The 72,089-nt window shown below is 39.6% G+C and overlaps 3 protein-coding genes and 1 non-coding gene across 4 annotated transcripts; 2 read left to right on the top strand and 2 right to left on the bottom strand.

Moving 5' to 3' along the window:
- Positions 1–8,490: 8,490 nt before the first annotated feature.
- On the bottom strand, positions 8,491–10,059 carry LOC104415535 (E3 ubiquitin-protein ligase ATL6). The gene is given in 2 exon segments (XM_010026860.3): positions 8,491–9,033; positions 9,035–10,059. Coding segments are annotated over 2 exon segments (1,125 nt in total). The 5' UTR covers positions 9,771–10,059; the 3' UTR covers positions 8,491–8,644.
- A 13,729-nt stretch (positions 10,060–23,788) lies between these two features.
- Positions 23,789–25,766, top strand: LOC104415534 (transcription factor bHLH94). The gene is made up of 3 exons (XM_010026859.3): positions 23,789–24,302; positions 24,616–25,080; positions 25,463–25,766. Exons 1-3 carry the CDS (start codon positions 23,865–23,867, stop codon positions 25,550–25,552), a joined length of 993 nt encoding a protein of 330 aa, XP_010025161.1. The 5' UTR covers positions 23,789–23,864; the 3' UTR covers positions 25,553–25,766.
- A 3,227-nt stretch (positions 25,767–28,993) lies between these two features.
- On the top strand, positions 28,994–29,064 carry TRNAG-CCC. The gene has a single exon. It is a non-coding gene; the product is annotated as a tRNA-Gly (tRNA).
- Positions 29,065–42,353: 13,289 nt separating this feature from the next.
- LOC120287427 lies at positions 42,354–67,726 on the bottom strand. The gene is made up of 4 exons (XM_039300218.1): positions 67,594–67,726; positions 44,106–44,215; positions 43,832–44,054; positions 42,354–42,778 (listed from the first exon to the last, which is right to left on the bottom strand). Exons 1-4 carry the CDS (start codon positions 67,724–67,726, stop codon positions 42,354–42,356), a joined length of 891 nt encoding a protein of 296 aa, XP_039156152.1.
- Positions 67,727–72,089: the final 4,363 nt, after the last annotated feature.

Genomic DNA, 72,089 nt, shown 5'->3' with positions numbered 1-72,089 from the left:
AAACTTGTTTATATTCAAATGATTTTTAATTTGTTTTAATTTCTAAAATTAAATTATATTGGTAATTTTTCTATTATTATTATTATTATTATTATTATTATTATTATTATTATTATTATTATTATTATTATTATTATTTGCTAGCATTAGAAGTTGGTATCTTTTGTGTTCCCAGTGGAATTTGGCCCAATTTACTAAGCTGCAATTGAGTAACTTACATGTTATTCCTGGTACGAATTAGGATCACGTAATGTGATATGCTTGAAGTATAACAAGAGATGCTCTCCAAGCAGTTGCTTAAGAGATTTAACCATATTTGAGATATTTATCATGTAAATCTCAAAATTTATGAAAGATATTAGAGATCTAATTGTATAAGAAAAACTCGAACAAGTTGATAGATGTGAATATTCGTATGACCCTCTGCTTTGTGTATCTTTACACTAGTAAATTTTATCATTGCACAGCGGGGAAATCTTGATAAGTGAAATAGCAGGTCGAGCCTGTTGAACTGAAACCCGAAAGGCCCCTCCTCCACCGTCGGCAGCCACTGTAAGTGAGATCTTATTGAAATCCGACCTCTCCGACTTGGCCACCCGGTCGGGCCAGTCCGGCCTCATGAAGTCCCTCCCTTGGCTGCTCCCTTTGCCTCCGCATCGGTATCCTCGTCTCGGGCAACCTACCAGGGGCAGGACCGGCCCGGGCCGGTCCATCAATTGCTTCCTCACCCCGGCGGGCAGCCTCAGGTTGAACCGGTCCAGAACATGCGATACGACAATAGCTAGGCCAATGAGATAGAAGAGGAAGTACATGACAAAAACGCCGAAGGTGACGAAGGCCATCAGGGCGCCGACCAGGCCGTGTCCTGGGGTGTCGTCGCACAGCGGACGAGACGCCGGCTGGGCAGCGTCGGGAGGAAGAGGGGTTTCGAGAATGAAACAATGAGGGAAGAGGATAACGGAGAGAAGGACTACAGCGAAGAACATGACGGCGATCACGGCCACAACTGCCTTGAAGAGGACGAAGATAACGGGAACGATGCAGTCAGACGGGGCTGAGGAGGGGGATTCATCGCTTGGCGGAGTGCCCGTCGGTTGGGCGGACATTTTCATCATCGGAGGCATCAAGAATCTTCAGAATTCTGAGGGAGCATCGAACGCACCAGACGACATGCGTGTACAAGAACAACATCGCCAAAGGAATATGGCATGCGAAATATGAGGATCTTGACTATCGAGATTTTCCGCAATCTTTTTTCCCTAGATATTAGGATATACTGGGCCTATCGGGAAGCTGTACATCGTCATCTTAGGCCAAGTGTCTTCTTCTTCTTCTTCTTCTTCTTCTTCCCGATCCTCCGTTTTCAGATTTGCTTCGCTTAATCAGCGTCATAACATTCATTTTTAGCCGTTTACGACGGGGAGAGAGAGAGAGAGAGAGAGAGAGAGAAGTTGCAGGTTGCCTAATAACTTTTATACAGTGGGCGGACATGAGCCCTAGGCGGGCAAGCAAACCATCACTAGTAACTTTGAAAAAGTTTCATTCAAAAAGCTAAATTTTATACACATTTGATCAGTTAAATTAATATTTCTTTTTATGTTGTTCATTTACTTTATATTTTTATGTTTTTTACATTTTTTTTTCTTATTTATTTTGTATTTTTCAAGGAAAATTGAATGAATTGAAAAAAAAAGAATTAATTTAAACCCTTTATTTAAGTTAGGACAGAGATTAAGACATATTAGGGTTTTGGGACTAGGGCTCGTTCGCATGTGGCTCGTATAGGGCAAAAAATTTCATATGTTAACCCCATTAGCGTGAATAAGTAGAATTAAAACCCGATGCATGGAAAGATGCAATTCCTTAAAATGTACTTTTAGATAAAGATGTAGTCTCAATTACTATTACTTTAATGGAGTTGATCAAACATAGGTAAGAATGTAAATAGACGTTCGTATTATCATTCTTGTCATGAAGATAAACTTTTTGTCCCCAAATTTGGTTTTCGCTCTAATATCAAGGTAATGTATAACTCGTACGGTTAACCATTTAAAAAACGTAATATTTTCTTATATTCAATAATATATGATATAGTGGTAATATATGGAGCTATAATATATATTCTGGGTGTATACAAAATTATATTTTCATAATGTATAATCTCTCTGCTGGGTTCTCGAGGAAGAAAAATGATCTCTACAAGTATGAACATAGACCAATCGAATGACAATTTCCCTAGCCAGCTTCGTTGTCATCATTTTTATGGTAAAAAACCACAAAAAAACTCAACTATATCTACCGTGACACATTTACTTTAAAAATTATTTTAATAACGTCGAAAATCTCAAACTATGCTAATTGCAAGACACGTACCCTAATTTTTTCTTGTGACATATTTACCTTTTGGATGATTTTCGAGTCATAACAATGTCGTTTTTATTTCACTTAAGTCACGTGAGTACTGTGTCATAATGTTTGTTTTCCGGCATCAATATAGGTATATTTTTAACAGTCCACATTAAATAAAAATTGGATGGTGATCGGAATGCAGGCTCTTGGCTTATCGCATCTCTTGGGTGGACCCTTCTTCACCTGCATTGGTCGCTCGCTATCTTCCAAAAGGAAAAAAGATCTCTAAAAAAAGATCTCTGAGAGCTGCTACGGAACTAGATCTTGTAGAATCATATTGAATATTTGACGATACATTCCATACCTTGCTAAAAACAGATCCTTGTCTTTTCAATGGTACTTGAATCTTAAGTCGCGGCCGACAAAGGGTAAATATATTATATGTGTAGAAGTTTAAGAGTTTTTATGCCATAAATAAAGTTTATGGTATATGTGTCATAATAGGTAACTTGGGTGTTTAGTGGCTTTTGTCCTTGTCTTTATCAATTTAACGACAGGCAAATGATAGATTGGGAACAGAAAAGTTAGCATTGATTTCAGCTGAACTTTTTTGGAATTCTCGAAAGAAAGAGATGATGTTGCAAATTGCAGCAAGACGCTTTTAATTTGATTAAATCTCGACAAATTAGTTATTTTTCCCAAAGTTGCTAGCATTAGAAGTTAGTAATTTTTGTGTTGCAATTGGAATTTTGCCCAATTTGTCAACTTGCAATTTAGTAGCTTCCATGTTTTTCACAGCACGGATTAAAATAATTTAATGTGAGATGCTTGAAGTTTTAAATTTGATTTCAACTGCAAGCAAGGGGTGCCCTCGAAGTTGTTGCTTAGGAGATTTAATCACATTCGAAACATTTATTATGTAAATCCCAAGATTATTTGAAACAGCCACAAATTTATAAAGTTCTGACTTCCTGCTTTGTAAGTAGTAAATTTCACCATTTGACCACTAATTTCTTAAAGTTTGTCCAACACAATATACAAAGTGGACACAAATTTTTGGCAATCGCCCGCCAAAACAAATTAATAGCTGCGAAATTCCCAAAATGGACCATTTTTTCCTGTGATGTAACTAATTTACACACTAAACGGCCGGTTAAGCCTGTTGAATCGAACCTCGAGAGGACCCTCCGCCACCGTCAGCATCAACTGTTGGCGAGATCCTGTTGAAATCCCACCTCTCCGACTTGGCTGCCCAGTTGAGCTGGTCCGGCCTCCTGAAGTCCCTCCCTCGGCTGCTCCCCTTGCCGTCGCATCGGTATCCTTGCGTCAGGCAACCTTCCAGGGACAGGACTGGCCCTGGCCGATTGCTTCCTTACCTCGGCAGGCAGCCTAAGGGTGAAACGATCGACGTCCTCGCCCGGTCGGATTAGCATGGACCCAAATACATGAACAACTAGTTCCTCATGTTCAAGGGCCGACTTGACGGTCAGTTCAGGCTCTTTTTTCTGGCGCTTGCTTGTCTGCGCAGCATCATCTACAATGTCCTGGTCTTCACTTATCGAACCAGGTTCAGCATTCTTCTGCACAGGAGCTTCTGGAGCTGCAGCAGCAATGTTCGGAACCACTCGCTTGAATGGTTCGTGAGAAGTATCATAGAAACGCCTTGCCTACTTTAAAAGCATAAATGGACAGATTGAAATACTAGTCTTCAATAGAAATAAAATATAAGTGCTGCAGTAGGTTCAATATAAAAGCTCCTTGCGCTCCCCCATAGCAGGACATCGAGCTAAATCTTCCAACGAAGCATCCATGATATGAGAAAGAGACTGAAAAAGCCAAAATCCCGCATAAGGTTTGTAACCCGCCATGGAAGGCAAGTCTTGAACTACATTTATTTGAAATCAAAAAACACATTTAGGAAGATCTCCATAACAGGACACAAGGCATACCCCAAATGTAGAACCAAGGGTGACAACGTCCATCTTATTGACATGTCGAACTGCTGTTAGAGCATGAGTCAGCCAGAGGAAAAGGAGAGATTTCAGCTTCAACAAATGCGAACTTAAGAAACATAGTGTAGTTCTTCTGCAGTTCCTTTATTCGAAAGTATAGGTAATCTGGATGCAGCAGATGATAAAGAAGGCTGCAAAAGCAATCTGACTAATCAGATATGGAGACAACTTCGAATACAAAACTCAAAGATCTTTATTTTCAATACATAAGTCGTGCGTAGCACGAGGAAACAGTGCTGTGGAAACAACAAAGTTTCTTTATTAATATGCTTAGTGGCCTCGGGGCACTCATTGACAAAATCGTACACATTTATTAATAGTGAAATACCCATATGACAAGCAATGTCTTGGAGCCAAACTTTGTAGAGAAGTGTTAAAGAATGTCGAAAATGTTCCTCATCTATGTTTTTATCCAAGTTCATCGTAGGGGAACCACCAGTAAACCAGTCAAAAGAAGAGCTTATTTAGAAGGAAAATGTACAATGTTTATCAATGCAATTCCATCGCTGAAGTTCTTTTCACCGTTCCAAAAGCTCAGAGTTCCAGACATCTTCCTGTAGCGGTATCATAAGAAGAACCTTGTCATAATAAAAGACTCAGACAAGTGAACTTGGTGAATTTGTTGGCTCAGCAAGAAATTTGAAGATTCGATGGCGCGGTACCACCTATCAGGGCCAAAACAATGACGGACCTAGAAAATGTTTCTTCAACTTCTCGAACGAAGGATCACCGAATCTAAGGCTATGGTCAACATGTCTTCAGGTATATTGATAGCATCGTATACTTCTGGCCTTGTGCTATATCCTTTCAGAGAATCAAAATTAGTGCTCTTTAGCCTAAAAGATGACTAGGCAACGTCATTTTAAGTTCAGGATATAGGAGATGGAGTAGGGTAGAAAGAACACACTTCGAAATGAATGTGTCTAGCACATCAGCATCTGAGGGTGCAGATTTGGTGCTTTGCTAAGTGGTGCTGGGTTGTAGCCCAAGTTCCGAGAAGTTTTTAGCGAGCGACATTTTTACATGATCTATTAGTTAATGAAGAAAATGTTTTCCACATGTTATATAATTGTAGAGTGAAAATAACTCCCTTTACTCTATATCACATAACAACTGTTAAATTCAACAGAAACCTTGAATATCCAACCCAACAACCAAAGATCCGTCGGGCTGCTTCACAAAAATAAGCTTTTGGGTTTCTAAACTTTCCCCTGTTTTTGCCTTTGTAAAGCCCGTTAACACTATACTGGAGTATCTGCAACTTCATATAAAGCAAAAATCATCTTGGCCAAAACACTGTCAGACAGGTACAAACAAGGGTGCTAGGCTCTGGCAGTATTTCCATTTATCAAAGTGAAATTGGAAAGTGATTTATTGCACATTACTAGAGCAAAGAACTAAGGAGCTAACATTATGATCAGTGACCCCTTGGTTCTATTTTTTTCCCCTTTCCCCTACTTCACAAATTGTTCAATGAGCACTTACCAAAGTTTAAGTGATGAGAGAATTGGATACAAAATGGAGACAACGAGTCCGGAGTGACATGGATATTAATTTTGCAATAGCTGAGTGTCCTAAAAATGACCGATTCCATGCACTTTAATTATAAAATTTTACTTTTACGTATAAGTTCTAAAATCTTCTAATTTCGTCACTTGAGTCCTTCTGTTGCCTTCGTCAATTTTTATGTGAATAACAAATGCCACGTGATTTTTTTATTTTTTTAATCATTCATGTCTTTTAAATAATTTTTTAATTCTTGCATCTGAAAATTCAAAGAAATAAAATAAAATAATTTAAATCTTCTTAATCATCTAAAAGTGGAAGAAAAATATTTAATTAAAGATAGCTGATGAAGGGTACTGGGGAGGCGGGAGCCGTCTTTCTTGTGTGTATGCATATAGATGCATGCCTGTGTGGATGTGTTTGTAGATAAGAATAGAAAATCCAAAATCATTAAAAAAAAAAAAAAAAAACTCTCTCAAAAGCACCCTCCACAGGTGTTTTATTGATTTTAGACAACGTTAATGCGCAATAATGATTCGACCTAAAAAAGAGAAATACGCACTAACGACGGCCGGCGCGTGCTTTACAAAATTAAAAGTAATTGACGTGGCACGATTCCGTCCTTACAAACCTATTCTTTCTTTTTCCCTTTTTGGGGAGACCAACGCTATCCAATCTCTTCCATCCGATGGAGCAGAGATTGTCTAATTGAATTCGTGTATCCTAAATGCGGATTTGAGCCCACCAATGATGTAATACATTACGTGAAGTCAAGACTAACTTTTAGAATACTCAACAGAAGGAATGATGTTGTCAAAGCTGGCAAGAGATGACACTATAGCCTTAATTGGATTAATTCTCGACAAATTTGTTTGTATTTTTTGAAAGTCAATAGCATTAGAAGTCGACACATGGCGTGATTTTTCCTTGTCCGCGGATTCTTTTTTTTCTTTTGTCCCTTTTGGGAGAGCAACACTTCCCCATCCATATCCAGTCGAGAAAAGGTTGTCTAATTGAATTCGTAAATCCTAATTCATAATTTAGCCCACCAATGACGTAATACATGATGAGAGTCGGGACTAAACTTTTGAAATTCTCAATAGAAGAAAGGATACTGCCAAAGCCGGCCGGCCACGACGCTATAGCTTCAATCCGATTAATTATCAACAATATTATTTTTATTTTTCGAAAGTCGATAGCATTAGAAGTTGGTCTTCATTTGGCCAACATCATTTGCCTATAGAAAATGGCTAAACAAACAGCCAAAGTAGTGACGGCTCCTGTGATCCTTTTGCCCCAATTTTCTCACATTCCGTTCACACTCTTTCTCTCTCTCTCTCCTCTTCCCAGAAAAGTGGTGGCACTTTCAATTTGGAAGATGTCCTTTCCATTTTTTTTTTTTTTTTTTTGAGCAAAGATGTCCTTTCCATTTCCCAAGTGGAATTTTGGCCCATTTTGTCAACTTGGAGTTTTGGAGCTTCCTTGTGATCCTTGGTAAGTATTGGGATGTGTTGAAATTTGTTTTGTCTTGAGTGCCGCATGATGTGGTGTGACATGGTTGAAGTTTTATAATTGGATTTGTATATATTTTTATTCTCCTCTCTATAGATTCCACACTTCACTCGATGTTAATATCCCTACCTTTTACTTGGGCAAATACCATTCCAAACCAAAAAAAGAAATGGTAAGACAAAAGGTACATGCATCAGGTGAAAAGTTTTCCTGAAAAATATATCCTGCAAAATAAGTGGACCCTTAAATAATAAAAGTTATCATGTATTGTAATTGTGTTAATGTGCATAAGGATGTAGTTGCAATACTTATATTTTCGTTATGGACATTCTAGGCTTTTCCTAATACATGGTGGATAACAAATTTTAACTTATCATAGTTTTTAGTAATGGTAATGATGATGACCACCGGTAAAGAAATGATATAACCACGATAAAGAAAAATAAATAAATCCATAGACATTAGAGTTTTTAGTGAATTGTCCTCTTTTTTTTTTCAATTTTCAAGATAACTTATTTTGTATTTTGTGATGACAGATATACCATTGTACTAGTTTTAAGTATTCGACCAATCTACGCATCGCACTAGTTTTATCCTAGATTTTAGTCATGACAAAAAGAGCTATTCCTTTCCTTTTGGTCATGGAAAAAAAGAATGGCCCTTCATTAGTTTATTTAAGCTCTTCCCACCCTTAATAAGTGACACGAAATGCAGTTTGATTTAACTATGCAACATACAACACAAATTATTTTTCCGAATGCATCAATCACACTCTTGACTAAATATAGGAATTTGCACGGTTTAGAAAGATTTGATATTACATAGTTTCGGGGATTGGAATATTTGGTACAATAATTATCTGAAGTCCATATAATTTGCAAAAGATATAAGGGATTTAATCATATTTGCTTTGAAATGCTTGACTGATGCAGATAGGCAAAACTCGAACAAGCAAGTAGATGCAGATATCCGTATAACTCCCTGCTTTGTATATCCTTACATTAGTAAATTTCATCACCGTGGGATAGGGAATTTACATTTCCATCACACCAACAAAAGGTAAAATATTCGGGTCAAATCATTTTTTAATTTAAAAAAAAAATAAAAAATTGCTCACATAATTTTACATTTTTAAAGTAAAATTTTGTCGAGCATGATTTACAAAGTAGGCGCAAGTCGCCCACCAAAACAATCCAATTGCTGCGGAATTGTCAAAATTGTCAACATTATCTTAGTCTTTTTCTGTGATGTAACCAAGTTAGGCGCTAAATGGGCGGTCGGGCCTGTTGCGCTGGACCACGGAAGGACCCTCCACCGCTCCTGGCGGCAGCAGCGGCGGCCACTCTAGGTGAGAGGGCCGACGACATGCGCACCAAGAAGGATGGCATCCTATTGAAAGCCCAGCCTTCCGACGCGGGTGCCGAGTCCAACCGGTCCAGCCTCCTGTAGTACCGCCCTCGGCTGCTCCCTTCGCCGTACCGGTATCCTCGCCTCGAGCAACCTTCCTGGGGCAGGGCCGGCCCGGGCCGGTCCATCATCAATCGCTTCCTCACATCGGCGGGCAGCCTCAGGGTGAACCGCTCCGTGTCGTCGCCCGGTCGGACCAGCGAGTGGCCGGTCGAGTGGGATCGGGGAAACCTTCCGATCCTACTGCTCGAGCCACGTGTCCGGTTGCGATTGGTGGTGCCGCCGCTCTCCTTCTTGTCCCATGGATCTGGCGGCTGGATCCGCTCTGGCCCTCCCTCCCGCGGGCTCCTCTCCGGCGCGCCGCCATCGGGCGGAGCCGCCCGCCTCGACCGACGGCGGCTCGGCCTGCGGGCTCTCCGGGTCGTCGGCCCGCTGCGAGGCGAGGTCGGCGCGGCAGACGGGGCAGGTGGTGTGGGAGGCGAGCCACTCGCCGATGCAGTCCGGGTGGAACGCGTGGTCGCACTTGGGGATCAGGCGGAGGGTGTCGTCGTCCTCGAAGTCGTTCAGGCACACCGCGCACTCCAGCGACCTCTCGCCGATCCTGTGCCCCTTCACCGCGGCGTACGCGACGGTCGGGAAGGTCTCGACGACGGCGGGGTCGAGGCCGCGGGGCGGGGCGCCGAGGCGGCGGAGGGAGCGGACGGCGCGGCCGATGGAGCCCTCGGGGGCCGGGGAGCAGCGGAGGATGTAGGCGGAGAAGGTGGCGAGGAGGAAGATGACGATGACGAGGGCGACCAGGACGAGGCCGATGGAGTTGCTGAAGGCGCCGTAGCCCGGGGCGGGGGAGGACTCGTCGCTGGGCGGGGTGGGCGCCGGCTGGGCGGCGACGGGAGGGAGGATGGTCGGAAGGAGGAGGAAGAGGAGGGCGGCGGCGGCGGATCTCCGCCGTGGCCGTGGCGGCGGCGGCGGCGGGATCGGAGGCATGAGAAGCTGTTCGGTTTTTTTCAGGGTTCGAAGGAGGAGAGAAGCATGTGAAGGAGGAGGAGGAGGAGGAGGAAGCTGCGTGGGAAGTGTTTCGGGAGGGCTTGAGTCAGAGATGCCGTCCCAGTCAACCAGACGACTTGAACTTAAAAAAGTCACTTTTCGCTTCTTCTTTTTTGGCTTTTATATATAACATTTTTAAAAAAAAGACCAACATGTAGTTTTTTTCATTATCTGTCGTTTCATCTATTAATATATAAAGCGGTGCGATGCGATTATTTTTCTAACTAATGTGAACATATTATTCTCCGAATGATTCTCGAAATTAAAGTCGTGCTCTGTTGAAATTTCAATCATATATGCATTTTTTTTTTTTAAATTTGGTATGTCGTGGAATAACAGCTTGTTTAGGAGTAGATATTTCGAATTTCGAAATTCTACCATTAAAGGTGGGATTTGTACGTGTTAATTTTACCATAATTAGATATTACTGGTGAGTTTATCTCATGCTTGATGAAATGAATAATTCAATGTGCTGCTTCACAAGATACGTGGGCCCCACAGGAGTTTAATAGGAGAGGATATTGATATGTTAAATAATTATAATTAATTACCGGAGACTAATATAGTGGGCAATCATTCTCTCTTTTAGCAAATCGATCATTATTTACAGCTGTTGCCACTCTGTATTTTTTTTTTTGTTAGTTCTATTTTATTCCTACTCTACACTTACTCTCAGACTTTTATCCTGCTTCGTGCAGGGCGTGGGAGTCGAAACCCACTCTTGAAACTTTCGCGTCCCTACCCCATCCCTCCTGAGAATGTGGGAATTTGAACCCCTCACCTTCCCCTTCTATGTTGGAATGGTGGCCACTGGGGCGAATCTCAATAGTTCACTCTGTATTGGATAAGAAAACTGGTTTTGTATATATATTTTGTGAATACAAAAATCTTTTACAAAAAAAAAAAAAAAAAAAAAAGAGGAAAGTGAGTTGATTACTTATTTCCAATTTCGTATAATGGGATTTAGAAATGTTAGTAAGACAACTATTAACAAGTGTGGCCATAAGTGCCAGACAAAATTTAGTATCATTTGCCAAAATTAAGTAACATTGCGATAGGGCGTGTTATTAAATATTAATTGTTCGTACCATGTACCATGTGTGGAGAGTATTGTGACCATAGTTGGTTCACCTATCTCAATCGTGACCGGTTTAGGGTTTAGGTGGGGGAACAAGGACATCGAACATGAAGAAAATGATTGCAATCTCACTTGCAACAATATATGTCAAGATTCGACAAATATTATCCAACACAAATTTCGTTATTTTCTTCATGGCGTCGTGGAAAACCGTCGTGTAGTCTTTGTTGTCAATAGATCGATTCTATTTTTTTTTAAATTATGTTTTGAATTTGAGTTTGTATACAAAAATCAATTCGATATATTCGTCAACCAGAATATGATGGGAAAGAAATCCAGACAAATCACTTTTCAATTTGGATTTGAATTGCTCAAGCTATCTAAGGAATGGGTGGGCCCGCAAATATCGAGGGTTTGATTTTCTTTTATTTCTTGGAGCAGGTCAAATCCAAGGTTGGCGCACAGCGATTGGATTGGTTAAAGACGCGCATAAAAAAAGGGGGTTCATATATAATATAAATAAGGCCTGCTTGTCAGAACAGACAGAAGAAAAAATGTGGATCATGCCGTGATTTCTGCTTCCGAATCTGACTTGTTTTCTGGGTTTGGGTATAGATTAAGGGGCAGCAAGAGTCAAGAGCAGAATGAGGAACAAAAAAAATACAGATCAAAGAAATCAGTCTGGATATCGGTTCGGTGCTTGATATATAAAAAAAAAAAAAATGGAGCCAATATCCTGCAATTCGATACCCAATTATAGGTAAGAATCAAATTGGGATCTGGTAATTCGTAGTTATGTGAACTTTTTATTATTTAATTTATTTTATGCGTTCATCTTTTATATGTTGGTGCCATTGATAACTTTTTGTGTGTGTGTGTGTGTTTGCTTCCATTTTGTTTAACCAAAAATGAAACAAAAAAATGAAAAAAAAGAAAAAAAGAAAAAGTTAATCCCATCCTAAATAGACATTGGAATCAATAGTGAAACTGATTAATAGGGTAGGTTTCAAGTTCCTGAATACCATAAGGTAGATTTTAGATTCTAAAAATTAGAGAATTGGTTTTAATAAGATAGGTTTAAGGTGGAACTTGAATTGGCATTAGAATGTGTGAGTTAATTGTTATTTATAATTCTTCGATTGATTAATGGATTGTCGTTGGATCTCCATATGGAGTAAGGATAGGTACTTGAATCAAATCACATGAATTATTTGTTGTTTCTCCAATGATTTCGTATTGATTTAATTGCAACTTCCAATAGCTTTCACAATTTTTTGAGACAATTTTAATGTAAGATGACACAATATTGCACATGGTAAAAGCTTTCATGAAGTTATATATAGAACAAGTTTGAGAATAAATATTATAAACAGATAAACAATGATTTGACAAAAGAAAGATAAAATAACTGAATACGATTCTAGGTCGTGTGATGACTATAATTATTAACATAGGAGGTACACGTTAGACGGGTTGTCGATACTTGGCATGCATTTTATCAACGTGTAAATCTCAAGTTGAGTAACTATAGTTAAAGCATAGTATGATCACATTAAAAAAAGTATTATCACCTAGGATTTTACCTTTCAGGTCGTGTTCCTAATGTTGTTCCCTCTAGCTTTAAACCAACCGGGCCAATTCTTAACTTAATGAATTCGATGGATTTTCTCTCTTTAAAGGAGGCCCACGATAGGTGGTTTATAATCCATGGGCCTTTTTCATCTTTTCGCCGAAATCGTTTTGCTTGCATAGTCTTCAATTCGACTAGTTTGGTAGTTTTCCATTCTCGGAAATGAAAAATAAGAAAAAAATAGGAAAAAAGAATGGAGTTTTCTAGATGGACATATTCGACATTTACCCATCTAACAGGACCACCTAAGTTCGATTGAATTGTTGGTATGGTGGCAGACATAAAAATTTGTCGGTTTGGAACGATCCTTGAAATTCACCAAAATAGCAAAACAGTACACGGGACGAATTGCAAGGAACATCCAGCGGCCAAGGCAATGGCCACCAACCACCTACCCCCGCCCTGCCCCGTCCGCCCTTTATCCGCCGTTACGTGGGTCTATCTAAAAGAGGGTCGGCAAGATGATGCCCGAATGTATCAAGACCATAAGTGCATATTTATTCTATGTTACTGCGATCATTATTCCGACGACCCCAGCAAGATGTTAAGTCGCGAATTTGCATTGTCAACTTCGATTTTTGGACCGATCGCTGGGGAACACGAGCTAGGAAATGGACACGAGAGAGTCACAAGCTCGCCATCTCCCTCTCTCTATCTATCTCTCTCTATCACTAGATCTCTAGGCTTATCGATCTCTAGATGGCTACGCTTTTTTTGGAACTTTGCTATAGGTTCAAAGTAACTATGATTACGGGCACAAGGATGGATTCGGACAGGGTACTATGGTCACGAGGGGTGGGCTAATCATTGTCGAAGCTCTTTTCACTCTTTTTACTCAAGGAAGCATCGAGTCCCCCCACCCCACGGAGCCTCCCCCCCGTTTAATTTGCATTAGCACGCGTCATCACGGTGCTCACGCAATGGGAAAATAACACGAGTGGATCGGTAAACTATTGTTCGACGCAAAATGTCGTCATTAAATTTTTATTATATCCAGTGTGGTCCCTACACTATTATTAAATGTTTAATCTAATCTCTAAACTATATGGAAATATTCAATTGAGTTTGAATGGTGAGCAACCAAGAAAAGAAAAGCTACACTTGGATAAGCTAAATACGACATTCATATCAAATTAAATATTTTTTTAGTAGTTTAAGGACTGCATTAAATAAATTAAAATTTAAGGAAATATATTATACGTTGAATTAAAATTTAGAGGCCATTTGCACCATTTTCTCGTAACATAATTATCTTGCACCAACCATTTTGTCCAATATGATTATTCTTTGTGTGGCTCATTCCAATTATTGCATGAACTGAATTTCTTAATTGGCGCAACATAATTCACCACCCACAGAGCATTTGCCAAAAAAAAAAAAAAAAAAAAAAAAAAGATAGTGATTTTGCTCCTAACTACTAGTGAGAAGTTCCAACAATTATCTTAATTCTCAATTAAATTCAACACGACTTCGACTTCTTGAGTATCGTTATACTCGAAATATCTTGAATTGGCATGGATATATTTTTGTGCTCATGATTGGAGCTAAAGGTAGTGCAATCTAAATAATGTAGCTTTTATGTGATCTTAATGAGGCATGTCGTGTGGCGTAATAGGTCATGACACACTTTTTAAGTTCACGGGAATCAGATCTACAGCCTTACCCTCTCAAACGGGGTTTGTATATCGCCCACGGCATTTTAACATGTGGTTTAGAACTCCTCCTATTATTTTCGAAAATCATAAGAAAAAACAAAAAATAGAATTAAATAAAGAAGCCTAGCGTAGGCCTATTTGGGGAGACAAAATCTATTCAAAAAGCATGAAGATGCGAAGCCGACGGGGCCCACCAGTTTTCCAGCTCTGAAAAGGGAACATTGCCCATTGGTGCATCATGAATGCATCGCTGTCTATCTATCTCCCCCTTAAAATCAGCTTCTCTCATTTGTCCCATCCATGTCAAGTTCTCTAAGGTCCTAATCAAACATATAACATTTTCGTTGGTTTAGTAAAAGAAAATAATTTAAAAATTATACCACCCATCTGGGTGGCGTTGTTGGTGGCGAGCTTCTCCCCTAGCGCAAGGGGAGGAGTTCGATTCTCGGCGCTGTAAGGCGACTTACCCGAATTACTAGGGATGGTGGTGACGCACGTGCCCTCCAGGGGTTTATTTTAGCGCCTTGCCGGCGTATAAGGGTTCCCTGGGTCATAATTTTTTTTCTTAATTATTATTTTTAAAAATAATCACTTGTATCATTTAAAGTATTTGACCACTAAAAATTATTTTCATGAATGATAACATTTTTTAAATTTTTTTTTTATAAATTCATCTTTATAATGACTCGACGATCATTTTATTGAATTTTTTTTTTCCAAATCGCACATTTCTAATAGAATTAATATCATGAAAAAAAAAAATTCAAATTAGTAAATTTAATCAAAATTAATTTTTTGATAACGAAAAATAAAAATGGTACATTTATAATAAATTTACTCAAAATGACAATAAAAAAAAAATTATAAATTGGTATACCTGTGATCAATTTATTCCAAACTAATTTTTTTGATCATAAAAAATCCCAAACTGATATATTTGTAACAAATATATCTTCTATTAAATTGAATTAATACCACAAAAATCACAAAATTGTACAAATGTGACAAACGTAAAGTAAAATCTCAAGTTAGTACACTGGGTTAAACTGTTATATGTCATTTAACTCATCAATTTGAAAGTAAACGAGTTAACATGCCATAAATGTACCTATTTTGAGTAAATTTGTTAAAGATATGTCAGTTTGAGATTTTTGATAGTGAAAAAATTAATTTGGTGTAAATTTATTACAAATATATTAATATAAAATTTTTTCGTGGTGTGTTAGCCCTCATGATATAACCCCTTTCTTCAGTGACTTCGGATTTGAAGACATCATCCATTACGACCGAGAGCTTGGACGGGGGCTTAGGTAGAGCGTGGCATTTCTGACTTTAATCGTACTTTCTTCTCGGTAGATTCAAGCCACTGGAAAATGTCTCCGCCTGATCGATCCTATGCTTGTCACAACGCGACCGATCGATTTTGTTACCTTGCAAAAACATCACATAATCACGTGGGGGGCTTTGCCCGATTCCCTTCAGACGTTGCCATCACGAGATGCGTCCGACGCGCAAAATTTACCTCTTTCCGAAAGGGCTGAGGACGGGGGAATGGGGAAAGGATGAGGATGCGACGTGGCATGTGTCTCTATTTTAAAAAAAAAAAAAGGAAACTACAAAAGGTGTGGGGGAGAAAACCGCCGTATAAAAATGGTTTCTTTTCAGGGGCGCCGTTGTTTCCTCCCCTGGGGGGTCGCTGGCGCGGGGCGGGGATCGGGCGGGGCGACGGTACACCCGATCTTATCGTGAGGGACAGGCATGTACGGACGGACGTCGGGCGTGATTTCGGATATTTGTCTAAGGTGGTGCCCTCCTTTTTTTTAAGAATGCCACCGCGTCAAAATCACCCACCCTTTACGTCAAATCTCGATATTTTGTAACCAACGCCGGGGGGAGAAAATGAAATAAATAAAGAAAAGGAGGGAAAATAGCTGGATTATTATTATTTTTTATTCCCTTTTTTCGGGATTATTTCTCCAAGAACTTTTTTTATTTTCCCCAATTCGGTAATTTTATTTTTTATTTTTTATTTTGTAGTGCGTGTCTTATTTGTCCCCCTCCTTTCTGGCCTTTCGTTTTCTTGGGAAGTACCGTGTGATTTTTCGTTTTTGAGAAACTTGGAAAGAAATAGTCTTTCCCCTAATTGAAATCACAATTATGATTGTGGATATGTTGTCATGGATTCATTAAGGTTTTCACTCAAACGGGTTAGAAGCTGACTTAATATCATAAAAATTTTCAAACTAATACTCCCGTGATAAATATATCAAAATCTTAGGGTATAAATAATAATTTGGGACAAGAATTAAATAAATAAAGAAAGGGCGGAGGAAAAATAGCTGGATTATATTGATTATTTCTCCAAGGATTCTTTATTTCCTAAATTCGGTAAAAATTTTATTTTGTGGTGTTTATCTTTCTTGTCTCCTTCTATGAAAGATTAATTAGCTAATTCTTTCTGCCTTTTGTTATTTGGGAAGTAGTGCGTGATTTTCGTTTTTGAGAAATTTGGAAAGAAATAGTCTTCCCCTAATTCAAACCACAGTTATGATTGTCGATTTACTGTCAATGATTCATTAAATTCCTCACTTCGATGGGTTAAAAGCTGACTTAATGATATAAAAAATTTCAAACTAGTATATTCGTGTTACATTTACTAAAAATTATTTTTTGTGCCATGAAAATTGAAAATCGATACACCCATATTGGTATACATGTGCTGCATTTAGTCAACGGATTTTCTAGGTTTCGCTTGTTTAGCGGAAAATGAATTGTTTGGAGTATATTTTCTTAACAATGACCATTTGTATCGATTGAAAAAATTAATTAATAAAGGAATATTTTCTTTTATTGATAATAATTTATGTTTGAATATTTCTGTGAATGATGAAAATATTTTTCATTTATTCATTTTTATAAGTGATTCAAGTGATTATATTTTGAAAAATGGTTTCCAAACCGTTCATTTTTTGTGAATAGACGCACCTTTAATTTCAGTTCATTTTCTTTAGATCAGGCTTCTCCAAAACGACATTATTCAGGGAACGCATTTACACTAAGATCCACATCACATGCCTAATATCCAAGTAAATTGCCAACTACTTTTCTGCACGAGCAATTCAACAGAAACATTGGGAGGAAGCCAACAACAGAGCTTTGTCATGATTGTACCAATCGGAGATTTCTTGTGACGTGAAAATTAATATTAAGTAAATGCGGCATATTCGTACCGGTTTAAGATTTTTTTTTTTTTTTTTGGCATGAAAGTTAATTTCGGGCAACTGTCGGTAAGAATGTATCGATTCGAGATTTTGGTAAGTATTAGTTGCCATAGTGTGCGATTGGAATTTTGTCCGTGCGGACATTTTTCAAAGCCGCATTCGCCGGACAAAACACAAATCAGTCGCCTCATTTTCCTTTGGCTGGGCGACGTTTTCATCAATTATAGCAGCTCCACGACAAAAAAAAGCAAATTGAGAATTTTGGTCCAGATTTGATTTTGTCTGTTAATGTCGTCTTCAAAAGACATACAAAGACCGTGCTTTCTTGACATATGCCAATTTCACTTTTGGTATTTATTGGAGCTTATCAGAATCGCCCGACATGATAAACTCATAAGCGCACGACTGTTTGTTCTATAAAGTTTAAATTATTCGAGATAGATACTGTTCATACTTTTCGTCTCACAACTGGACGTCCTGATAATTTAGCCAAAATAGCAGGGATGTGCCCCCCCCTCAAAAACAAAAAAGAAGAGAAAATTAATTGAGTCCCCTGGAAATTCACTGAAATCAAGGTTAATGGTGCGTTCCTTTCATCGAAAATTTCATAATAAATGAAAATATTTTCCATGAAAATCACTTTTAAGAAAAATAATTAGTTTTCACTTGTTTGGTAGTTTAAAAAATATATTTTCCTTCTTTCCATATGGGGAAATCGTTTTTCTGCATATTGGTTTGTTTTCCATCACAGGGAAGTCAGAAAGCAATTTCCCGAAAACAGTTCTCCTTCGGGGGAAAAAAAAAACCCTAAGTTAATCAAGATAATGCGCTTTTGGGTTCTTAGATAATGATGATTAATAAAGACTTAATCAGCATTGGTAGGTGAAGTTTAGGAGTGGTGGTCGGCGGGCGATGTCGATGCGATTGGAACTTTTTTGGGAGGACAATGATTTCCACTTGCTCTTTTGGCTTTTGGCGTTGGAGATTCATGTGCAGCGGTCCCCATTTCACCATTTTGGAATTTAAATCGAGTTCGAAACGTTCATTGGCTGGGTCGGCTTCGGAGGGATCGGACCCGTCGGGGTCCCGATTCAATGAAGCCACCGCGACGTACCTGTCGATCGGGTCACTAGACTTTTGGAGGGTGTTAGCATCATCACCATCGTCTCGCTTGAACACAAAATCTTCCTTAGATTAGGGTTTCCCGAGAGGCATAGATTGCGAGACCCCACACCAATGAGGTGCTACCATTGCGAGAAAGTAGGGAAGACATACAAAAGAAAAAAGAAGAGGACTTAAAAAAATGTGATAAATCTTCGTCTTGATTAGCGCGCGACTAAGCCTTCGTCATTTAATTATTAAATTTCCGTACCGCTTTTTTCCCTAAATTCTCTATTTTACATGTGACAATAATACATGTGGGGGCACGTAATTAGTATAGTATGATCGCCCGATTTAAGTTGTACGATAGAGGACTAGCCGCCGGATTGCAAATAATAAAATGCAACGAGAGGGAGAAAGACTTTGGTTAAAGTCGATCTACATAGACTAGAGTCATATGGGGCTTGAGGTTCAAGACCACATTTTAGCCTATATCACATGATTCACGCGAATCCAAAGTATAATCGGTTTTCTTTTTGCTTCCTTTTTTAGGTTAAATACCATAAAAAAAAACCTTCAAATTATGCCTATTATGATAGAAATACCCTAAACTTCTTTTTGTATAACCAAAAACCTAAACTTGTCCATTATAACACAAATACCCTAAACTATTTTTGTGTTAGGAAAAAGCCCAAACTTATAGACATGCAACGTTTATACCATCTATTTCAGTTATATCTAGAATATATGTGTCATATTGATGAACATTCATTTTATTTTATTTTTATTATATATATATATATATATAGTGACACACAAAAAGTTTGGGATATTTGTGTAATGAGGGCAAAATTTTAGTTTTTTTGTTTGTTTGTTTGTATTAACCTTTGTTTTATTTTAAAAGAGAACAGCTCAAAAATGGTCGAGAGTTATGTCAAAATGCAACTTCTATTTGATTAACAAATGAAATTAGGAATTAAATCCCTTGGATGAAAAACTAAATATTGTCGTTGTACATCAAAGTTCCAAGCAAAATGAGCTGACTAGTCCGCGCGAGAACTCCCTTCCTTACCTCGTTTAGACAACCAAAGCACTTTTGAGTTTATCTTGAATATACGTGCTCTCTAAAATTTGAGTTTGTAGACTAAAAAATGTTGACTTTAGGTACATAGAATTCACTGCTGTATCTACCCTAGTTGGGTGCACCATCTTTTGATGACAAGTAAGTGAACCTTTCTGCAACAATATTTCCACTTCTTCCAGCTACTCCACCTGGAAGTGGGAAATGGGAAAGTAACCTGGCCACATTCACGATTATAATTAATATGATCTTCTTCTAGAGGGTTCAAAAGTCATCAATTGCTGACAAAATGAACTAACCCTACCACCCCTTGCTTTCATTGCTTTTTGTAAACTCATTAAATAAGCTGTATCGTAAGCTAATAGTCATAGGGTTTTAACTATTTGCTTTCCTATGGGAAAGGATGCATTAATTGCCTGATCATAAAGACCGAAGTTGCCGTTTGATGATGTCCCAAAGAAATTGATGGAGAATCAACTACTATTGACACTGAATAAAGCCTATTGTGCCTTTGTATGACTCTGGTGTCTCACCAAATTCCATTACACTAGATGACATAGCTTAGGTGTAATTATTCGTTATACCTCTAATTACAAATTCACAATAATTTTGCATTGATGGCCCTAACGTGATAAGACTGCACATAATTCATAGGGAAACGATAGGGCATGCGAGGTTATGATCATTTTGGGTCCAATTGTCATGCGAGGTTACAATCATTTTGGACCCAGCATATGTCGCATGTCGTGATGTTAAGCAATCATCATATAGGGGTGATAAGTTCGATGCAATAGCTAGGTTCGAGATTAAATCGGTTCACAAAAAAACACTGACATGACACCTTACAAAAGACAATATTTTAAAATTTCGAATCGAGTATGGTGTGTGTATGCATGCAAATAAAGACTGAATTCCATCTTGCACATAAAATGCTAAAATAAACAAAAGATTATGACCATACAACTAAACCGAATTTGAATATTGGCTTCCAACAAAAGAAAGCATACACAGTTTTTGTTCTTTAATATGCATAAAGCAAGTCCGCTAGAATATAGTTCATTGGAAGGTCCTGAGCCGCTAAGTTAATCTCTATTAAATCATTTCAAATGTATAGTTCTTGGAAGTATGTGCTCCAATGAATAGTCAATAGTTAATCGGTCGGCAGATACTCTCCAAACTTAGATACATGCGGTTCATCAAGATTCTCTTAACTTGTTCAATCGATCAAGGGGATGCATCCAAATTTACTTTGTAAGCTTCTTGATAATCAAATCTTCTCGTATCTCTTAGGTTCAAAGAAGAGCCAAATTGGGTCTAATCTTTCTTTTAGTTCCGTGGGTAGAGGGAGGAAAGTACTTCAAGATTCTTAAATCATGCAAATACATAAGATAGAGCTCTGATGCTAATAGCAATCGGACAAAATCAAACTGCCAATGTTTTCATTTTAATTTTATGCCATGTCTTGATAGAAAAAATTTAAATAAATTATCGCGTGCGAGTGTTGAGTCAACTCAAGATTGAAGAAAAATTGGGGGCAAATGGTGGTTGCTTTTTGGATGGGTCTCCATGTCAATTTTTGACCCATGGTTTGGATTATTGCAAACTACCACCTTCCTTGGCCGGCTTTTTAAATATATACAAAATTCTTCTTATTTTGATTTTACAACTCTAATCCCACCAAAATAAAAATTGCAACTCTAATTCATTTCATTTCCGCTTTTTCATTTTTGCTTCTACAAGGGTTGCGAATTCCCACCTTTTGCTTTAAATTATGCAAATTGCAAAGTTAAGTTAGCTAATGTCCATGAAGAAAAGGAAACCGCGTTCACATTGACAGAACATAACCCTTGACAAATTCTTAGGGAATCACATGAATTCAACATTTATATATAATATATATTTATTTATTGATTACGAAGCATTGTCCATATAAAAGAATTGCATTTGCATGGGGACCTTGCATGGAAATTCCGAGAACTTTTATATTACGTGCACTAGGATTTAACAGAAAAGCTGGCTTACTACAATCAGAAAACAACGCCATAAGCTGTTAGGCCTTAGCTAGGGAAAAGTGTTTTGCCCTAATCTTGGAAATGGAAGCTCGATATGTTTATGCCGCAGTAGGCGATTGTTCTTGAATTTGATGAAATGAGAAGCAGAGAAATATGTGGTCGTTGTTTTCGCTTCGTATGGTCACATGGATTCCTTTCAGTTCCCCTTTCTCTCTGACATTATACAAGTCCGAGATCTCTCTCTCTCTCTACCTCTCCCTCTCCCTCTCTCTTCTCGGTTCGTAGGCCTCGTTTTTCTCTTTCCTTCGCAAGAATCTCTGCGCACATCTGTCAGCTTTTTCTCTCGCTCTGTGCGGTAGTACTCTCAGCCGTATTATTACCAAATGACGATAGGAACGTATAATTCTAGGGTTTTTTGATCTACGCGATGCACCAAGGAGGTGTCATGAGTTTATCCATTATTCCCTCGTCTCCCACGATGCATCATAGAGCTTCACTGGTCATTTCAAATACGACTATCACTTAAACTAGCTAGGACAAGAACCAAGAATAAGTTCATTTCAGCTTACTCAATCGACTGAAGAAAGTATGGCAGCCTTATTGTGACATATGTTCAAGGGTATTGGATAGGGATGTGTCCATATCGGATTGGGTCAAACATATATTGTAAGTTGTCTCTACCGGTGGTTGTTGAAACTTCTGATTATTTTGTATTTAATTGAGTTTCCATAAGAAGAAGAATTGTCAAGAGGATGGGTTATCTAAAGTGGAAGTTGGTTTAGAAACTTTTGTTCCTCCAGATGATTTTGAGATAAAATGCAAAGGATTTCCAAGTGAATTTAATGACAAAAGAAAAGCATAGACTTATGTGTATGATATTTTCTTTCAGCTTTCAATATTTACTTTGACTTGGAATATCTTATCATAAAGATTTCCCAAGGATTGTATTCAAGGGCATGCATAATGCCATTCTTACATTTTTTAGACATGGCCAATTTCAATAAGCGAGATATAGAATATAGATAGAGAGGAGTGAAACATTTAGTCTATAAGCAATTTAGGGAATAGAGAAGAGAGAAGCAAGGATAGGCTAATTAAATTCAAAATATATATGGGAATTTTGAATGAGTAATTTAGCTTGAGAGCCAGATGGATTTTTAAAGATGTTTGTTTAGTTTGGAAAGGGATTATTGAAGTTTTGACATGATTGGAAAGGTAGTCTATTTTCGTTAAGCAATTTATTGGCTAATCGCTTCATCAAGAGGTTCACCATGTCGGGCATGTTGTTGATGGTTATGAGCTTGTTTAACCAAATGGAATGAAATGATCAGTCTTAGACTTAATTTAAGGGTCGATGTGACCTGATCCACTACAATTAATGTCCACTTATGGTTGTAATTAACATAATGCCGTGGTTGTCGCAGCAAACAAATGTTGCTGTTGTTGCTACCAATTGATTAGTTTTTTTTTTTTTTTTTTTCATATTGAAGAAATGTCAACATAAGGTTTTTGTGAATTGAAAGATGTATCTAACCTCATCGACTAGAAACTATTATGTGAGGTAACGAGAATCAAATTATCGTCTCAATCATCTTGTATGGCTCCATTGTTCTGTTTAGGCAATATTGCATTATAGACGAGGAGGAGATCATTATGGTAATTTAACACAAGTGTACGATAGCCAAGCAACTTTCTTGCTCCAACAAAAAGATGGAGTCCTTTGTTTTCACACAACCCTCTAAAGCATCATCAAACCATATCTTTGCAAATATATGGTGGTGGTGGCCTTCCTTAGATGGGTTAATAATGATGTTATCATAATTTGTTAATGACAAGACATTCTTGTCCCCAAAATGGGCATGTCGATTTCTTTAATCCAACCCCATCATCCCCCCACTCCATTACAAAATCTCATGATACCCTTTTGTGTTTTCCTTTCTCTCTCTGTCTCTCAATTTTTATTTCTTTTGCAATAAAACCCTAAAGATAAAACTATTTCACGTGCAATAAGCTGTAGACATAGCAATGATTCACCGTGGCCCTTTTAAAAAAGCTCAAACCCTCCATTCCCCCCTCCAACACATTATACCAAAAGCCAAGGCAGTTTCCTTTGGCTTTCCGAGATATTCTCTCATCTCTCTGGGGATCACAGGGAGGTAGGGAGGGAGGGAGGGGGGAGAGGAGGAGGAGGAGGAGGAGGGGGGGGGGGAGGGAGAGAGAGAGAGAGAGAGAGAGAGAGAGAGAGAGAGAGTAAAAATGGCACTGGAAGCTGTTGTCTTTCCGCAAAATCCATTGAGCAACTACACAAGCAGAGAGCTCTACAACTTGCTCGAAAGCAATTGGGGTTCCTTCGACTTTGGGTTGGATCGGAACGAGCACGGGGAATTTTTAGACTACCCAACGGAGAAGGATTTCCCTTGCGGCGAGTGGAACAACAATTCGTGCTCATCAGATGCTGGGAACAACACAGCACAATGTCACTTGAATAATGACAACAGCAATGATGGGTCGTCCAGCCACCGAGCCGCAGCTGTCGGTCGCACAAAGCGGCGCCGTACGAAGAGCAGGAAGAACAAGGAAGACATCGAGAGCCAGAGGATGACGCACATTGCTGTGGAGCGAAACCGGAGGAAGCAAATGAACGAGTATCTCTCCGTGCTTCGGTCTCTCATGCCTGAATCTTATATTCAAAGGGTCTCTTTCTCTCTCTCTCTCTCTCTCTCTCTCTCTAAATCCTTTCTTCTGGCAAACCCTTGATTGCCATCGAATTCTTAAATATGTCCGCAGAAATGTATGTTTCCCCTTGAAAATGTGCTTTCGCTGGCTTGTGATATAGACGTTTTGAATTTCAGATTCTGTGCGCATATGCGATACAGAACATTTGCTTGTTTTTCTACAATCTTAATCTCTACAAGGCTTAAATTATTGCATATTGTCTGAATAGGCCGAACAAAAAAAAAAAAAAAAAAAAATATTCAAGTAGAGATTTTGAATGTCTGCTGTGTAGGGGGACCAAGCATCAATCATAGGAGGGGCCATAAATTTTGTGAAGGAGCTTGAGCAAAAGCTGCAACTACTTGGTGTTCAAAAGGAGATGGAGTGCTTAAAATCTGATGATGACCATGATGATAAGCCAGTTTCACCTTTCTCTGAGTTCTTCACTTTCCACAAGTACAACAACAGCAACAGCAGCAACAACTCCTCTAGCTCGCCATCCCCGTCGACAGCAACGACGACGACAGCTTACTACGGCTCCACTGACGAAACAGCTGCTGGGAATAAGCGGCTGTCGGCCATCGCCGACATAGAAGTGACCATGGTGGAGAGCCACGCGAACCTGAGGATAAGGACGAAGAGGAGGCCGAAGCAGATCCTGAAGGTGGTTTCTGGGTTGCACTCGTTGAGGCTGACCGTTCTTCACCTCAATGTCACCACCGTTGATCGCGTTGTCCTCTACTCCATCAGCGTCAAGGTTAGACCTTAATTTTGGTGCTTCCTGCTTCCTGATCACCGCGTTCGGGCGATGAACCGGTGTACGGTTTCCACATAATCACCATGCTCGAATTGATTGCGTAAAATATGGGTTCCCCCGGATCGTAAGCATATTCCCTGGCACCTGCGATTCGGAGGACGATTGTCTCCTGAATTTTGGATTCGGATTTCGTCGTGCATTTCTTACCATTTTGTTTTCTCTTGCCTCGAGTTTCAACGATCCTTGCCAACTTTTGTTAGGATATTTTTATCAAATCATGGTCACATTCTCATTTTAATTTGAGGTACATTCATCGCCATCACCATCACCATCATATCGTTTTTTATGTCTGCATTCATACCTTTTATTTGTGTAAATGCAGGCAGAAGATGATTGCAAGCTCACGGCAGTGGATGAAATTTCGTCATCTGTGTATCAGATATTCGTCCAAATTCACGAAGAGTCGATTTGATTAGATTTTATTGTTACCTCTGATTCCCTCATCCTCCTCTTATTCTACTTCTTTCATTTTGTAATTTCTTTTCTCTTTTTCACTCTCTCCCCTTTCTTTCCCCGTTTGTAACCTTTTACAGACTCATAACGTAGCTCCTCTCTCCTTCGCCCCCTAGATTGTAGCCTATTGTCATGTGATAATCCAAAAGTTCGCCAATTTCATTCGAAATTGATTCAGTCTTGGTCATGTGGCTTTCGCGTAATGTCCAACCAGGAGTCCGAAAGAACTAAGGCGGCGAGTAATTAAGCTTTCTTTGAGTCACAATGCTTCGAATCAAGTCGAATGACCGCGTGTCCCTCCAAAAACATGTGATCTTAGACCATTGTTACAGGTGAAATCGTACCAAAGCTTAAATTTCCACGGCCTGAGGTATATCTCCAGTAACTCATCGAATTATTCACATGATGAACATAGGTTAACATTAGATTCACCGTGAGTGAAAACGAAATTACTGTCGAGTAATATTGACTAAGCGACAGGGAGAGTTTAACTTATGGCTGGTTACTCGAACATGGTGTGTCATATTATATGCATTGCTAAGTCCTTGCTAAGCGATGTTGTTAGGAAAGTTTAGCCCAGGATGTAATCATGAATACGCTTTTCTTGATTTTGTAATTTTTCTAGAATAGGTATGATGGTCTACAAATTTGAAACTTCAAATGGGAATCATTAGCGTATTGAATGCAACTGATGCCCCCATGAAGCTGTACGATGTTTCACATCCCAAGGAGGAGAAAGTGGATTTTGTTGTTGGAGGTGGGTCGTGTTTGTCTTCTTGGATTGCAGAATAATTGATAATGACGTTAAAGCACTTGAGTTTTTCTTTTCTTTTTCTGGGATATTTACAACTTTAGGTTTTTTCTTCCCAAAAAACAAATATTCACAATCACAAGATGGCTATCATAAGATAGCTCGATTCAAAAGGTTTTGCCGTTAACTCGTAAGCTGGCATGATTCAAAAAGTTTTACCGACAACGATGGGCACTAATATGGCCTACAGAAGATGAGTTAGGGAAGTTAGCAAAATTTAAGTTAGGAAATACGTCGAACATTAATTGATAAAAATAAGGTTGAACATCTAGAACTTAGGGGTATCAGTCATTGCTAGTCCCTGAGTTGAACTTGTATCGATTTAGTTTTCAAGTGTAATTTAGTAAAAGAATTTGGGAAAAAAAAATTGAAGATTGCCCTTCACATAAGTAGTAGAGATTTGCAATACCATCAAACGATATATACCAAAGTGTTGAGAGATTCTCAAGTGGATCAAAACTCGTTACGATTTAGGGATGCACATAGGTATGAGTTCAAGACGTGTGGAAGACTCAAGACGTGTGGAAGAAAAAACTGTCTTTGGCACCCCAAAAGCATTTATTCAAGAAAATAATCACTAGGAATTGCTCCAGCTTGGTAATTTCCTTGATCATCGCCTACAATCTTGGCGATTGGTCACGTAATCCACTTACATTCAGAGCCATACACGCATGGACAGACTAAAGTAGGCTCGATGGCCAGGTGCTGTCAGCGTTGCCAGGTCCAGGATAATCTTGGAACAAAGTCATTTTTAATTAGGTCAAATGCGACTCGAGTTGCTGTTGCTGAATGAATGTAAAGCGAGCCAAGGAGGGAGGATCCCGACTGTTTGCAGCTTTACGCGTGGAGGTCTGCGATACGCCGTAGCGAGCCGCTGATGAGCAACGCCCCTACAGGCAAAAAGAGAGAAAGATCCAAACAGCTTTTCATTGATATGTCCAAGATGCTATTATTTTAATCTATCCATCTGAATTGTAGAGTCTAAAGTTCTCACCCCTACCCGCAAAAGATAGGTGAAAAAGGAGAGAGAAAACTGTTGCTTTTGTTCCGTGAAAAATGTGCGGGAGTATTCTAGGGTTTCGTTTTAGAAGATTCCTTCAACCCCCCAGCCCTTTCTGTGTTTTTCCCTTGTTTCTTTCTCATTGTCTGCTTGTGAATGGAACATGGGCTTCAATGATTCCAGTGCTTTGGTCTCCCCCCCTCCTTCCCTTCCCCCCCTCTCTCTCTCTCTCTCTCTCTCTCGAGATGTCAGTGACTTTTTGCTGTAATTATTGTGCAGAAAGAAGCCATGGATCATGAGCCATTCATGCAAAGCGTGAAAGGGTTGGTGGTGTTGCTTCCCAAAAGGAGAAGAGATCTACAGACATGTTATTAACGAAGCAACACGCAAGGGATAATGATAAAGGGGGCGAACGCGATTAACATGTACACATTTTTATCTGTGTAGACTAATGCGCTTGCTATCCATATGGATGTATGTAATAATTGAGCCGCGAAAGTGACTTGCCTTAGATCAAACAGTCTAAAGCAGAAGGGAGAAAAGACGCACCTGCATAAAGCAAGTTGAGATATTACCCTCCACGAAAACAAGATTGGAAAAAAGGGGAGGGGAAGAAAAAGGCACTTTTAATGGTCTCCTGAGAAAATCAGTGAGGATTGGACTTTATATTATACCCAGCACCACCGAATATTGGCGATCGGCCTAACTCATCTTCCGTGTTATACACATATACATTGCTACGGATAAATACGTATCAGTCACTTCATATAAACGGAAAAACACAAATGTAATTAGTGCTTCTTTTTAAATCTTTTTGCTTGCTGTAGATTAGAAAGCCCCTTTAGCGGTTGCCCCTTTTCTTTTCGCTCTCTTTTTCCATTCTTGGCGGCCCCCCAATCAGAATATTAAGGAAGCTGTCTTGGGTTTACCATCGTTGGTGCGTTGAGGCGAAGGTTTGGAAAGGGAAAACCCCAGGTTTGCGCCACTTCGAGGAAGCTTCCTCTCCCTTGTTCATTACATAACGCGACCAACTTTTTAGGTTTTGACGACATTAATCACTGATTGAGCTGGAGGAGGAGCCTCAGGCAACCTTGGGCTTGCTTGGAGGTAACTCATAAAACAGGAGTTGATGGGGCAACCATGACTCAAAAGGGATCTGGTTAAATTACAATTTGAAAACAAATTGTGAAGCTATTTTGGAAAGGATTGGTTCATCGGAGTGGTAAAACCGATTTATCCTCCGTGTTCCTTGAGAACTTTGGCATCTTACCGGTTCGGTTCTTATTTGGCGCAACTTTCCTGGGACGTGGCCGCGAACGATGGTGCAAAGAACTTCTTTGCAGATGCTGATGTCGATCATCCCTGTCTTCGATTGAATACCACTCGATTAGCAGAAAAAAACAAAAAGAGCTGAGTTCGATATTGCTTCTATGCGCATAGGATAAAATCAAATCATCCAAGAAATCTGACTAGCGGTATATACACGAAGGAGGTCGGCCAAAAAGAGATTGAAAACGATGTAAATCATTGACTTCTACAACAATATTATTTAATTATAATAATAAACACTGGGCAATTGATCAAAACCAGCGCATCTAGTGTAGTGGTATCATAGTACCCTCCCACGGTACTGACCGGGGTTCGATTCCCCGGATGCGCAGGCTTGGATTCTTTTTCGTTTTTGTCGTTCATTGCCCCCGCGGCCACCATGGACACAAGTGCTGATCTTTTTTAGGACAATTGAGTCGTGGGGGTGAATTCTTTTTTTTTTGGTCAAGTGGGGGCACAATTTGAATCGTTCAGGAATGCGAGATTCATTCGCAAACGGAACCCGCGAGCCGTTTCCTTAATTTCTAAACGGGAATCCCCAGTGAATTCAAACGCATCGAATCATGGGCTTTGTCTTCGTAGTCAACGATCTTTGTTGCTGGAGGGAAAGTCCAGAGCGCAATCGGGCCGGGCTTCTGCTCTGGCCGAGATGAGATCTCTCGCTCTTTCCCACCAGCCCTGCTTGGAAGTCCGAACCTTCCCATCTTGCGTAATGCAGGCGGTCCCCTCATAGACCCGCCAGGCCTGCGAAGCCTGAATTGGGTAACTCTTGTTTTTTGTCTTTTTGAATTCACGTAAAAAGAGTTTCGAATTCTGGGACTTGGTTCTTCGCAACGCATTCTGGGGTTGGTGTTGTCATGGTCTAAATGATTCGGTTATCGGAATAGAGTCGTGATGCACTTCCCGTGTGATGTATTGCTTGGCCTCTTCGTTCGAAGCCAGTGTTCTTGTTGAATGTGTATATGTTGCTTGGGCTTTTTGCATCGATAGGATTATGATGTTAGTACTGATTTATCACTGCTTGTTATTCTGTGATGATACTGCTGAGTCGGGGTTTGGCGTGCTATAGTTCTTGGTGGTGAACATTTCTTATGTCTAGAGCGTCATATGGAGGTATTGTATTCCAATTCCTAGCTGTAACTTTAGTTTCAGTAAGCTTGATCTGAAGTTAAATATGCGAATCTGCATAATCTGTGAATACTGCAGCTGCAATTATCCGGTTTTTTACTTGCAATTCTGCAAAAATTGATGTTGCCTAGTTAATGCGATGCAGGAATATCTTCTGCCCTCAGTGTGTGATCAGAATCTCGGACTGTCGCCAATCAAACTTTCACTCTTTTTGCCAGCTTAGAATTTAGGAGTCGAGATGTGGATCTTGAGATGCTGTTTACATGGTAAATTACTAGCTTGTTTGTACTTGAAGACTCGCACCCGTCTTTGGTTGAATTCTTTACTATAGGTTTCCCCAAAGTGTATATCCCCCTTAAGGAATCAGGATGACCTCTTAATGCCTTTATGCTGCATAACTATTGATTTGGCATGGGATACCGTGGTTTGGTTCTCACCATCCTTTGAGAATCTTGGGGAAGGATTCTTCTGCCAACTTTGCTCGCATTGCTGATGATGAGAATCGCCATTTTGCTTGCTGCTCATAGAGGCTTCTGAAGGTTGGATTCAGGTTGGGGGAGCTTTTGATGTTTGCAAATTTCTTCTAGCCTGTGCAACCCCATATTCGTTTACCAAATTCTCCTTGTTTAATTGGGTATGGACATATGCCTGCTCATTATTTGCTTTGAAGAGTGTTAGAAATCCTCTGATAACGCAGTTGCTCGTTTTGCAGCGGCTCACACTGGTTCAGGTAGCCCTTTGCCTTCGAATTGCTTGAAGCATTCTCTTCCTATGATGGGCCCAAAGACTCTTGCTTTTCCATTCATCTATTCACTCTTTATCTCAAGTAGAATTCATAATCTTAAGTACAACACAAAGGCATGCCTTTGGGCTACTCACCCAAGGCCTTCATTTATATGCAAATGCTAGCAGCAAGTACATTGGACTATTTACATAGTACAGACTGATTGTGCAATCATTCCAGCAAGATGCTACCATTCCTGTGTTCCAGTCTCAACTGAGTGTACATTGAAAATAGATAGTAAAAAGACAGACAAACAACATACAAGATTGGAGGAAGGTTTGGACCACTAGAATTCAGTTTCTATGCGGCAACCTTGTGGTCCATTCTTACTGAAACGTGCTGTCTGTTCGCTCTTACGAATGCCAGTGCGGCAAAGTAGAGCGAAATGTTCGCAGTTATTTTTCAGAAGATGGTAATCGCCAAAAGAATTGTCCGCGTGAAGCTGGCTAGCTGTCTTGACGACTTGTTCACGCGGTTTGGTAAACGGTAAGGTGGTGCATGTTCCACGCTTTGCCAGCAAAAATTCTTCTCTCGACTGCTCGTACTTGTAACGGTAAAGTGATCGTAGTTTTTTGCCATTCTGGCGGAAGCAATCCACACAGGTTTTGACGACCCCGCGCCTGATATTCTGGACCTCACATTCTGGGAAATCGGGACAACTTCGTTGCTTGGGGCTAGTCTTGGACAGTGACGGGCATATAGCTTTTTTGTCCTTGGCCCTGGTGAAATGTATCACGTAACCATTGCCGATGTAAATTCCTGCCATATATACCCGCGTGGAACACGGTAAAGAATCAAAATTTCAGTCCCAAATGAACGAAGATGAAGTTTGGGTAAGAGAAGATTAGGCGCGAACCTTATAACCTGTTAGAATAGTGACGATGTTCTTTTCTTTTCGACTCAAAAGAGTCCTGCATTCGGGCTTTTCTAGTTGGGTTTTGTGGAATGTATATTGGGGTTGGATTTGAATTCTTTCGGTCCGCATGGGCTTGTAATGGGACATGGTTCCCGCGTTGTTTTCCCCATCGGCAATAAAGACATTTACTTGTGGAAAAAAAGAGAAAAAAAAAGGCTTTCTAATAGCAATGAGAATATTTCCAACCAAAAAAAATAGCAATGAGAATACGTACAAATGGAAAAAAGAAAACGAACGTAAAAAAGAAATCTATGAGAAAAGCTGTATGAAAAAGAAATCTATGAGAAAAGCTGTATGCATACGCGGTGAATAAACATTTTGATTAGGCATTGGGGGTTGATGAAATTGAGTCATTAATGGTCATAATTATCCATCTGAATCTAGAGTTATCGCTAAAAATCTATTCATTGTTAACTTAAGCACTATGTCACCAAGTGTGTTAGTTGAGCCTCACCACAACATAGGATGGATATATGGATGTGAATAAAAGGGACTATTGTGAAGTCGTTACTCGATCTTATGACCTATGTATAGGTATCATGCCACTTGTAATATAAACTCATCCTGAAATTTGTAGATATCAAGAGACAGACTTGAAAGGAATTTGAGATGTAAATCTCATAATTAAATTACATAAACAATCTCAAGCACATAAAAATAAGAGAGCTTTTAATAGGTGCACAGGAAGTATGGCATTCCCTTTGACCTAAACCAATCAAGAAGAATCATTTTCTCATCCGCTCAAAGAAAAAAAAATTAAAATTATATTACGTGACTTTTGATATGCAAGATTAAATGAAAGTTGCTCTATAGAAAGATGTGGAGCGGAGTACCCACCGTGACTTAGCAACTGATGTCGATAATTCGACGGACTTTAGTACACATGCGTTCCCTAGTTTTCCATAGAACTAATTAACATCCTTAAGTCCAGGGTCAAATTAGCTTGGATTTGTCTTAATCTGACTTTGGTTTTACATGTCAGCAAGATGATGATCCTAGAGGCGTGACGTTATGCTTAACTCTAACCAGACGAGATGGTCATGGGCGCTCTAATTAAAATAAGTCAAATTGAAAAACCCTCCTTTCCTTTTTGAAGATCACCGTCTAAATTTGCTCTAGATATATCGACATGGTTTAATGTCCAAAAGGAGACACCCTCCAATCGGAATCAACTAAATGAGCATTGACCACCGGATTGTACTGCCTGAATGAACTTTTTAGTAAAAGGGTCTCCAAAGAAAAAGAAGAAAAAATGAGATAAATAATAAATAAATGAGCTTTATCATACTTTAAATTACATGAAGAGGAAATCCTGAAGATTAAAAGCTGATGTTGACTTTTGTCATCCGTTTTGGGCTGAGGAATATGGTGACTTTGGCTTGGAAGAAATGAGTTTGATCAGTAAGAGCAGTGCAAAATTTAAAACTTCAACCTGGAGCCGGAGTTGAACTGCAAAATTTCTAAAAGCAATATGGAAAAGAAAAAAGACGGAGAGGAAAAATAGTAATCCAAAAAAGAACAAAAAAAGGGCGAGAACGGTACCGTGGTGTGAATAAAAGCCATGCACTCCATATCGGAATATATGGTCGCCGACGATCAGATCTTCCAACGTCTTCACCTCCGCCATCGCTTCCCTCGCCAAGTTTCGGCCTAGACTCCACACTCTTCAACTAGTGCTTCGGAGTAGCGGCGCTGCCGAAAGGGCCGTTGAAAGATGAGGAGGAGGAGGAGGAGGAAGAGGAGAAGGAGGGAGAAGGTGGAGGGTTTTGGGGAAATCGAAGAGCGAAGAAAGTCGGCGAGAGCCAACTCAGGCGAGAGCCAACTCAGGCGAGAGGGTCGCAAGTCATGAGAGCGAAAAGATTATATAGACGCTTGTGCCTATTTGGTTCGACGTGATGGGTGACAGAGGCTCCTGGCTCAACTAATCATCTTCACACTTTCCCACTGACCTACTATGTAGCATCGACACGGATACGCGGCACGCGGCACGCGACACGACACGACACGTCGACATATTATTTTTTAAAAATAGAGAATTTCGACACGTTCCGACACGTTATATATTAAATATATTTTCATATATAAATACATAAATAAATAATAATAAAAATAGCCTAGAATTAATTTACACGAAAAATATTAAATAATATCATTCATTATTTTAATTTGTTACAATAACACACAAAACTTAGAGGAAAAAAAAGCATTGTTTAAAGAAAAATGCTGAAATGATATTTTTAAATTTATTTATTTATCATATATAACATTTTTTTATTACTTCTTTCATAGTAGAAGACTTTTTAAAAAAATAAAACAATTAAAAAAACAAAACTGAAAAGAAAAATTGACCCCGTGCGTGTATATTTGTAGCAATTTTATTACTTTTCAAGTATTAGAAATTTTTAAAATTGACCTCATGCGTGTTGAAATCCCGTGTCGGAAAGAGAGTTGATTACGTGTTGGATTTTTCGATACTCGTTGACTGCGTGTCGGGATGTGTCGAATACGTGTCGGAGTATCGGATACGACACGAAGGCTTTCGGAGAGTGTCCGTGCTACATAGCTGAACTGGCAGGGAATCTTATCAAAATCAATCGCGTTCCAGGCAAGGCAATGCGAGGGGTGTAAGATCTTCAGGGGACCGCATCATGTCTCAGTCATTGGAATTTTGAAACCCGTTTTGTCTTACTTTAGTGGCCACAAGTGGATACAGTCGCCATAAGTGGCCAACGGCTGCTCACGCATTGCGATATGAAATTCCATACATGCGGACGGACGCTTCGCTGCTTGTCAGGATGTTTCCCTTCTTCTCGCCCTGCCTGCATAAGTTCGACACATTGAAGCGGCATCCAAACTAGAGGCATCAAGCACGAAAAACGGTATTTTTTTTCTCATGGAGTAGGAGATAACTGTATTTTGGTTGAGTTATTATTGACAGTTGACATTCCTTAAAAATGAAAAAAAATGAAAGAGAGAAAGATGTACCAAAAATCGTTCTTCGAACTCACACATAAAAAATCCTTCCATTCAAAAAATTTAAAAAAAAAATAAAAACAATAGAAGAATCGTATGTTTATATAATATCCTAATAAACCCTAGGAACAACGGAGTCCATGGAGTGGATTGAAATTGATGAATAGCCGATACCTATACTAGTGTCCATCTGTATTGAATAGAAATTGAAATGGGGTGTGGCCAAGTGGTAAGGCAACGGATTTTGGTCTCACTATCCAAAGGTACAAATCCTTCCATCTCGAGGAATACATATTCCATATATAGATAGAAATATGTATTATATGAAGAAAGAAGGGTTGTCTGTTTGAACTACCTTCTCTACTTTTAAGAGTAATATTGGACATGAAGAGAAACTTACGAGATTTTGTAGGACCGCTAATTGTTCAAAAAGTTTAAAACGTTAGATAAATATGTGGTTTATTAATTAAAAATTATAATATTCCCCCTCAATCATAGGCTCCTAAACTTGAAGCGTGGAAATATGTAGTTAAGGAGGTGAATAGAGACACAAAGAGGATCGAAAATTGGGAGTGCGCAATAGAATTCCAATACTTTCACCCAAAAAGATTGCCAAGAGAGAGGTCATGACTGAACCGATCAATATTCAATTAGATTTATTTTCACTTAAAAGTATAAGTCAATGAGTTATGGATCAACTGTACTCCACACCATATCATTTTCTCAATGTTTGACTTTTTCTAGTACAACTTACACGGTTAACAAAAAGTTGATTTTATTTCTTGATTAAGCCGATATTCCCCTTCAAACATGTCTCCAATTGATGGGTCACAACCCGTGGACATCACCTATGTGCATATTTGCACATGGATGAATTCACTTGCTGGGATCAACGGATCAAAATTCAGCCTGTCATTGTCACTTGCCCTTGAGAAAATCATTTCTTGATGGAGCAAAAATTCAAATGTTACAACCCACCGGTGGGTAACTGTGTTAGTTGAGAGTCCATCCCTCATTATCGAGGTCGAGAGTTTGAAACCCGCAATTACTAGCGTTGTAAATAATGGGTCATGATGGTGGGGTCCTGTGCTAATCTCTCTTGAGGTACTAACGTTGGTCCGAATGTGCCGCCGGGTGCTACTAGGGCTGTGTGACCCCGTAAGGAGGCTGAGACGGATCTTCGGTTATATAAAAGGAAGGCTACAACATCTTCCAGTTTCCACGAAGCTCCCCTTCCAAATCTTAAAAAATTGCGAGATGGCATGAAAAGTAGGCACATACGGACAAATGTAGATTATATAATTAGCATGGTGGCTGTCGGCTTCGCGATTTATAAACCTAGTCCTAATTCAAGGCATGAGGCCATTATGGAACTCATGGAAAGAGACTGACTCGCATTAAATTATTGTTAATCGACATCGATACGACAGTTGATCACGACAAAAAAAAGTGAGATGGAAGCCGATTCCTCGACCACTAGAATGGGGAAAAAGAACTAGAAAGGAGTCCATTCATATGAGATTTGACTTTGACATTTGCCATTTTTTTGGGGCAAGTCGGACCACGAAAGTTGGCATTGTCATATGCTATCCAAAACCAATTTCCATTTTCATGTCTACTGTGGTCTTAATACGTCTGGACCTCTCCGACGCTTGCTAAAGTAGGATACATGACTTGCATCTGAAGAAGTACGCAGCCTGTAGGATCCAATTCGGCATAACAGATTCCATATTGTGTTACAGTAAATTGTCTCCCATTTAATAAAAATTCGACGAAGGCTTGCGTTGCTACTCGCAACTCGTTATTAGCAGCAATTTGCTGCGATGCTAGAGGTTTTCAATCGAGAAAAGAAAGACTAGCAAAGCCCCCGGCCTCTTCATTTTGATCATTCCAGCAATTTCGGGTCATGATTGGATCGCTCCGCGGTTTCGTAAACTCCAAGTAGGGTCATTATTTTATCTTCTAACAGGTAAGATGTATCGCAATAAACACATCGTGGATTTGTGCTTTTTTTTCGAAGGCCCATGATTGTATGTATACCCCCTATTTTGGTCATTGGCGACTAATCCAACGCGATCATCATGGAGGCACGTGGTACGTGATATCCTGGTTTAGGTCAGCAATCGTTCAGTTAAAAATGAACATGGTCCTACAACAAGAAGGTTCATCTGCTGTAATGGTATCTTCACAGTGTTTATATCAATTATATCTTTATATCAAACATTCATATAGTTACATCACTCCTGAGAATAGCTACGACCTAGATTTCAAGGTGCTGACAATCATGATTTGCGAAGATTGCCAAGCACGATATGAGTACTGTGACTCAACAAATTATATATATTCAGATATCAGGGGGAAAAATGTTTTACTATGATCTTACTTCTATAAAATTCAACGAGCATAAACTAGAAATTCGAAGGAAGGCCAGAGCTCTTTCGTAATTATGTTCTACTAAGGTCTCTCGCTCTATCACCTTTGTTTCAATTAGCTCAGAATCACCACGTCCTGCGTAATCTAAAGCAAAGTCAAATTGAGCATTATTTCCATTGGTTGGTCCTCCTAGCTTTAATCTTGACGGGTTTCCTAGTGCCCATGGGTGTCGTCATCGTGTGTATCTTTGTAATAAAATAAAATAAAAATCACTCAGAATCCAATTTGTGGTTATGGAATGAACATATACATGTATTAGCCGTATGACGTGTTCAATTCTTTACTATGCCAAATGCAAAGAATCCTGTGTTTAGACCACCCAGCCGAGTTTTGGCACATACTTAACCTAGTCTATGAGGTTGGCAGGACGTTCAATTTACCGGAGACTTGCGTAGTTAAGATGAGATTCGCATAGTCATTAAAAAAAAAAATAGTAATAAACACTTGTCCTATTATTTCAGCATGATTTTTAATGCAGTCCCACGGTACCGACCGGGATTCGATTACCTGGATGCGCGATCGTTCTCTTTCTTTTTTGGAAACGAGAAATCGCAGAAGTCGGGATTCATAGATAATCATCATCGACCAAAAGATGATCCAGTAAAAATTGCATTTGCCATGGGACTCGTACTCTTTAGGCGTTGTCTGTCCATAGTTAAAATTGACACTAGATGTCACAATCCAATTATGTTACCGAAAAGGCCAAGAAAGGTACTTTACCCGTCGGTACTTTTCTTAAGCAAATGATCAAGAAAGGTACCTCTAATTTCTAATTTATATATAAGAAAGAGCTTCAACTATTCAAAAATTTACCACACTGAGAACTAGGCAAAATGATTATATAGAAATGTCGTGCAAAAAATTAGGACCGAATTAACTCAGTGAAAAAGTTTGACTTGATTGATGTATATATACCCACAATAGGTTTAGATTGATTGGACAATTTCTTTTGAACTTAACACTAATGGGGGCATCCCACCGTAACTTGGGGCTCGATCCGCAACCCTCGAAGATTAAAAGTGGAGATTGATTTTGTCATTCGTTTTGGGCTAAGGGAACCGTTCAATCAAGTTTGGCTTGTGAGAAGAGAGGACTTTGGAAACTTAGGGCGCGTTTGGTAACGATTCATTCGGGAGCCGATTCCGATAAGAACCGATTCTTTTGATTCTGTTTAAACCGATTCCGAGTAAAAACACGTGTTTGGTGCTGTTCAAAATTTTTTATTTTGGAATAGAATTGCGTTTGGTACCGTATTAATTGATTCGTTCCAAATTAATTTCTTTTGATTTTTAAATAAATTTTAAATAATTTCTTTACTTTTTACTTTTTCTTTTTTTTTTTTTCCTTTTTTTTTCTTTTTTTTTTCCCTTTTTTCCTATTCTTCTTCTTCTTCATTTGGCCGGTCGCCGGACCGGCCACCGGCTGACGAGGGGCGGCGACGCTCACCGGAGCGCCGCCGGCCCTCGGCGAGGTCGGCTCGTCGGCCGAGCCTCGCCGGGGCTGGCGAGGCTCGCCCGGCCCGCCGAGGCTCGGCTCGCCAGATCCGGGCGAGGCCGAGCCTCGCCGGTGGCCAGCCGGCCTCGCCGGTGGCCAGCCGGCTCGCCCGGCCTCGGCGAGGCCGGCTTGGCCACCGGCGGGGCCGGGCGAGCCTCGCCGATGGCCGGGCGAGCCTCACCGGCGGCCGGGGGCGAGGCTCGCCGGCCACCGGCGAGGCTCGCCCGGCCACCGGCGAGGCTTGCCCAGCCCCGTCGGTGGCAGTCGGCCTCGCGAGTCCGGGCGAGGCCGGCTCGCCACCGGCGAGGCCGGGCCTCGCCCAGATCCGGGGCGAGGCCGAGCCTCGCCGGTGGCCGGGGGCTTGCCTCGGCGAGCTCGCCGGACCTCGCCTTGGCCGGCGAGCCTCCGCGATCTCGCCGGACCGGCGGCCGGCGGCGGACCGGCGACCGGCGGCGGCGGGCGGCGGCAGGCGGCGGCGGACGGCGGCGGGCGATGGCGAATGGCAACCGAGATGATAAAAGAGAAGAATAAGGTTTTACCGTTTTAATTCTTTTTTCTGATTCTCGGACGAGAATCAAATTTTTTTTGATTCTCAAATCTTGTCCAAAATTGTTCCGGGAACAAATTTGTTCCCGGAAACAAAAAAAAAATTTACCAAACGCGATTCTCGTCCCAAAGCGATTACGGGAACAAAAAATCAGAATCGGCCTTTGTTGGGCAAGTTGCCAAACAGGCCCTTAAGGACGAAGCTTAAAGTGGTTGATTCACCCGACGTTGCAACATCGACAGCGCGGTGCTAGATGCTGAATCCGCGTCGGAGGTTCTAGAAGGGGGGAGAGAGAGAGAGAGAGAGAGAGAGAGAGAGAGAGAGAGAGAGAGAGAGAGAGGCCCACACAAGTTATCTTTATGTGCGCAGTTCACGTCGGTGTGAACGTGTTGCAATAGAAAGTGCAGCCAGGATAATATAGAAACGGACACCAAGGGCCTGTTTGGCAACTTGCCCAACAGTGCCAGATTTTGATTTTTTGTTCCTAGAATCAGTTTGGGACGAGAATCGTGTTTGGTAAACTTTTTGTTCGGGAACGATTTTGGACAAGATTTGAGAATAAAAAAATTTGATTCTACGTCCAAGAATCGAAAAAGAATCAAAACGGTAAAACCCTTGTTCTTCTCTTTCAACATCTCGGTTGCCGTTCGCCATCGACCGCCGCCGTCCGCTGCCCCGCCGCCGCCCGCCGGTCGCCGGTCCGCCGTCGGTCGCCGGTCCAGCGAGGTCGCCGGAGGCTCGCCAGGCCAGGGCGAGGTCCGGCGAGCTCGCCGAAGGCAAGCCCAGCCACCGGCGAGGCCCGCCCGCGGTTGGGCGAGGCTCGCCGGCCACCGGCGAGGCGGGGCTGGGCGAGCCTTGCCCGGTGCCGGCGAGGCTCGGGCGAGGCGACGAAGGCCGACCTCGCCGAGGGCGGTGGACGCTCCGGTGAGCGTCACCGGCCTCGTCCGGCCGGTCGCCGGTCCGGCGATAGGCCAAATGAAGAAGAAGAAGAATAGGAAAAAGGGGAAAAAAAGAAAAAAAAAAAAAAAAGAAAAAAAGGAAAAAGAAAAGAAAAAGTAAAAAAGTAAAGAAATTATTTAAAATTTATTTAAAAATCAAAAGAAATTAATTTGGAACAAAATCAATTAATACGGTACCAAACACAATTCTATTCCAATAAAAATTTTTGAACGATTACCAAACGCATTTTTTTACTCAGAATCAGTTCTTAGGAACAGAATAAAAAATAATCATTTCTAGTCAGAATTAGCTCCCGGGAACAGAATCGTTACCAAACGCGCCCTAATATCACGACAAACTCTTTTAACTTATTATGTTGACAATATATTTATTTTGAATTAATTTTTTGATTATCAAAAACTTCAAATTGTATTTGTGATAAATTTATCCTTCATTTATTTATGAAAGGTAAACTTTTGTATTATATAACTCAATAATTTAATGGTAAAATTTGACGGAAACTAATAAATGATAAAATTATCACAAGTATATCGATTTGGCCTTTTCGATAGTCAAAATATTAATTTGGAGTAAATTTATCACAAATATACTAATTTGAAATTTTTATGGTATTAACCTTAACTTTGCAATAACCATCCATTTGTAGTCGACAAAGTGTTTATTTGGTCACAGTTGCCAAATATCATATCTTGGGCAAGTCCCACAAGGAATTCCACGGAGAAAAATTTAAGAGATAAGCAAGACTCCGCATTAGATGACTTAGTGAAGCTGCATTCCATCCTTTTGTGGAGTAAATCTCCTTCTCCTTCATATCACAGCATGCAACAGGGATAGCTCGTTGGGCATCTTCTTCGTGTCGCTGCTATTCCAGACCTCCTAAGCCTATGGCTTCAACAGATCATTTGGATGAGATGGCAAGCCAATGGCTTTTCCCGAAGGCCGATTAAGAGGCGTCCTTCGACCGGTTCCAGAAATATCGAGCCTTGCCCTCAACGTCGGGTGTCCAGAATAATGGCAGTTTGCACTAGGAGTGGGGAAGAAAGGATAATTAAGATGTTATCTTTAGCGGTGCTGTCCGGAGCAATTGGATGTCACGTTCCAATCACGTTAGCCAGAAGACCCGTTACTTTCATTAACCTCCCACTTTGGCATCAAAAGGAATTTCAACTTTTCAGCAATTCACAACACAGGATAATCGCTGGCCAACCATCATCAGTTGTCGGTGAGGGCCCATTAACCCTCGCTGATCACAGGCCAGGGTCGCCCAACCCTCGGCCGATGGGTGCTGGTCGCAAGGCCCTTGCCAACCATGAAGCCCTCCCCAGCCGCACGTGAGGCTCGCGAGGCCCTTGCTAACGATCCTCACCGTAGGAAAAAGAAGAAAAGAAGAAAAGAGAAATAAAAATAATTCAATTTTTAAAAAAATTATAAAAAAGTTGTTTACATTAGTATTAGCCGTTCTATGTGACGTTATCGGCATCTACGTTGGCGATTTTCTAGTTAAAGTTGACTGAATGGACTCAATTGCACATGAAAATATTTAGGACTCAATTTGTAAAATCAAAATATTTAGGATTGAACTAGCAAAAGTGTAATACGTTTAAAACTTTTTGGACAACTTTCCCATTGTTCTTTTGTAGCCGACACATTGGTTATTTTGTCACAGTTGCCCAAAATCATATCTTGGGTAAGTCCCACGAGGAATTTCAAGAAGAAAATTTAAGAGGCAAAGCAAGATTCACCATCAGATGACTTTGTGGAGTATCATCTGCATTCGATCCTTTCATGAAGTATATCTCCATATCCCAGCATGCAATAGGGATAGCTCGTCGGGCATCTCGTTTGTATCTGAAAGAAAGTGAAGGTGAAGGAAAGAGGAACGAAGATTTTTTGTATTTCCTCATTCTGTTTGTAAACTGTACAGATCCTAAAGATATAGAGCTAGGTTTGTACAATTAATGAAAATAAAGAATTCTATGTATCAATCTAGATCTAAATCTAATCTTTAATTGATATACACATAATCAAATCAAATCCAAATCTTCCAAAGGAATGTTGCATATCTTCTAACACTCCCTCTCAAGCTGGTGGCTTGTAGATGTCCAAGACGCCTAGCTTGCTCAATAGATATGCGTGTTGTCGATGACACAGGGGTTTGGTAAAGATGTCTGCTGGTTGCTCTGCTGTCCCAATTCCTTCTGTCTTGATTACCCCTTCTTGAATCTTGTCTCGTGTAAAGTGACAGTCCACTTCTATGTGCTTAGTCCTCTCGTGCACTATAGGATTTGCTGCCAATTTGAGAGTCGCATCATTGTCGCAATATAATTTTGTTGGTCCCTGTACTTGTACTCCGAGGTCCTTAAGCAACCCTCGTATCCACATAACCTAACAAGTGGTTTTGGCCATGGCTCGATACTTTGCTTCGGCCGAAGACAAAGATACAGTAGGCTGCTTCTTGGTCTTCCATGAGAGGAGTGAATCTCCTAATTTGATGCAATATCCAGTGACCGATCTTCGACTAGTGGGACATGTAGCATAATCAGCATCAAAGTATGCCTTCATCTTCATGTCACATCGTTTGGATAAAAGTATTCCCAGTCCTGGACATTTCTTCAAATACTTCACAAGCTTTAATGCAGCTTCCAAATGAGATTGCTTTGGACTGTGCATGAACTGGCTAAGTGTCTGTACTGCATAGGAGATATCAGGTCTAGTCATGGTCAGGTATATGAGCTTCTCGACAAGCCTTTGATACCTTGATGGATCTCTGAGTATGGGATCATCGTTTTGTGATGTACCCTTATCGTATTCTACAGTAGTCAACTTAGTGTTATGCTCAATGGGAATCACAACTGGTCTGCATCTCAATAAGCCTGCTTCTAATATGATTTTTAAGACAAATTTTCGCTGACTAAGGGAAATCCCTTGATTAGATTGAGCAATTTCAATTCCAAGGAAACATTTAGGTGCTCCTAAGTCTTTAATGTGAAAGGTAGCATGTAAATAATCCTTGAAATTTTCTATGGCAGCCTTATCATTTCCCATAACAAGTATGTCATCAACATATATCATCAAATAAATGGATGACATACCTTTAGTCCGTGTGAGTAAAGCATAGTCATGTTTAGACTATTGGAAGCCTGCTGTTGTAAGGGCATTTGCAAACTTGGCATACCATTGTCTGGAGGCTTGCTTCAATTCGTAAAAGGATTTACAGAGACGACATACTCTATTCTCCCATTGTCTTTGTAAGCCTTGAGGAATATCCATATAAATTTCTTCATCAAGATCGCCGTGCAAGAAAGCATTGTGCACATCCATTTGATGTAGACTCTAATCATTAATGGCGACAACAATAAAAAATGAACGAATTGTGACATCGGTGGCAACCGGAGAGAATGTCTCGTGGTAGTCAAAACCTTCATTTTGGGTGAATCCTTTTGCAACCAACCGTGCCTTGTATTGTTCAATGGAACTATCAGCACGATATTTTATCTTGTAGACCTATTTGTAGCCAATTGGCTTGCGATCAGATGGGAGTGGGACAAGATCCCATGTTTTGTTGTCAATTAGTGCCTGAAGTTCTGCCTTCATGGCCTGTTGCCATTTTGGGTCAATAGATGTCTCATCATAACCAGATGGCTCATGTTCTTTTGATAGGCGACTAATACAACATCTATGTTCCTGTGATAATCTATGAAAGGAAATATATGATGAGACTGGATACTGAGTACCTACAGAGTGGTGAGTTGCATAGATATAGTCTTTAGTCCAAGTGGGGGGTCGTGTGGTGCGACCGGATTGCCGTGGATGAGTGACTTCCGTATTTGTCTCATTGGGAGGTGGCGACTCAATGTGCTGACCTTCCTCAATACCATTAGGATCTTTGAGTCTTGATTCCAAAATATCTTCTGAGCAGTTGGGCCTCTCAGCGGGTGTTGATGTTGGTGCTGGAAGAAATGAATTAGTGGGAGGAATATGCCTTGATTTTGCTATTGGTATATAGGTAGGACCTTGAGGCATTGCATCATCAGGTAAGACACCACGGGGAGAAGTTATCATCCCTGTATTTTCATCTAGAGTTGTCTGCTCAGAAAAAGGAAAAGTGTCCTCATGAAAGATGACATCACGACTTACCAGAAATTCCTTTGTGGAAATGTCAAGAACCCGATACCCTTTCTTCAAATTAGGATATCCCATGAAAATGCATCGCCCGACACGTGGACTTAGTTTGTCTCTAGGTCCCACTGTTGCAACATAACAAAGACATCCGAAGACCTTGAGATGCTATAGCTCTGGTTTCTTTCGGAATAATAACTCAAATGGAGTTTTCCCTTTAAGTGTCCGAGTTGGCATACGGTTGATTAAGTAAGCAGCTGTGACCAAACAATCTCCCCAATAATCGTCTGGAACTGATGCTTGGAACTTCCAGGCTTGTGTAACTTCCAATAGATGATGTTTTCGTTCTACCACGCCATTTTGTTGTGGGGAATAGGCACAGGAGCTCTCATGTTGTATGCCATGTGTAGTAAATAATAGAGAGCAATCATGGTTGAAGAATTCTCTTCCATTATCACCGCTGAATGGATTTGCCGAACTAATTCTTTGATAGTGCGAGAAAACTTTTTAAATGAGAATAAGCCTGATTCTTAGACTGCATCAAGAAAATCCAGGTCGCACGAGAATAATCATCTACTATGGTGAGAAAATATCGAGACCCATCATGATTTATTGTGTGGTAAGGTCCCCATATATCCACATGAATCAAGGAAAAGATCTCACTAGTTCGGGAGTTACTAGACGGAAAGGGCGCACGAGATTGTTTAGCAAGAGAACATATAGGACATTGTGGAAATGGAAAGGAGGCACTGTGACCCAATCTCAAATGCATAATAGAATTTCTATCATTAGTAGTCAAGTTACACAATGATGACTTATTCAAAAAATTGCAAGGAAAATTGAAATTACTTGAGAAACTATTCCAAAAAAAGAAGAAGGCATTCTAAGAGATTACCTAAACCCATCAGTTTTCCAGTCGAAAGGTCTTGAAAGAAACACATGTTAACATTGAAAACGACTCGGCATGAATTTTCTTGACAATCTTTTGACATAGAAATCAGATTAATTTGGAATTTTGGGACATAGAGAACATTTCTAAGAGTAATATGTGAACTGAGATTGACTGTCCTTGTCTCATTGACATGAGTAATGTCTCCATTGGGCAATTGCACAGAAATAGGGAAATTCAATCTATCATTTAAACTTGAGAAAAATCCCCTGCCACATATAATATGATTGCTTGTCCTTGAATCAATTATCCACGCCTTTCTGGATATTGAGTTAATCAAGCAATGTGTAATACCTGAGAAACTCGCTCTTTTGTTTGAGGTATTCTTTTTATTGAAGTGCCTGCATCAGTTGATGATACTGACTATATAAGATAGGCTGGTCAATTTTTTTACCGGTTGGTCCAGTAACTTGGTAAGCTGCTGAAATTTTTTTCTCCTTTTCACCAGGCTTTCCATGCAATTTCTAGCAATTGTCAATTGAGTGATTAGTACGTTTGCAATAATCACAAAATAATTTACTCTTGCCTTTAAAATTTCTTCTAAAATTTCTTGATGACGTGGCAAAGATCTGGCCGTCCATCCCTTTAAGCATATCAAAGATCTGGTCTTCCGATCCTTTAAGCGTGGGCTCCTGTCCGCCGTTGGATCCAACCGAAAGATTGAAGACTTGCGAGCCGTCCAACCCTCGCAACCCATCCGGGACCGTCCATCCGGTCCGTTTTAAGGAGTATCGGCTCCTCCTTCGTGAACCCTAATTTTGCTCGCCTCTCTCTCTCTCTCTCTCTCTCTCTCTCTCAATTTAGGGTTTGAGTCCTAGGGCGCGTTTGGTAACGATTCGTTCCGGGAGTAGATTTTGATCGAACCGATTCTTTTTGATTCTGTTCCTGAAGCGATTCTAAGCATTTTAAGCCGTTTGTAACTTGTTCAAAATTTCCGATTCGGAATAGAATTGCGTTTGGTACCGTGTTCATTAATTTGTTCCAAATCAATTTATTTTAATTTTTAAGTAATTTTTTTACTTTTTTCTTTTTTTTTTCTTTTCATTTTTTCATTTTTTTTTTTCATTTTCCTTTTTTTTTTCTTTTTTTTTTTTTTTTCTTTTCATTTTCTTTTTTTTTTTTTTTTTTTTTTTTTCCTTTTTCTTTTCTTTTTCTCATCTTCTTCTTCTTCTTCTTCGGTCGGCGATCTCACCGGAGCGTCGCCGGCCCTCATCGGCCGAGCCTCGCCGGTAGCCGGGCGAGGCTCGCCCGGCCCCGCATGGTGGCCTCGGCCTCGCATCGGGGTTGGGCGAGGCCGAGCCCCGGCGGGGCCGGGCAAGCCTCGCCGATGGAGGTTGGGCGAGCCTCGCTGGCCACCGGTGGGCCGGGGTGTCGGGAGGCTCGGGCGAGCCTCATGCCAGCCCGGCCCGCAAGCCTCGCATGGCCTCGGTGGGGCCCGGGTGTCGCGAGGCTTGCCTAGCCCCCGGCCCGGCGAGGCTCGACCTCGCAAAATCTGGGAGGCCGAGCCTCGCCGGTTGCCGGGCTTGCCTCCGCGAGCTCGCCGGACCGGCGGCGGCGGTGGATGGCGGCGGCAAACGGCATATGGTGGCGGGCGGTGGTGGACGGCGGTCGCGAGATTGGCCGAAGGGGAAGAAGAAAATTTCTTGATTTTGATTTTCAAATTCGTTCTCGGAACAAGAATCAACTTTTTTGGTTCTTGATTCTATTCCCAATCTGTTCCCGAGAACAAAAATTTTACCAAACGCGATTCTAGGCCGAAACTGATTCCGGGAACAAAGAATCAGAATTTGGCCCTGTTTGGATGGTTACTAAACAAGGCCCTAGCGGCCACGTCTCGCTGATCTCCGTGGGCTGCGAGTGCGACACTCTCGCTGCTCCTAGTGTGGTCTTGCGTCGCGAGTCGCTGACTCTCCTCCTGTACAACCAATTGAAAAATCCGTCCAATCGGCAGCATGGGATCCATGGCGAGGATTTGTGAGCGAAAGTCGATGTACGTTTCATTCAAAATGAGGAGAAAGCATGTAGCTTTCTCCTTAGCTTTGATGGATCTGTATTGTTTGAGTGTGGATTCTGGTCCCTCAAGCTTCTCCTTGGCCGCTTCGAGGTTGTTCCACAGTGACAAGAGCCTGTTGAAAAATACTGTGACCGTCATGTTTCCTTGCTTTAATTCACTGAGCTCCTGCATTAGGTAAATTTTTTGCCTGGTCCAGCTTCATGTACATTTCCTTGATATTCTCCCAAATGTTTTTTGCATCTTCCGTTGGTGGGAGTCTGGCTGCGACCTTTGAGGAGACGCAATTGTTGATGCAGGTTGGAACCAGGCGGTTGCTCTTCCTCCAGAGTCAAGCTAGGCGTTCATCCACGGGAATTGGAATGGTTCCGTCGAGGAAACCATCTTTGTCTTTGGTTGCTAGGGCGCGCCGGAATTCCTGCGACCATCTTGTATAGTTTTCTAGCCCGGTCAGCTACTGGCTGATTAGCTGCAATTCTGGCCTGTCGGCAGTGGAAACGAACAGTGGATCGCCGAGCTCTGGTCGTCTGGCGAGCGCCGCCGCTAGAAACGGTAGAAAGCCGGGCGCGAAGTTCGGGTAGGTATTCGTTCCTTGACTTGATTCACTCAACTTGATTGGATAACTCGTATGATAAAAACCCTGGGTAGGGATTTGTTCCCATACCCGGCTCTCTTGATCTGCTCATCTGCTCCGATCCGATGGCTGGGCTTGCCCCATTCGAGGTTGGTTGGCCCCCATTGGCTTGGATGTAGCTCTGGTGGTCCACATATGCAAATGATGAAGAATTTGGGCTTGGCCCAAAATAGAGTGGATATGGAATCCACTCGTAAGGTTGGCTTGCCAAGGGTTGCCCCAAGTTGAGCTGAGTTTGCGTGGGTCGCCACTGTATAGGTTGAAGTTGAGTCTGCTGATCCACAACTAGGAGTGTCGTGGGGTGATGTTCAGCCTACGAATCTTGAGGCGTTGTTTCTCTAGTTGGTGGGTTGCCGGTGGTAGAGATGCTGGCTTGCGGGGAGACCATGGTAAGTAAAAAAAAATTCCTTTGAGTACTGACTCTAATGCCGAATGCAACCTCTTTTCTATAGGTTGAAGATCTTTCTAGCAGAAGGACAAGGTGGAAGCAAATTAGAAGCCTAGAGGCTCTGATACCATGAAAGAAAGCGAAGGTGAAGGAAAGAGGAACGGAGATTTTCTATATTTCCTCATTTTGTTTGTAAACTGTACAGATCCTAAAGATATAGAGCTAGGTTTGTACAATTAATGGAAATAAAGAATTCTATGTATCAATCTAAATCTAAATCTAATCTTTAATTGATATACACATAATCAAATCAAATCCAAATCTTCCAAAGGAATGTCACATATCTTCTAACAGTATCATTGCCGTTCCAGACCTACCATGGCTTCAACAGATCATCTGATGCCAAGCATAATGAAAAAAAAAAAGGATGTCCTCCGATAACTTGCAGATGAGATGGCAAACCAAAGGCTTTTTCCAAAGGCCGATCAGGAGGCGTCCTTCGACCGATCCTGGATATATCGAGCCTTTCCCTCATCGTCGGGAATCTAGAATACTTGCATTTCACATTATGATTGGGGAAGAAAGTATCCTCAAGAAAAACGGTCAAGTTTGTTGTTAGATGTTATCTTTAAAGGTGTTTGTTGGTGCGAAGTGGGAACTGGGAAACGACGAATGTTCAATGGATTCACTGAAAGGAGACGTACAAGGGATAATAATTTACAGGGAAGACACCTAATTCTTGATGGATCTGAGAGGCAGGACTTCTCGACGGTCAAAAGCCAAACGAGGAAAGAAGCCAGGGACTTGTAACCATGAGGACACCATAGGCAACCCAACTTTCAAGATACGCTCTTGAGCTTCGGCAATCCAGAGGTTGAAATCGACAATCGATGTCACGCTCCAATCATGTTAGCCAAAAAGCCCACCGATTTCGTTAGCCTCTCACTTTGACATCAAAAGGAGCTTTAACTATTCAGAAATTCACAACACAGGGGAAACAAGGGTCGGTGCATCTGATTAAAGATATACATACCCCATAACTCGGGCGCGTTTGGTAACGATTCGTTCCCAGGAGCCGATTCGACTAGAAATGATTATTTTTATTTCATTCCCGGGAACCGATCCCGAGTAAAAAATGCGTTTGGTAAGCAGAATCGTTCAAAATTTTTATTACGGAATAGAATTGTGTTTGGTACCATATTAATTGATTACGTTGCAAATTAATTTATTTTGATTTTTAAATAAATTTTAAATAATTTCTTTACTTTTTTACATTTTTCTTTTCTTTTTTTTTTTTTTTTTTTTTTTTCTTTTTTCCCCTTTTTTCCTATTCTTCTTCTTCTTCATTTGGCCGGCTCACCGGAGCGTCGCCGGCCCTCGGTGGTCGGCCTTCGTCGGTCGAGCCCTCGCAACCGGGCGAGGCTCGCCCGCCCCGCCGAGGCTCGGCCTCGCCAGATCGGGCGGCCTGGCAGTCGGCCTCGCCGGGGCTGGGCTTGCCTCTGGCGAGCTCGCCAGACCTCGCCCTGGCCTGGCGAGCCTCCGGCGACCGGCGGGCGGCGGCGGGTGGCGGCGGACGGCGGCGGTCGATGGCGAACGGCAACCGAGATGTTGAAAGAGAAGAACAAGGGTTTTACCGTTTTGATTCTTTTTCTGATTCTCGGACGTAGAATCAAATTTTTTTTGATTCTCAAATCTTGTCCAAAATCGTTCCCAGGAACAAATTTGTTCCCGGGAACAAAAAAGTTTACCAAACGCGATTCTCGTCCCAAACTGATTCTGGGAATAAAAAATCAGAATTTGGCACTGTTGGGCAAGTTGCCAAACAGGCCCTCAGTGTCCTTGGAAGAATTTTGTTCTAATGGCGTCCGACGAAGTATCTGGCCGTTGAGTACATAATTCATAGAAGTGCGGATGTAGCATTTCCTCTCAAAACTCTAGTTACTACAACAATGCTTTGTGTTTTGGTGAAATAAATCATGTAGCCCTTGCCAACGTAGATTCCTGTCATACATAAAGAATCAAATTTTAATTCCAAATGAATAAAGATGAACTTTTGATTAGGGATGATTATGCGCAAACTTTGAAACTGGCTAGAAATAATCACAAATTTCTATTTTGGACTCGGCATGTGGGCCAATTTTGCCCAAAAGGATTGTAAATCTAAATAAGTTTTTAGCGGTATAAGTAATCAACGCGTCTAGTACATTTGCTCAACCACTGAGATTCGCCCCAGTGGCCATCCTTCCATCATGGAAGGGGGAGGTGAGGGGTTCAAATCCCCACCTTCTCAAGAGGGGATGGGGTGGGGACGCGTAAGTTTCAAGAGTGGGTTTCGACTCCCACACCCTGCACGAGGCAGGGCAAAAGTTTGAGAGTGAGTGTAGAGTAGGAATAAAATATGACTAACAAAAAAAAAGTACATTTGCTCATTTAATATGGTTAATGAATCAAGAGCATTCATTAACAAGACCTATTAGAAAAAAGAAATTATATTCATGCTCGATTCCTCATATGCAAAATTTAAGAGATTGCATATTTGGATACGCAAGCCTTTTCTTGTAGCATATATGATCAATGTTCGGAAAAACGAACTTCATTTTCCTTAACACACATGCTTAACATATTTTAGAGCCCTTTGTTGACTTGACTCGTGTTATGATGAATGCTGTTTATAATGAAACAAATGGACTTTAAATTTTTTTAAGTACTAGCAATTCCCCAACCTCCCAACATCGGCCCTTCAAAGCCAACCCACCACCTTGTATATACCCCCATCAGAAAACTCGTCCATCGTCCCAAACTCTTCACACACAAATTCGCTTACCCATCACTCATGGAAGGAATCGAACACAAGACCTCGGCTGTCGATGGCAAAGGGCCCGGCCCGGTCCCCCCAAATCCATATGCTCTCCTTGCCGGGGCAAGATGGATTAACGGCAAGACGAGGTCTTGGAAAATGGGTCACGATCTGTTTGCTTAAATGGTTTTGGTCACTAACAAATTGAGCTTTGGGTGAGCATCGCATTCGGGGTTCGGAAAAGAGTGAAACTGGGTATTCCTGCGTTTAGGCTTTTCTAGTTGGCTTTTGTGAAATAGATATTTGGGTTGGATTTGGAGTTCTTTACGTGCAAATGGGCTTGTAACGGGGACCGAGTTTACCCATCGTTTCCGCTAAAAGGCTTTTCTAATTGCAATAAGAATATGGATGTAAAGAAATCAATAAGAATGGGTGTATATATATGTAGTGAATAGAAATTTTTGAACAGGCATAGGGGTTAATGGAATTTAGTAACGAGCAGTCATAATTATCCATATGAATCTCGAATTGGTGCAAAAATTTAATCAGGGTTAACTTAAGTAGTAGATCACCAAAGTGTGTTTGGGTGAGTCTCACATGTTAGATACAATAGATATATGGATGTGAATAAAGGGACTGTTGAGAACTCATTACTCTATCACATGACTTACTTTTAGGTATTATGTCACTTGCAAGACAAACTCACTTATCCCATAAGTTTAAGATGTCAAGGAATACATTCAAGTGCAATCTACGATTACAAGTCTCGTAATTGAATTATATATTTTTCTCAATTCAAAAACAGTCTTTAGTGCATAGGTAGAGGAGAGCTTTTTAGGTGCAATGGGAGTATAGCATTCCCATCCCCCTAAACCAATCAGGAAGTATCGAGTTCATCGATGTGGTCGAAAGAAAGGTCCTATATTAATATTATAGTATAGGACTTTTGAAAACAAGTTTTGCCGGCATGACAATGTTTGGACTATTGTGAGAATAATAACTTGTTATGAGCTATAAATTTTTGAAAGAGTGGACCTATAACAATTTATAATTACTTATTGTTTGATTTTTTATCCAAAAAAATTGTTATTTTCACAGTAGATTAAATATTGTCCCTCAATCATCTCTCTTCAAAAATTGATCTAAATGGATGGAGATGTCCTATTTGAGAGTACATAAGCGTTTCTCCATAGAAAAACATTTTGTTGACAAATGAGTCACCCGTTCTGCAAGGTTCACAAAATGGGTTTGCGGCCTTGGACCTCTAATAACAATTAGATTAACTTCAGGACGTGGTGGAAAAAAATAACAAACTCACGTTTGTCACCGAAATCAAGGCTTGGTATAGGCTAGTTGCTCCCATGCGCGTTCACTAGTTCTCCATTGAACTTATCAGTATATCTTACATCTTCAAAGCCTTCTCAATTTTTGCATCCGACAAAAGTCTTCAAAAAGTACTTAAGATAAGTCACTGTTACTTCACAAGATACGAATCCTAAATTAAAATATGAGAAACAGGAGGGATGTGAAATGAACTTTGAGTGATCTGGCGGTTTTAGTAGAAGAAAATAAAAAGGAGATAGATAATTAGTTACATAAAGAGGAAGTCTTAGCCCCTTCTTACCATCTAAGTGGCATGGAAACTAACATGCGACACGACATGACATGACACGACATGACACGACATACCGACATATCATTTATAAAAAAAAGAATAAGATAATTCTAATACGTTGAGACACGTTATGTATTAAATGTATATTTTTGTATGTACATAATAAACTATCATTATTAATTTGATTCAAACTCACAAATACTGACCGAAAAAAAAAAATCACAAATAAATAAATAAATAAATAAATAAAAAGTCTAGAATGAGTTTATACTAAAAATATTAATAAAATATTTATTAATATTTATTATTTCGATTTGACAAATTTAACTTCATTCTAATAATCCATAAAATTCAGAGAAAAAAACAAGCAATTCACATTTTGGACTTACTTGTTAGACGTGTCGAAGTGAAGATAAAAAAACAAAAAAACTTAAGGGATGAATTATGTATCATTGAAAGCAAGAGTCGAAGAGAATAAAAGATTAGGTTTTTTTTCCATTTTATTATTATTATATATTTTTTCATATATATATACATTTTGACCCATTATTTATTGATTTTTTTTTTTAAATTGACCTCACATTTCGAAATCACTCTAAAAAACTCAAATATCAAAATTCCAACTTGAATGTTGGAGAGTGTCGGGAAAATTAATTAGGTGTCAGGTTTTTCGACATGTGTTGAGTATTGGAGAATGTTGAATACATTTTGGAATGTCCGACACGACATGAAGGCTCTTGGAGAGTATCAGTGCTTCCTAATTTACCACCCATTTGCTCTTCGTGTTTTCTCTGTTCAATAATGAGAGAAATTTCATGGACAAAAACTTAATTTCATATTTCCTATATGTTAGTATTCGTTATTCATCCATGCTATAAAAAAATCCACTATAATATGGACAACGAAATGATCTCCAATCTTTGTCGGTACGGATGATAAAAAAAAAAAATTCCTTTTTAATCTCCGATGTCATGGCCAAACCTTATGTTATGCCACGATTTATGCCCTATCTTGTTCTCAAATTTTTTTTTTTTTTGTGAATTTAAAAACACCATGATTAGTTGCACGAACAATTAAACCATTTCAAGTATTTTAATTGTGACTCGTGACCGAGCATGCAGAAAAAGTTGATCGTGCCGCGGTTTGATTTTAACCCCCCATTACAGGTGGACGTTGAGGAGGCGTTAGTGTTTTTAGGATTTCATTGTTTTGCAAGGTACACCGCCAAGGATCCACGACACATCCTAAGTAGCATTGGCACGCAACATAACGCAACACGTCGTTTCTAAAAAAATAGAGAATTTTGACCGTTGTATATTAAATGTATATTTTTATATATACACAATAAATTATCATTTTTATGATTATTTCGATCAAATTAATTTGATTCAAATTCATAAATAAATAAATAATAAAAAAAGTCTAGAATGAATTTAAACTAAAAATATTAATTTATCATTTATTAATATCATTCTTTGTTTCAATTTAACAAATTCAACTGTATTCCAATAATCCATAAAATTTGGAGAAGAAAAACAAGCAATTCACATCTTAGATTCACCTGTTAGACATATCGGAAAGAAAGAGAAAAAAACTTGGCGTGTGAATTTCGTATCATGGGAAGTGAGAGTCAAAAGATGAGAGAAAATTAAAATTTTCTTCTTTCCTCATTTATTATATTTATTATTTTCTTATATATATATATACATTTTGACCCATCATTTATTAAAATTTTTTAAAGTTGATATCGCGTATTAGAATTAGAAACTCGCATGTTGAAATCCCTAGCTCGAGTGTAGGAGAGTGTCGAAAAAGTTGACTAAGTATTGGATTTTTCGACACGTGTTGACTGAGTGTCGAAGAGTGTCCGACATAATGAAGACTTTTAAAGAGTGTCGGTGCTTTTTTAAGACACATCCCTATTTAAGGCAGCTTGCATGTAAAGTCAAAGTGGGCCGTGAAAATCTATCTCTCTCACTCTCTCTCCCACTAAGAATCTTGGGTTTCAACTTTCAACGGTATTTTTAAAAGATGGAAGAAAGGAGCGATGGAAAGTGGGAGTCCTCGTACATGAACTTTCAAAGCAATGTCAATAGCTACAAAACCCCAAAGATAATATGTTCAAACTAGGAAATAGACAACTATAAAACCCAAATAAGACAATCCTAACCTGAGCTAAAAAATTGTAAATCAAAATAAACAAATATCTTTGAAACCCTAATGATACCAAAGACAAGAAAACAATATAAAATAATTTTTACCATTATTAATTGGTCCAATATCATTCGCATCCACTTGGAAAAGCTTGATCCTATTGAATTGTATGCACTCCCACTCGACCGTTAATACATATTCGATCTCAAGTATTGAAGTGCTAAAAACTGATTGTATTCTATCATGTTATCAATTTCGAATTTCCGTGACTATTCATGTATTTCTTTATCTAGACTATCTCAAAATGATTCTTCGTAATTTCGTGATATCACTAAAAAAATAACTTTTTTACGATGAGTTTTTTCCTTGGGCAACCACTTTAACAAGGGCCATCGGTTTTCGCAAGATGTCTCTTTTCCAGACAGATGGTGCTCCAAAATCATGAAAAGCGATGCCTAAGGTGGGTTCTAGATGGTGACATCATCCTTGAGGTTGGTGAGGTCATCCTTCTTTTACAATTCACCACGTTGTTCACTCATTGGTGGGCCCATCTAGCACTGCTTCTTTTTGTCTTTGTTCTCTCTCCTCCCCCACCCCCTCCCCCGGGCAGCGGGGGGCCGCCAAAAAGGAAAAAAAAAACATTCATGATAATGTCAATGGGCGCGCGATTTAGACCATTTCATACATGTTGGGTTTCGACTGTTCTTTGGGATGCAGTACACGTACCCTTTATTGAAAAACACTATGCAGCGATGACGGTGAGAGACAGAGAGGGAAAGAGAGCTGCGTATGTAAGACAAGGACAAGCTAACAACTTTAATTCTTGGAAAATCTAATGGGAATGGAACAAGCATCAAAATACGTGTAATGTGCGAGACGCGAGACGCGTGGAAGAGAGAAAAGGGGCGGTGCGCCTGAGGGGGGGGGTGGGTTGCGACGGAACCAATGTCATTGGCTATGATCATATTTTTAGACGTTGAACATAATGACATTAGATAAATATATATTTATATATTTACATAAACATGTCCATACACAAATAAGCTGAGTAGGGCACACTTTTATTTTCTAAAACAATAGACAGACAGAGAAATACAACATTGGCAAAAGGTTGGACCACTCAAGTTCAATTTCTCTGCAGCAACTTCTTCACGATCCATTCTTTGACTTCCTTAATTTTCCCCACGCATTCACAGAAAAATGCCGCTTGTTCGCTTGCACGGTAGTCGATCCGGCAATATGTGGCAAAATGCTCACAGTTGTTGTTTATAAGATTGTGATCGCCAAACGAATTATCTGTGTGAAGCTCGCTGGCTTTATTGACAACTTCATGGGGCAATTTGGTATAGAGCAACATGGTGCAAGTTCCTCGCCTTGCAAACTTAAACCTTAGTAGTGGCCACCCATATTCATATCGGTGAAGGGATCGGAGTTTTTTGCCGTCCCGTTGAAAACAATTGAGACAAGTTTTGACAACCCCACCATCGATGCTCTCTTGGTATCCACATTTTGGGCAAGAAGACGAAACTTCTTGCTTGTAGCTAGTCTTGAAAAGTGAAGGAAATATGGTTTTTTGGCTCTCTGTTCGGGTGAAATGAATCACATAGCCTTCGCCGACGTAAATTCCTGTAATATGTACATGCAAACTATTAAAGAATCAAATTTAGTTCAAAATGGAAAACTTAAAAAAGGAAACTCTAGAGGGACAATTTTGACACAAAAGCCGGAATGTACAATGAATATTCACTAGCTTCTTTCTTTAACTGGATGTGTAGGCCGATTTTGGATTAGAAATCTGAATGAATTCCTAATCTTTGGTTTGGCACGTTACATAGATATGAAATGTCTTCTAGAATTTTCTCTCCATTACTTAAGAAAAGACACCAAATTTCCACGCACAAAAAGCACAAAAAGCGAGGACAGCATAAAAAAAATTAAAAAAAGAGAGGAAAAACTACTATTTTAAAGACAGTTTGGACTTTAGAGCTGCTTGCTGACCGTTTTGCTATTAATCTCGTTGACTAGTCCAGATCTCTCGTTCTTAATCTTGATGTGAAGTTGAAAAGGACTCCATTCGTATTATCTATCTACAAAAGTGAAGGTCCGAAAGAGCACATGCTACGGTCGAAATAAATTAAGTGAGCATCATTTTCTATGCTTACTTCTGTTCTGCATCCTTGCTATAAATAATTAATTATAGTCTTGACCTGCAAAATTAATTACGGTCATTCTCCAAAGGGCAATGCTAAGATATTGGCACCATTATTCCTAGAGAATAAGAGCGCCTTTTGAACCACAGAGTCACTTTCCTTTATAATAGGCAATCGGCTGTAATAAGTTGAACAATAATTCTGATTTTAACAGAATTTATCAATCCTAAGTTACTGAAAAAACTCATAAAACCAAATTCCAAAGATGGTTATCTATGGGAAGAAGGACACTAGAAGTGCCGTAAGTTGTGTAAGATGCTCACATTAGTGCCAAAAGTTTTCGCTAGCTTATTTAAGTGCCAAAATCAGAAAAAAAATGATCATGTAAGTGCTTTTGATGAGAAATTCCGGTTGGAGAAGTTATGTGACACTTATAATTAAAATTTTTATTTGAGGTGGCATTTCTTTTTGTATTGAAGTGATCACTTTTTCATTAAGATGGGCACTAAAGTGATTATTTTTTAATAACGATTGCACTGAAGTGGTCATTTTGTTACAACGACTAACACTGAAGTAATAACTTTTTAACTTGCTATACGACATCATTTAGAGGTTATATGCTGACCAGGTACATCGATGAGCCACGTAAGATAGAGAAATTAATAAAATATAGCAACATCGGATTACCGATGACTCAGATCAAAGTTGGCAGTTAAAATAATATTTTCTTTTAAAAAAATGACATTTAAGTGATTACAAAAAAAAAAAAAATTGACACTAAAATGAGTGTCATATATAACTTATAGCATTTTTAGTATCCTTCTTCCGTTATCTATATTATATAAACATGGGTCTTTGTCCAAAAAATAAAAAGAGATAGAGAATTGACTTTTCATAGTTTTGGGTGTCAAATCAAAATCCAGGTAAATCTCTCTCTCTCTCTCTCTCTCTCTCTCTCACCATCAAGAATCCAGGGTTTCCGTAGAGTTATCGGAACCTATCATGCCTTTTCCTCTGGCGAGATGGCATGTTGACTGAACTCAGATATGAATTTCCTTGAAATAAAAGAAAAGGAAATGAGAGGAGAGTGAAACCGTGCCGGTGGATTAAACTCAACACTGATAAGACTCAGAAAGATGACCTCAGTTTAGCTACCGCTCGTCCGAGGACTCTTCGAGAGTGGGAATTGATTTTATCATTCATTCTGGACTGAGGGGAAGTGTTTAAGTTCGGCTTGGCAGAGAGTCGGCGAAATCAGATTTGAATTGTTAGTAGAACTTTTCACGCGTTTTTTCTGGCCACAGAAATCATGGGAAGAGGAGGAAGGGTAGGGTTGAAGAGGATGACACGAAGATGAACAGGCAGGTGACATTTCCTACGATTAATCGGAATCTCATTTGGCCACACATCTTTGAAGTCATTTATTCTCTGGTGGCTTCAATTTCGATGAACCATCAGCTAGAAATATTTTACTTTATGCTGAGGCTTCTAGGAATTTTTGGAAATGGAGTTGATCAGTGTAAACTGATCGGCCAAAGAGCAAAAAGATCCGCCAGAAAAGGAGGAGGAAAGAAAAGGACTAGTGCAAAATCAGGAAGATGACGAGGACTCACCATGATGGCTGTATAATCCATACCATCCGTATCTATAAACGTGATCCCCAAGTTTGAGATCCTCAGGTCTCTCCACTTTCCACATCAACTGCATCAATATCGTCAATATCTTGTTGATGATCGTCATCACCATTTTCTCTTGTGGCCCTTTGTCTCTATTGGACTTGTGCTTGAGCTGATTTACCGGCAAAAAATCTCCCGAAACTAAATATAATTAGTGCAGTGAAGAGAAGAACAAGAATACTCAGGTGAGGAAGCTAAAATGATCACCTGTGCTGCCAAAAGGTCGATGACAGGGATGATGAATAAGGTCCACTCAAGAGAGGAAAGGAAGAGGAAGAAGTGAGTGGGAATGAAGTGGGGCAGATTGGGCAACAACGACGAGGTTATCGTATGAGGGTGCTGCAAGCGTTCGTGGGTGTGAGAGAGATGGCGTCGACGGAAACGAGAGCAAAGGAGAAGGAAATAGTGAGATAGAATGAACTAGGGTTGGAGTGGGCGATGCCGATGAGGTTACTGTAAGGGGGTTCCTCAAGCGTGGGAGAGACTAAGAGAGATGGTGTCCGCAGAAGAGAGAGTTGGCGATGGCGTTAAGGTTATTGTGTGAAGGTTCTTCAAGTGTGTGTCGCTCTCTGGGGGAGAGGTGGCCGAAGAGAAACGAAAGGAAGAGGAAGAAGTGCGTGAGGGGGAGAGTGGGCGATGGTGACGAGGTTATTGCATGAGGTTTCTTCAAGTTGTGTGTGAGAGAGAGATGGCACAAGAGAGGGAGAGGAAGGGAAGAGGTAGAAGCAAATGAGAATGAACTGCGGGGAGAGTGGGCGATGGCGATGAGGTTATTTTCTGAGGTTTTTCAAGTTTGTATGTGTCAAGTGTGTGAGAGAGAGAGAGATGGCTGAAGAGAGAGGAAAAGAAGTGGGAGAAGTGGGTGAGAATGGAGAAAATATTAGGCGCAACTCTGACTCCAGCGTGGCTTCCTCCAAGTCCATTCACCGGGCGACACGTGTCGCTCAGTAGCCACGCTGGAATCAGACGCCCCTCCGAGTTGGGGAGGGCCTCGAGTCGGAGAGGACGGGCGGGGGACTGAGGTGCAGGGCAATGAGTCGATGATGAGAGGTGCCCTGCGTCATCGTCTTGGACTTCTCCCCATCTGGCGTTGAATTTGTGCACGATGATTCCGGATATGGAGGACCCATCGAGCGTTAGAATTTTTTTTTTTTTGGGTCGGTAGCGTTAGGAAAATTCAAAGGCTCCAGAATATAACATCGACGGATGGAAAAATTCACATGCGGAGATGAGGGAATTGGAATCCAACCTGTCGTGGTAACCGAGGCTCGAGAATGTAACAACGACGGATGGAAAAATTCAAAGGCTCCGTCCGCTCGTCCGCCTTCCATGAAGCTTCCCTAGCGTCCATCCCCCAAATCATGAAAAGTTAACGAGCGATTTTGCGTGTGGCCATGGGTAGTAGGTGAACGAGCGAGTCGGTGTGGAAAGCACTCACGTGCGCACAAGATTTTCTTGCGCTGGGCATCAACTAATTAAATGAACCGCGGCACCACCCGTTTAATTTGTCAATAGTAAAACGAATGATAAAAAGTAATACTGGTATAAGACACAGTGCATCACATCACTTGGCCTGCGACCTAGATTTAGATCCATGAGATGATGGGAGAACAGTAACAATTCGAACAATATCGAATCAATGCAGCGGAATAAAATAATCTCTCATCTTGTGTAAACCTAATAGGAATCGATATAGTAGAGTAAAATAAATACCAAGCACGCGAACATAAGATGATTTTTTACATGGAAAACCTCATTGATGTGAGGAGATAAAAAACCACGGGATTGGAGTCCACTTGAAATTCTTTACTATCAACAAAATTGGGTGAACAATGTTCTTTTCTAGCAAATACTAGAGGTACATAGCAGCAAACACTTCAATAACATAATTCTTGGCAATACACATGAATTTCACAAGAGATCAAGGATAAATCTGATAAAAAACGTAGGTTTTGATCAATCCATGAGAAACCTGATGTATGGAGCTTCAAATGAAAATTAAACAGTTCAAATTCAAGAAAGTTACGCCACGAATATGTTGACAAAATTTCAGCTCAATCGGACCATGAATCGACCTCCGATGCCAACTTGATATAAATTAGATATTGCCCAAAATCCCAGATTTTTTGCTTTCTCTTTTTCTTTTGTTACTATTTCCTTTTGTGGCTACTACTTTATATAGATAGTGAGAAACCCTATTTCTCCATATAATATCATATGGGCTCAAGTCCTTTTTGGGCTTGCAACTTATTGGGCTTCCTCCACATAAGAGTGAACCCATCTAACAAATCTCCCCCTCACGACAATGTGGAGGGATTCACCATCCCTGCTATCAATTGACAATGTTCAAGATTCTCTCTTGGTAGAGTCTTCGTCATCATATTAGAGCCATTATGATCCGTATGAATTTTCTCAAGTTCCAACAACTTTTTATCTATAACATCTCTTATCCAATGATATATAACATCAATATGTTTTGATCTAGAATGAAAAGATGAATTCTTACCAAGATGAATTGCGCTTTGATTATCACAAATAGCGCATACTTCTTTTGCTTGAACCCAAGTTCTTCTAAGAATTTCTTCATCCATAGCATCTCTTTACTAGTTTCAGTCACTGCAATAAATTCAATTTCGGTTGTAGAATGTGCAACACACTTCTGCAATCTTGACTTCCATGATATAGCTCCACCCGCAAAAGAAATCAAATAACTAGAAGTAGATTTACGAGTATCAATATCTCCTGCCAAGTCGGAATCTGTGTATCCAACTAACTTAAGTTTCCTGGTCCCAAAACTGAGTTTCATATTTGAAGTTCCTCGAAGGTACCTCGTAATCCACTTCACTGCATTCCAGTGCTCTCTGCTTGGATTTAACAAATAGCAACTAACAATGTCAACTGCGTGCGCCAAGTCTGGGCGTGTACATACCATCGCATACATTAAACTTCCTACAACTGAGGCATATGGAACACTTTCCATATCTTTCTTCTCTTTATTAGTCGTAGGACTTTGCTTCATATTTAACTTAAAGTGGGCAGCAAAAGGAGTACTAACCACTTTAGCCTTGTCATGTAAAATTTTTGAAGGATCTTCTCGATATATTTCTCTTGCGATAAAAATAACTTCTTAGCTTTTCTGTCTCAGGTAATTCTAATACCAAGAATCTGCTTTGCCGAGCCCAAGTCTTTCATGACAAAAGACTTGCTCAATTGTTTCTTCAATAACTCAATTCTTTAAGCATTCCTGCCAACAATCAGCATATCATCAACATAAAACAAGAGTAATAAAGTCATCATCATAAAATTTTTGGACAACCACACAGTTATCCGAGGAAATCTTCTTATAGCCCTGTTATGTCATAACTAACGCAAACTTTTTATACCACTGCCTCGGTACTTGGTTTAGGCCATAGAGACTTTTCTTCAATTTGCACACATAATCCTATTTTCCTTTCACTTTAAAACCCTCATGTTGTTCCATGTATATCTCTTCCTCCAAGTCACCATGTAGGAAGGCTGTTTTAACATTCATTTGCTCAATTTCCAAATCTAGGCTAGCTGCCAAGCCTAGTACCATACGGATAGAAGACATTTTCACTGCCGGAGAAAATATATCATCAAAGTCAATACCCTTTCTCTGACCGAATCCCTTAACAACCAATCTAGCTTTGTACCGTGGTTGTGAAGTATGTTCATCTTGCTTCAATCTATATACCCACTTGTTCTTTAAAGCCCTTTTACCTTTAGGTAACTTCACCAACTCAAAAGTATGATTATCATAAAGTGACTGCATTTCATCTCGCATAGCATCAAACCAATTGCTTTTGTACTCATCTTTTATTGCTTCTGCATAACACTCTAATTCACCTACATTAGTCAATAATACATACTCATCTTCAGAATTCCTGGTGGAAGGTCGTCGGTCTCTAACAGATCTCTAGACTTGAACATCCAGTGGAACATCTAATTGAGCCTCTGGTTCAGGAATATTATTATCTGTTTCAATATGTTCAGGAACATGTGTGTTATTTGGAACATTGACTTCCTGCTGCTCTTTATCAACCTGTGTAGGAATATTTGTAAGAGGAACTGGATCCAAATCAACTAAATTATCACTAAACTTGTGTTGCTGAAATCATATCTGCTTTCTCAATATCCTCTATTGTTTGATCTTCCATAAACACGTCTCTGCTTCTTACAATTTTCTTTTCAACCGGATCATAAAATTTGTAACCAAGTATATCCTATCCATAGCCAATAAATATGCACTGTCGTGTTTTCACATCAAGTTTAGATCTCTTATCTTTGAGAATATGTACAAATGCTTTGCATCCAAAGACACACAAATAATCATAAGAAACATCTTTGCATGTCCAAACTCTATTAGGAACATCAAACTCTAAAGGAACGCATGGAGTAAGATTTAATACATGCACAACTGTACTTAAATCCTCACCCTAAAAGGATCCATGTAGCTTTGACTATGAAAGTAAGCATCTTACGTTTTCAACTAGTATTTTGTTCATTCTCTCAGCTAAACCATTTAACTGAGGCGTCTTGGGAGGTGATTTTTGATGTCAAATATCTTGTTATCTGCAATATTCATCAAAAGGTCCAATATACTCTCCCCCATTATCAATTTGATGCATTTCAATTTCTTTCCAGTCTGTCTCTAAACTGAAGCCTGAAATTGCTTAAAAGCATCTAACACTTGATCTTTAGTTTTCAAGGTATGAATCCAAATTTTCCTTGAAAAATCATCTATGAAGGTAACAAAATAAAGAGAGCCACCAAGTGATTTTGTTTTCATAGGACTGCAAATATCAGAATGCACTAAATCCAGTATATCTGACTTTTTTGAAGGAGGAGAGCTTTTAAATGCAACTCTTTTATGTTTTCCTGCTAAACAGAGAGCACATTTCTTTAGCGCTGAACTTTTTAATCTTGAAATGAGCTTATTCTTGGCCAATATTGACAAACCATTCTCACTAATGTCACTGAGCCTCTTATGCCATAATTCAGTTGCTTCTTCGCTGTCTATCGCATTAATTTTGTCTGTGGACAACTTTGCCTGCATAATGTACAATGAAGAATATTTTTCACCTCTAGCTACAAAAAAAAAACCTTTGGTGAGCTTCTATTAACCATTACTGAAGGTGTTGTAATACCCCTCATCATCCAATTTGCTTGTAGAAATCAAATTCAAGCGGATATCAAGTATATATTTAACATTATTCAATACTAACCTTATGCCATTGCTGGTTTCTAGGCACACATCGCCGATGCCTATAGCTTGAGATAGTCCATTGTTTTTCATTTTCACAGATCCGAAGTCACCTGACCTGTATGATATAAAGAAATCTCTACGAGACGTAGCATGAATGGATGCACCACTATCAATTACCCAATTGGTCTCATGAGATACAAAATTCACCACATTACTATAAAAAATAATGAGTAAGTCTTCTTTAAGTGTAGCAACACGATTGTCATCATTGTCATTATCACTTTTCTTCTATTTACTTTTCTCCTTTTTTTCTCATTTTTTAATTGACGACAAAACCTCTAAATATGTCCCTTTTGATGACAATAATGACACTTAACATTAGCAAATTTATTATACTTACATCTGCTTTTATCTTGACTTTTATCTCTATTTCTCGGATCTCGAGACTCACTTCTTCCCCTTTTCTCAACAACCAAGGTATTAGAATGTGAAGAGGATGATCCTTGTGTCTTCCTTCTCATCTCTTCATTCAAAATACTGCTCTTGGCTAAATCCATAATAATTGTACCATCTGGGGCAGAATTAGACAAAAATGTTCGGAACATCTCCCAAGAGTCCGGCAAAGTATCAAGCAACTATAGTGCTTGTATCTCATCATCAAACTTGATTCCCATCGCAGCCGACTAATTTATAATTTCTTGAAAAGAATTTAAATGAACAATCAAATAAGTACTATCTTGATATCTCAGAGCTATCATCTGTTTTATAAAAAATAACTTATTATTCTCAGTCTTTCGAGTATATAACTATTTGAGCTTATCCCATAAACTGCGTGCATACGTTTCCTCAATAATATGATTCAAAACATTATCATCCACTCACTACCTAATATAACCACATACTTGACGATGAAATATAGACCATTCAGCATCAGTTTTATTCTCTAGTTTCTCCTCGGCAAATATGGGCAAATAAAAATCTCTCACGTATAAAAGATCTTCCATCTTCCCTTTCCAAATATGATAATTCGAACCATTCAATGTAACAATTCTACTCGTATTCGTTTCCATTGTTTAACACAAGACAAAAAAATCAAGCAATAACCAAATGCTCTGATACCACTATGATGGGAGAATAGTAACAGTTCGAACAATATTGAATTAACGTAGTGGAATAAAATAATGTCCCATCTTGTATAAACCTAATAGGAATCAATATAGTAGAGTAAAATAATTACCAAGCATATGAACACAAGACGATTTTTTACGTCGAAAACCTCCTTGATGTGAGGAGATAAAAAATCACGGGACTGAAGTTCACTCGAAATTCTTCACTATCAACAAAATTGGGGATAAGTACACTAATGGTACCATAAGTTGTGTACGGCGCTCATTTTGGTGCCAAAAGTTTCCGTCGAATCACTTAAGTGCCAAAAAATTTGAAAAACGCTCACTTTAATGCCAACGCTGATCTGAACTGCCGGAAATCCGACGTGGCCTTTTTAAAAAAAAATTAATTTCTTATACTGATGTGGCTCGCCGGAGAGTCTAGTCAGTGTGTAAACCATCAAACGACGTCGTTTGGTGTCTTAAACCCCAAGTCAAAACCCTAAATCCGCAAATTGAGAGAGAGAGAGGCCATGGCGGCGTTGTCTTCTTCCCCGAAGAACAACACCAGCAAAGAGAGAGAGAAGCCATGGCGGCATCATCTTCTTCTCCGAAGAACAACACCAGCAGAGAGAGAGAGAAGCCATGGCGATGTCGTCTTCTTCCTCAAAGAACAACACCAGTAGAGAGAGAGAAGCCATAGTGGCGGCGTCTTCTTCCCCAAAGAACAACACCAGCACTAGCCACTCTTTGAACAGAGCCCAATCCACCATCTTCATCTGCGCCCTCCTTGTTTCCCTCACACTCCTCGTCTTTCCTCTCTCTCTGCACCTTCAATCCCCCTTCTTCCTCCTCCTCCGCCCTCGCCTCCTATTTTCCCATCACTTCTTGGCCAAGCGGCGGTGGCTGAGCGACGGTGGCTGAGCAAGCTAGGTTGGTGAGGATGAACAAAAAAAAAAAAAAAAAAACCTAATTTCAATCACAAATGAGCTATACGGCGTCGTTTTTCCTAAGCCATCCACATAGGACGGCAAAACAACGTCGTTTTCTTAAGTAGGACAGAAAACGACGTCGTTTAAAGGGTTTATCAATTTTTTTTAAAAAATATAAAGCCACGTAATCATTTTGGCCGGAATTTCTCGCCGGTGGCACCAAAGTAATTGTTTTTTCTATGATTTGGCACTTAAGTGATTCAGTGTAAACTTTTGGCACCAAAGTGAGTGCTATATACAACTTATGGTACCATTAGTGTACTTTATCCCAACAAAATTGGGTGAACAATATTCTTCTCTAGCAAATACTAGAGGTACGTAGTAGCAAACGCCTCAAGAATATAATTTTTGGTAATACACATGAATTTCACAAGAGATCAAGGATAAATCTGACCAAAAAACGTAGGTTTTGATCAATCCACGAGAAACCTGATGTATGGAGCTTCAAACGAAAATCAAACCGTTCAGATTCGAGAAAATTGCGCCATGAACATGTTGACAAAATTTAAGCTCAATTGGACCATGAATCGACATCCGATGCCAGCTTGATATAAATTAGATATTGCTCTAAATCCCAGATTTTCTGCTTTCTTTTTTTCTCTTGTTACTATTTCCTTTTGTTGCTATTACTTTATATAGATAGTGAGAAACCCTATTTCTTCAAATAACTTATCATATGGACTTAAGTCCTTTTTGAGCTTGCAAATCATTGGGCTTCCTCCACATAGAAGTGAACCCAGCTAACACCACAGTCACGATTCGCTATTGACGAGGCTGATAATATTATTTTCACTCGGCAAATTATACGATCTTTTTCTTCAGATATCAGGAGGTGAAAATGTTTGATAAGGACTTACTTTGATAAAAACCAATGAGGAAATCATTAGAAAGTGGCTACACATTGGCATGCATGGATCCAAACGTCTCGGTCAAACTGGATTTACAGTTTGAAGAACTTTTAGTAATATGGTAGTTTTAGAATAAGGAAAAAAAAAGTATGGATAATAAATAAATTGAGCATTGGAAAATTTAAATGATAAATCATTTATTTATCTAATAATTTAAGTTTTTAAATAATTAGCAGTGATTTCATCAAAATCTTACATAATATCGAGTTAGAGATCTTAAATTCGAATATCTCAGGCCCCTATTTGTCTTCCCAATTATATATTTCCATATTTAGTACTAGATAAAAATATCAAATTAAAGATGAGAGGGAGTGTTTGAATATTTAAATAATAAATTACGCATTTATTAAATAGCTTAAATTTTTAGAACAATTGGTAGTGGTTCGACCAAAATCTCAGATTGAGCTTTATTAAATTTTAATGATAAGTAAATGAGCATTATAATTTTTTAGTTACATTAAGAGGAACTCTGGAAGATCAAATATATATATTTGAATATTCTTACCAAAGAAAAACTCTGGAAGATAAAAAATGGAGACTGACTTTTATCATTCCATAGTTTAATTAAGTTTTGGCTTTGGGAGAAATAGTGAGGTCAGTAAGTAGGCTCACAAGCCAATCATGAAATTCGATGGCCGATCGTAATCTATTAACCTGACATAGAGAAAGATACTAATGCAATACCAAGTGATGAGTATTGAATTGCCAATTCAAATAGCAAGAAATCAACATGGTTGTAGCGTGAAATCTTCTACAAATCAACAACATCGAGTGAGGGTTGAAAGGCGAAATTTTATTACAGAAACAAATCTTTCAAGCCATGGAGGGAATAAGGAGAAAAGGAAGAAGAAGAGGAGAGAAAGATACCAATGCAACAGCAGCAAGCGAAGGGAACTCACCATGATGGCTGTATAGGCCATATAATGCATATGTGTAGATATTGTCTCCGAGCTTCAATTCCTCAGGCTGCACCACCTTCCAAATCAACTGCATCAGTATTGTCATTACCTCCTTGATGATTCGCATCGCCATCTTCGGCCCTTACCTTCGCCCTCCTGGGGTAGTGCTTCGGACAAGCAGCGCCGCCAAAAGGTTGACGGGGGAGGCAGACGATGAGAAGGGAGGAGAAGGATGAGGGCTTTGGCGCCTTGGTTAGAAAGGAAAAGAAAAAGGAGGAGGTCGCTGAAGATATATGGAGAGGCTCTCATATTCCCTTGGACGTGACCACTGGATGGATTCTGAGAGGACAATTGGCTAACTGTGGGTTGTGTTGGTGTCATCATTTTTAGACTTTTAACCCATCCGGCTTGGAAGCTTGTGCATATGAAAATCGATGGAGATTAAGGGGGTTGAATCATGCAGATGATCACTTACAACAGCTAATCAAAGCATAATTTTAAGTTGTAGTATACATGAGCGGTTAAAGCATTTTGAATTATCGTGACGATCCATATAATTTTCTTTGCAGCATATGCCACAATTAAATTTTAAATGTAACTTCTTGTAGTTACGTGATATGACTAAAATAATTTTTTTACTTTTTATGAGGTAAGGTCATTTTTCTTAGCGACTTTAACAACTTCCAGTGTTTTCAATGAAGACAAATATATTTTCATGCACCGATATCACGGCAAACGGGCTAATAGGGATTCTTCATAAAATCAGCCCTGTTTGACAGATGATACTGATAAAAGAATTTCTTGAACCTACCTAACGAATGTTTCTCTTTCCCCTGTTAATCCAACCTTTATTTCCTTTCCCTTGCTCGGAATGCTTACTGAGTTTGAAATTCTAGGTCGAATCCACCTGCAGAGTTCAGGGAATTAAAATTTCTCTCTTTCAGATTTCATTATATAACTAGCAAACGCCAGCTATCAGCCTCTTGAGAGGCTGCATACGATTGAAAAAGCCCATTTTGTGGGGGCATCATTTGATTAAATAAAAATGGGCACTCATTAAGTTTGTCAATAAGAAAAATGAATAATGTAGATGACACTAATATAAGAGATTTGGGCATTCTAGAACTTATGAAAACAACCTTTTTTAAATTCATTATACGTGGCATTGGTGGGTACTGACCTAGACATTTATAATAATATTTTTATAACATTTTGAATTTTTTTATATTCTTTTATTTTTTTTTCTTTTTTATTGAAATATCATTAAATATCCACGTTAGCTTTCTTGAATCAAAATTAGCTAAATAAACTCAATTGATAAAATGTGAAAAGATTTAAGATTCAATTTAAAAGGTTTATGATTGAATATGCATAAGTGAAATAGGTTTAAGACTTTTTGATAATTTTCCCTACAAATGATCTCATGAGCTTTGGCTTAATGTGCAATGTGATCTATATAAACTTTAAATTTATTCAATTTAGTCATTGAACTTTAGCCCAATGTATAATGCCATCTCTAAACTTTTTGATTTGTAATGTGTTCCTGAACTTTTTTAATGTATGGTCAATTTAGTTTTTAAACTGTATGAAAATATTCAATGTTGTCTTTACCATATATATATTCAATGTTGTCATTCAATTAATTCAAATTCAGAGATAACATTGAATATTTACATATAGTTTAGGGACTAACTCGAGATAAAAACACCAAAAAATTCTCAAACATATTTCATTGATATCAATTCAATTTTGAACCTTTTAGTTTATGAATATTTTCACATTGGTATTCGATCAATTTAAACCAGAAATTGCTGAGTAAACGTTGGCTATCCTACATGTCATGACTAGCATTTGTAAAAAAATTAATTTTGAATAAATTTGTTACAAGTTTATCAATTTGAGATTTTTCGTTGTATTACTTCTTATATTATATCCACTAAGTGTTGATGATCTTTTAAGCACAACGGGAACGTAGAATTCATTCGCAAAGAAACCCGCGAGTCATTTTCTTTATTTCTAAGCCAAAAAAACCACAACAATTAAAAGGCATTCAATCAACGACTTTGACTTTGGAGTCAACGATTTAAGGCACGGTAATGTCTTTGCAGGATCAGAAGTGGCATCAGGTGCGGAATCATTCCATGGAGACGGTCACTGAATCTGGGTATCACTTGATCTCTGCTGAGGAGCTTCCTACAGGTAATTTCCTCCAGCTTCTCCACTCAGCACATTGGCTCTACTCCGATGCGTGCCCGCAATAATTTTTACTGCTGCAGGTGAGTCTAGACCAATTTTGGCTTCCAAGTACAGAGAAAACTTTCACTCTTTTTTTTTTCTTTTCTGCCCGCTTAAATTTTGATGCTAGATGGCGGGAATTGCTGCTGCTGGTTCTGGTCTGTTCCATGCAAATGCTAGCAATAAGTTCCTTTGGTCTATTTCGTGGAAATGCTTCTGTTATGTGTTCATCGTCTATGTTTAATATGTTGCAGTTCGGTCTGTTTGCCTAGAAACAGGAAATACTAGTAGCGCACGTTTTAGGTTAAAGTTCTATTTTTTTTTTTGCCATTTAAGGCATCTTCTTTCATATCTTTGCCTCATGTCGGGAAATATCGGATTCCCAAAAATCGGATTCGACACTAAATCGAACCCCTAAACCAAGTGCGGAAGACGAGCCTAGGAAAATCACATGTATCACCGATCTTAAGGCACATCACAGAATCGAATGTACCTTATTATCCACAGATTAAACACCAACGTTGAAGTTCGAGGAAGAATCTAATCCAGGTCTACCGAGGAGCGTGCTGTTGCTATTAGGGGGCGAAAAACAGGTACTGTTCTTTTCTGTTTTCTTCTTTTTGAGGGAGAGAGAGAGACTGACATACGTTCACTTGAAAAGGTATGTTCCTCTCTTTTCTTTTCTCTCTTAAATACATCATCTCCAAAGGACGTGTCCCTTCGGTAAAAGACGTTCCCCCAAAAGTTACAACCCTTCAGCATATCCCTCCATCCATAGGTCCTAATCTTGTGGACCAGACTTTTAGGCCCAACATGGGCAGATGGATCAACTTAGGCTCATCACATTAATTAATAAATAAAACCATCACCTTAAGTAGAAGCTCAAGAGTTCATTGGATATGGTGCACTTTAGAGTGCTTATAAGCTGTGCCCAGTGCAACCTGTGCAGCTACCATTCCTTTTAAGTAAAGATGTTGATGCTGTTGCGTGTATATGGTGATGAAGGTTTAATAATTCCAAATCCTAAGGCAAAGGTGAATCTCATGTGAGACCCATTAGATCTAAAGGTCAAAATGTATTGTCTCGCAAACGTTAGATTCATATTAAGGATTTTGGAGTGTATAGCCAATCCCTAGTCAATTTAAAATTTTCTTGTGGTTATAGTGAGAACCTTTTTAATGTAAGTGCTTTGTTCGATTTTAATGCCAGAATCAAGGCTATTAGTATGGTTCTTTTCAGCGCATTCCGGGGATAGTGTTGTCGTTCTCGAAATCATTCGGTTGATGGGACTTGAGTCATGATGCGTTTCCTGCGTGATGTGTTGCTTGGCCTCGTTGTTCGAAACCTGTGCTTTTGATGAACTTGTACATGTTACTCGGGCTTTTTTGTAGTACGATGTTAGTACTGATTTATCACTGCTTGTTATTTTGCGATGACACTGCTGACTCGAGGTTTGGTGTGCTATAGTTCTTCGTGGTGAATGTTTCTTATGTCCGGAGCATCATATGGAGGTATTGTATTATAGTTATTAGTCCCTTTAGTCTCAGTAGGCTTGACATGAAGTTAAAACCGCGAATCTGCATTATCCGTGAATACTGCAGCTGTGATTATCTGGGCAATTATTTGCAATTCGGGAAGAATTGATGTCGCCTAGTTAATGCGCTGTGAGAATGTCCTTTGCCCTCAATGTGATCAGAATGATAGACTATCGACAATCGACCTCTCATTCTTTTTGTCAATTCAGAAATTATGAGTCAAGGTGTGGATCTTGAGATGTTATTTACATGGTAAATTGCTAGCATGTTTGTAGTCTGAGGGTGTGTTTATTTAACGGAAAATGTAACGTTTTTAGAAAATGTTTTCCACGAAATTATTTTCCAGGAAAACGGTTAGTTTTTCTTTGTTTAGTGATACGTGACTGAAAATATTTTCTGGTGTTTGAATTGCATTTGAAAAATGATTGAAGGTGTAGAAGACGTTGACAAAGAAGAAGAGGAGGGAGCGAAGCCAACGGGAACGCAGGAGGGGCTAGGGTTGGAGGAGGCAGCGGTGACGAAAATGAGGGGGCGAAGGAGAAGGAAAGAGGGGAGGAGGAGTTATGGTTTATGTTCATAGGCAAAGAAAGAAAAGAGAAAAAACAAAAAAAAAAAAAGAAGAAAGAAAAGAAAAGATATAATAATAACGAATTCAAAAATTTTAATTATAAATTCTTTTTAATAATAAATTTTCATCAAGCAATGATCTTAAAACATTTTGAAAAA

This window comes from Eucalyptus grandis, chromosome 8, assembly GCF_016545825.1.
Source record: "Eucalyptus grandis isolate ANBG69807.140 chromosome 8, ASM1654582v1, whole genome shotgun sequence".
Classification (NCBI taxonomy): Eukaryota; Viridiplantae; Streptophyta; class Magnoliopsida; order Myrtales; family Myrtaceae; genus Eucalyptus; species Eucalyptus grandis.
Note: the sequence above shows the minus strand (reverse complement) of the source record. Positions and strands in the feature narration are given on the sequence as shown.

What these genes read in the sequence shown, in the direction of transcription:
- LOC104415534 (XM_010026859.3), top strand. Translation starts at nt 23,865, where the DNA reads ATGGCACTGGAAGCTGTTGTCTTTCCGCAAAATCCATTGAGCAACTAC. An exon ending in CTGAATCTTATATTCAAAGG is followed by an intron (nt 24,303 to 24,615) that starts GTCTCTTTCTCT and finishes TCTGCTGTGTAG; the next exon opens with GGGGACCAAGCATCAATCAT. An exon ending in TCTACTCCATCAGCGTCAAG is followed by an intron (nt 25,081 to 25,462) that starts GTTAGACCTTAA and finishes GTGTAAATGCAG; the next exon opens with GCAGAAGATGATTGCAAGCT.
- LOC120287427 (XM_039300218.1), bottom strand. Translation starts at nt 67,726, where the DNA reads ATGGCGATGCGAATCATCAAGGAGGTAATGACAATACTGATGCAGTTG. An exon ending in TTTCCACAAAGGAATTTCTG is followed by an intron (nt 44,055 to 44,105) that starts GTAAGTCGTGAT and finishes TTTTCTGAGCAG; the next exon opens with ACAACTCTAGATGAAAATAC. An exon ending in TCCTAATGGTATTGAGGAAG is followed by an intron (nt 42,779 to 43,831) that starts GTCAGCACATTG and finishes TGACTACTGTAG; the next exon opens with AATACGATAAGGGTACATCA.